Here is a 72,089-nt window from a genome sequence, read left to right on the forward strand (position 1 = left end):
TATTATTTTTAATAATTTTGGATGTATTTTGCAAATTGATTTAAAGGGAAATTGAAAATATGAACTATAAATAATATTAAACACTCAATTATGTGTTTTTTAAACTGATTAATGGATATAATTTGAATTTATTATTTTTATCAACTTGTCCCTTAAAATCTTACCATTTTTTAGCCCATTCGTCACGTTCCAGGCCTGAAGATCTCTGATATTTATTACATTTCTATAAATATATATACTTGCTGAATAATATATGATAAACGGGTTTATAAATGAAATTGGGGCTATATTATGTATCATATAATATAATATCAGATATTTCTAGAAAAAATAGTAAAATAAAATATATTATTACTGGCCACCGATTGAGTATATGACAACATTTCTAAAGTTTCTAACATTTATTATATTATAAAAAAATATTTTGCAACAATTTCGCCGCATTATTGATAATTATTTAAGCATTCTTTGTGAATCATTTTCATTGTCTCGACGGATCTCTTGACACGATTGCCACTTTTATCGGCCCATTGAGACTTCGATTCAAACCGAACAATGCCCTTCTCTAACTCTAATTTGTGTTTGCAGTCATATCTTCTTGAAATAATGTATAATTTTTTAGGATCGACGCATAAGTGAGACTTGATCGTACTAAGTATTTGACACCATTTTAACTTAGGTATATCTTTATTTCTCCTAATAAAGTTTTTATGTTAATATAATATTTTTTTAATATATAAGAAAAACTTATTTTTAATTTTTTAAAAACTTTTTAGTATTAAAATAATTTTTATATACGCATTTATAGATACGAATGTATATTCCGGCAAGCATATTTGACCTGAAGAATCGAATTTATGACAGGTGTATAATATTGAAGTGCTATAATCTGTGTATACTACTTTGAAAGAAACGTTAAAATATATCTCCCCTTTGTCATTCATGAAATGACTATGGATGTATCCGGTATGATTTGGATCTTCCCAACTTTCAAGTATAGAAGGACCTACACAATCTTCTTTTCTGATCATATTTTAAATATGGTAAAAATTATATATTTTTTTAAATAAAAAACAATTTAATAAAGTAATATTTTATAAGTTTTAAGACTTTGGAAGTTATAAAAATTATAAAAAATATTAATTTTACTTTATTTTCTTGTGCAAATTACTATAATATCTCATTTTACAAAGTTTAGTGAAGGAAAAAAGATTGTTCTTTCAAAAAATTAATAACTGTATCTCATATTATGGTTAGAAGTATAATTTTATATATATACTTATATTTATACAATATATATTATATATATTTATTGGTTAGTTTACTTATTACTTTAAATGCCTAAGGGTTAGATTTTTTCATTAAACAATAAAATATTATTTGAGATTTTATTTCTATTTACATTACCGTTCTAAACCTGAAGCATTTCATTTCAAATCTGTAAAGTGTCATCAGAGCTGTTAAAGGATAGAGATCAAAAGATCTACGATCCTGGATTCGATCCTAAATTTGTCAATTTCCCCGGTATGATCCTGTCTAATTGAGGATCGTGATCGAGATCATTTTGTTTAATATTCGATCTCGATCCTTTTAAAAATTTATTTTTTATTTAAAAAGCAAAAAATTTCAAATTAAATTAAATTATTATTTTTTTAAAGAATATCTATTTACATCATATTTTATCATCCTCCATCATATTTTACATTTTATAAATTTTATCGAGACAAGCCTTCAAGTTTCATATTTAATTATATATATTATAAATTAATTCTAGATTTTAATAATTTCCATTATAGATTTAGAAGATAATACACCTACTATTGATGTGATAGATATAAATGAGAATCCTTTGTCTTTTCATAAGCTACGTAAGTATCTTGCTTTATATGAAAGGGATGGAAGTAACTATGCCATGATAACCGCAATATGCCCTTTATTTAAGAAGAACATATCGTCTTCAAATGTTAGTAGTTCAAACCTCAAAAGGCATTTAGAAGTACTTCTTTTATTATTTATATTTGTTAATATTAATGTCAACACATTTATTAATAATACTATATTTTTCTTTTATAAAGAGAAAACATAGTGAATTCAAAAATGACATTGCCAAACACATAAATGAATTCTCTGCAAAAAACAATTAAATCTCTGAAAAACCAAAGTGGTTTCAAATCCAAATAAACAAAATTAAATTTTTATAATCTAAACATGCCAGCAATAGCACAAAAAACAGCTGCCGAAGTTTTAATGGAATTTATTAGTGACACCTTCCAACGAAAGGCACTGGTTGATGATCCTTCATTTGAGAAAATGATTAAAACATTTTCTCCAATTATAAAAATTATGTGTCATCAAATTCTGGGCAACAAAATATCTATTACCTTTACAGATATGACTTTAAGAGATTTGTCTGAAGTCTCATATGTAAGCAGTACTGGTGATTGCTGGAGTGGCCATCAAAGGTATATTATATTATATTAATTTTATAATGTTTTATTTTAAAACTTTTATCGGAGTTACTACCCTTGGCTGGACCCATTAAACCAAGAGAAGATCAGTATTTTTGGCACTGAGAGGCATATTTGGAAAGCAAACGTATGATGTTTTAACTAAGGGAATTATGGATATTCATAAGACTTATAAAATTATTAATAAGGTGGTGAAGATGATGACCAAAAATGGCACCAACTTTCTCAAGGCCTTTAAATAATATTTATATTTAACAAAAAAATTATTTAAAATAAATTTTATTTTTTTTCTAGAGTTTTTGGAGAAAATGCAGAAGATAGTCATCCAACTATCCGCCTACCAATTAATCAATGTTGTTGTTGTCATAATCTGAACCTTATTGCAATCACATACGGAGAAGGAGGAAAATGATATCAATTTTAAGCGAATATCAAAATCAACATTTTCTAAATGTTTTGCTTTAATTAGCAAGCAAAATATGTCCCCAAACATGGCTGATATTCTATTTGAGAAATTGGGAAGATGCCTTATAGATCCCAACAAGACCCGAAGGAACTCCTACTTCCAGCCAATGAAATTAATGGACAAGATTGAAAAATTTTCAGTAGTAGGGAAGTGTGATCAAATTGGGTTCACAATTTAGGAATGTTTCTTTATCAAAAAATATGCATTAGTAATATATTGATATTTTTATTTAAATAACTAAAATTTAAATAATAAGGTTATGGAACATTATCATTAAATATCTTACAACGGGTGGATAATATGGACCAGGGATATCTAACCACGGTTCTATGAGATCTGCAAAATTTATTAAAAAATTGCAATGATCTTGACAAATTTAGTAAAATACTTTTAACAGGCCAAGCCTACTAAGCCATTGATATCTGGTAAAATTTTAATGGGCCAGCACAGTAATTATCTGATATATATGAATGAACATTTATTTAATAATAAATTAGTTATCATTTCTTAATATAGATTTCCTTCACTGTATGATGAAAATAACATATTATATTAGCAACAATAATTCACTCAAAAATTAAGCTAAATTGACCACATATTAATCTGCCACAAAATCTGTTGATAAAAGAAATGTTAATTACCCATTTGGAAAATCTATAGGATCCTCCATATTGAACACCTTTATATATCAGCAAAAAAACGTGTTATATGAAGTTATTTTATTTTTTTTATTTCAACAAGCATGTTTTTTTTTAATTTTTAACAAATAAATATTTTAAAAAAGTTGTTTATTTTTTTAATAAATTTTTTTAAGCATATTTTTTAGTGCTGTGAAGTAACGTCAAAAACGTTACTTTACTCGTTACTTTATATTTTTTCTTAAAAAATCATTAAAAAGAAAAACATATTTTATTGTATTATAAAATTACTTTTATTTATTTTTTATTTTTTAATTCTTAATAATTTAAGCCGAGTTTTAATTCATATCAACCACTTTCAACATTTTTTTTTAAATTCTCGTTGTTAAATTATCAGTCGAAATTAATATTCAATCAAAATTCAAAGTAAATATAATGATATTATTAATTAATTTATTTTAAAAGAATATTATGTCCATAGAACTTACTTCTTCAGATGAAGAAGATTTAACCCTTCCCTGGCCCCAATTTGAATTATATTTTAAACCAATTAAGAAAGTCTACACTTTGTAAATGTAAATTACGTCCCAACGCAAATATTTCAACGTCAATGTCAAGTAGCCCAGACTTAAAGAATGAATTAATATATAATTATTTTAAACATATAAAAACTTAATCATGAAATGATTTAAAAAAAAATTATTAAAATTTCATTATAAATTATTATTAAAATACTATTATATAGCATCTTATTATTTAACCATGTATTCGATAGCTACGGCTCTTTCAATTTTAGAGAGCGAAGAAAATATGCATTTGGGATATCTCACTCCCACTATAATCATTATAATATCAAAACTTAAAAAATTGGCTTTAAATAATTTTAAGTTTTGTAAGCCGCTTATTAATTCAATCCTGGAAGCCATAGATAAGGTATACAGTTCAAATATTGCTGATAATTTATATTTTGACTATCATATTCTCAATAGATTCAAAGATATCTATGATGATGAATATATACTATCGGCAATAATTCACCCACTATTTAAATTGGATTTGCCTTGGATAAAATTAGAGGTTAATAAAGGAAGAATGCTGGAACTAATTTCCAGTTTGAGAAAATATATTGATAAAGAAAGAACAAGCTTGATTCCTTTATCCAACACACACACTAGAATATTTTCAGATAAAGATAAATTTTTTTTGATGAGGAAATGAATGAAGATCTCTGTGAAGATGATCTTTCAAGCTTTTTTCAAAATAAAGATATTTCCTTAATTCCCCGATTGAAATTTTTGTTTATTAAATATAACACCACTCTCCCATCCTCTGCGCCAATTGAACGTGTGTTTAGCACGGCGAAAGCTGTGTTGAGTACTAAGCGCTCATGTTTATCTGATCAAAATTTTGAAAATCAATTGTTAAAAATAAATAAAAATTTGTTACATATAGATGTTATCTTATGATATATTATTTTTGTATAATTTTATTCATATTATTTTATGAAAATTTTATATAAAAAGATCTTATCTTATATGTTCTTTTTGTATAGTTTTATTTTATTATATATTGTCGGAAAAAAATAAATATTTTTTTGCATTATATATAACATTTAATTTTTTTAAGTAACGAGTAGCCCGTTACTTTTTTGAAAAGGCGGTAACGCTTCCTTTTGTAAAATGGTAACGAGTAACGGTAACACGTTCCATTTTTTCAGATGTAACGAGTAACGGTAACGCGTTTCTTTTTTGTAGTAACGTTTACAGCACTAATATTTTTTTATTTAATGGAAAATAAAATTGTAATTTTAAAATTATTTCATATGATGCTTTTATTATTTAATAGGAATTATATGATTTAGAATAGAACTAAAAGATTTTTCTAGTCTAAAACAATTCATGAGCAATAACGAGAAGAATACCTTATCCTTAAACCTAATGAAAATGGATGTAACCCACAATCATGTATTATTTTTTTTTATAATTTTATCTAAATATTTATTAATGGTTTTAAAACTTTTAAAATAATAAAAGCATTATATAAAATAATTTTAAAATCACCATTTCATTTTCCATTAAATAAAAAAAAATGCGTTAAAAAAATTAAAATAAACAACTTTTTAAAAATATTTATTTGTTTAATTAAAAAAACTAGCGTGTTGAATAAATTAAATATCTTTATATAGCTCGATTTTTTTGCTGATATATAAAGGTGTTCAACCACATTTAGATACTTCAAACGAATGTATGGTAAATAGATACCTTTCGGAGGAAAATTTTTTCACAAAATGCGCTTTCCATTAATATTTTTTTTATTCAAATCATGGTTCAATTAATATCTTTAAATACTTAGATAAATTTTGAAAAAATATTTTTTGAATATAACATATCTTTTCCATAAAGTGCTCCTGTAAAGTGCTTGATTAGTAAAGCCAGGGGCCCCTACAACGGGGGGGGGGGGTCCGAAGTAACTGCTTCAGTAAATTTGAGTGGGGGTACTTCTTTTTTTTTACATCCATCATGATCATGTGATTTCTGGTTTATAAATGTAATAATAAGACCCCCCCCCACCACTTAATATTTAATTTAAAATATTGACGGAAATTTTGGTCGATGTTTAGTAAATTTTATTTAATATCTCGTAACCAAGCCTTCTGGGGGAACAGGCAACAAGAAGGCAATATGATGGCCCTTATTAAGCATTATTGCAGATTCTGAACCTATACTAAAAATGTATATACAGCAAAATGAAGAAAGAAATAAGGATAAAAAAAATAAGGGATTAAAAACGAAATTATATTCAAACCTATTATCATATAATAAAATAACATAAACATTCTCATTGAAACCATGAAAAATATGGTTATAAAAAAAATTCAAAATGAGATTACATTTAACAGGTGCTTTTCAATCATAGTTGATGGCACATACGATGTTTCGAAATCAGAAGCAATAGCTTTGATAGTAAGATATGTTGAAAATAGTGAGACGCCGAAGCCTGTTGAAAGACTGATTGACATATATTGTACGGGAAATACCACAGGTCTCGATATAAAGCATAATATAATATCCAAACTTGGCTCGAAGTTATGATGGCGCCTCAAACATGAGTGGAAGAATCAATGGTGTGCAAGCCTTGATTAGAACAGAGGCGCCAAAGGCAGCTTTTATTTGGTGTTATTGTCATCGATTAAATTTAATCGTTGTTCAATTATGCCAATCAATTAAAAAACTTCGAAATGTTCTAGGAATACTAGATGAGATTTATGTCTATTTTAATGGTGTAAAAAGATATGAGGTACTCAAAAAATTTCAGTGTAATGATCTGAAAAAATCGCAACGATTTCTACGCGTCAAGAATACCACTCGGTAATAGTTCCTTATTTATTTAAATGTTAAATATTTTTTTTATTTAGAAGCTGGCTATCGTCATATAAAGCATTGTAAATTTTTTTCAACTTTATGATGCCTTGAGGGCAGCTTTAACAAATTTAAAGGATTCTGAAGATCCTGCCACTTCCACTATGGCTAGTGCTATAGTCTTTAGAATAGAAAAATTTGATTTTATCTTATCACTTTGTATTTTGGATAAAATATTGTTGATAACAAGTTTGGCTTGTACAAAATTGCAAACCATTTCGTAAGATATAGGGTATGCAATAAATCAAATTCAATTGGCAAAAGATTGCTTAATTAATTTGAGAAGTATAATATAAATTAATGTCTTAATTATTTTTTGAATTTTTGGATGTTTTTTCAAAGGCGCAAGATTTTATGAAGGAGAGAAATCTACCTTTTGATTTTGAAAGTTCTAGACTTCAAACCTTACAATCCAAAAAGGAGAGGTATTATATACTTTCATCATTAAATATAGAAATTTTTTAGCTTTAAAATAGGTGTGTTTTATGCTGTACTCGATTTAATTATTATGCAGTTTAACGAAAGATTTAATGATGATTCAATGAAATTTTTACATCAAACATCATTTTTTACGCCAAAGGGAATGGCAGAAAAATCAATTATTAAAGAAGATATCGAGGATATCTGTGAATTTTACAATTTAAATTCAAGTCAAATTTCGAAGAAATGTTGAAGTAAGATGGCCAAAATGGGGAATGTAATTATTACTCATGACCTAGAGGTTCAAGAATCTAAAGATTTGTCAGATTCTGAGAATTGTAAATTTATTTAATTAAAATATTTTTACCAATACATTATTTAGCTTCTTCTGATGATGATGATAATTCAGGGACTTACGATTCAGATTGGAAAAACTATTCATTTATTTTACCTTATCGTTTACTTTTAAATTTTTCTGCTTTCCCTAATTCAAGAATTTTATATAAATATTTATTAACCATTCCCACAACCTCATGTACTGCCGAAAGAGTCATGAGTAATTAATTAAAACAAGACTGCGCAGTACCATGAAAGATTCTTTTCTCAATAATTTAACCATATTATCAATGGAAAATTTTTTATTTAAACAATTAAATACTGATGGAATTATAAATTCTTTCGCTTTCTCTTCCTCTAATTTATCTAAATTATTAATTTAAAAATAATATTTATAAAGTTATATTTTTTGCATTTTACTTATATTATATATTAAAAGTTGATGCAATAAAAATTATTTTTGAAATTTATGGGTATCATAATTATCATTTTTTCGAAGGGGGGGATACTTTTCAAGGGGGTACTTTTTATGGGGGTATTCTGCTTCATTCTCTCAAAAAGTGTAGGGGCCACTGAGTAAAGCTAAACATGTAATAATGAGAGAGGTGGATGTTTAAATGATAATAATTTAGTAAAAATTTTATTATTAAAGACTATTTTTAATTTTAAATTAATATATTAAAATTACAAATTTAAGCCATATTTAATTTATTTTTATATTAGTTAATTTTGAAAAAATTTCTTTCAGAAATTTAAACAAGAAAAGGATCGTGATAGAGATCCTTTTTTAAAAAAAGAGTCGACCCTGGATTTCGATTTTCCTTTTTTGAAAACATCGGGATTCGATCTTTTTAAAAGGAGCGATTAACAAGCCTGAGTATCATGTATAAACTTTACGTATATCATATAATATGCAAAATGCTTTACTAAAATTATGAATGATATTTTGTAAATTTTAAATGATACACTTCTTAGAATCAATTTACAAAGTTAAATCTAAATATGTATTTAGTGTTGTCGGGACCTCATTTTAGAGGATTTTATGAAAACGGATGAACAATATTACATGATCCTTGAAATTTCGCATATAGATCCGAAAAGATTTTCTCTCTTTTGCCCTAATATAAAGGCTTATAAAATCAGTCAAATTATGATTCCACCCACTTAAAAAGCACCTGAATCGAGATTTTTGTTAATAACTATATGCAATATCGTTTTGACTTTTGAGAATTTATTTTTTCAAAATCATTCACATCAAATTCATCGATCATATAAAATATAATATATGTTTACATGACAATTTATATCATCAAGGTAGATCAATATGTCCTTTCTTTTCTAATGATTTGTTTATTTTTAAAAAAGTGTTCGCAAAATAGTTGTTAATCCTTTTTTAGGCCATGTCCAAAACTTGGAAAAATAAATTTAGAAAACTTTAAGAAAATAAATAAATAAGCATTTTAATCAAAAAATAAAAACATCAAAACATTTTAGGAAAATATAGTAGTTTTGATAATCTAATCAAGAAAAAAAACCGTGATTTTTAACCCGGCCCCTTCAGTTTTTTCTAAATAAAATTTTATAATTAATTTTATGTCATTTAAATTTCTTTATAAAGCCTAATGGTAGGCCGTTAAAGTTATATAATGTTAAAGATTGTTTAAATTTGAAAAAAACCGGAAATGATCATAAAATTTAATCGGCCTTTTTTCTCTCAATTTTTTTATGTATAGATATAGAATTAATTAATAAATGTGTAAATTTTCAAAGTTCAGAGGATGTGGTATTTTAATCTTTAAATTAATCAATAATCGTAATATAAGGCAAAAGCAATCAAATATATGTTTAATGTTTAATATTTAATATTTAAAAGAATAGTTATTTAAGATATGGGGAAGAAATTTTTTTTTGGGAAGAGGGGAAGGGGAGGCTTTGTTGATTTATTGATTTATTTGGTGAATTAAATTTTTCTCATCATAATAATTAATTTATGATTATAATTTTAATGGACAAAATTTAATTTTATGAAAATTTTTAATATTATATTGTAAATTGAATAATTTTCACAATATGAATATTATATAACCATGATTTAATTTTTCCTAGGCTAGGCACAAAATTTTTGTATTCCAGGAATGGGTTTGGCCTAAATAATAATTTTTTCATATCTGTCATTAGTATGCGAATTACTTCCTGTGATATTTACTTAACAAAAATTAAATAAATCTAAGGTGTTTAATATTTGATTCTCATATGTATGCTAAAGATTAGCTCTTGCCGCTAACCTTTTTGTAATGCATGGGCGAAGAAATGCCATTCCGCTTCCAAAATCAAGTTCATGTTGCTTAAATTATGAATTTTAAAAAAAAATTTATATTAAGTTACACCATCAAAAAAAACATTTTCGATAAATTTTTAGTTTTAAAACATTTTAGTTTAAAGTAAATTAAAAAAATTTGGTCTTAAATCTGCAAATTTATTAAAGTTTTATATCAATATAAGTTTCTCAAAAATATGAATAAGATTGCATAAAATGAGTCATTTCTTCAATTGACATTCTTTCCTTTAAACTTTATTAAATAAAATGATTTTTATCAGGCATTATACGACTGATTTAATCGGAAATATAAAATTATCCAATAATATATAATATAATTTCATAAAACAATCATCGGCTTAATATTATTTGGTTGGATAAAACACCCTATTCCTTTACCAATTTTTTTGCTATCTTTGCCACGATTCAGTCGTATAAATTTATTCTTGTTTTTAGGGTCCAAGAATTTGGTTAACCCGTAAATATCTTTTTTTTTTCATTTCGAAAATGCGTTGTTTCAAATTTATTTTTCTTGCTTAATAATTTCACATTCATCGTTAATATTAAGATTATCTTCTTGAAGAAGTTTTCAAAACAGCTTTCTTAATTTTTTTCCTGGATTTTCAGTTTTTTTTAAAAAAGAATTGGCCTCATTAGATGATGAAGATGTTATTGTTGTAATTAAGTTGTTTTTTTTTTAGTAGAAAGACATATTTATGTTTTTAAGTTTTTTAAAATATGTTTAACTTGATAAAATATATATGTTGAACCTGTCGTTGGCCCATGTATTTTATTTACTTGTTGAAAAAGAAATAAATATAGGAGCAATAAAAGAGATTCATTATTTTATTGTTTCAAATCTGATGATCTATCACTTTTGATTTTAATTTTATAATTGAAGAATATCGCCATTATTTAATATTGGAAGAATATTATCATTATTTATATTGGAAGAATATTGTCATTATTTATATTGGAAGAATATTGTCATTATTTTATATTGGAAAAATAAACGACCAATTAATTTATTCAAAGGATATCTCAAAAATATAGTGAAAATATAATAGGAAGGAATTTTTATGAAATAATACTTATATATATATAATGACTTTTTTAGTTATACTTGAAGCATGTAATTTTTTGCAACAGATTGCAAATTTTATCGGTAGTTGTTAATGATTTATTCTGGTTAATCATCCAAGGAAGTATACACATTTCTTAGACCTTCACAGTAGAGATCTGCAAAAGTAGGCTAGCCCGAAAGGGCTTCGGGCCGGTCGGGTGGGGTCGGGCCTTAGAATTTTTTTTAAAATATATAGAAATTTATCAATTTTATGTTGAATTTTTTATGTAATATAAAAATATTTGATTTTATTTATAATTTTTAAAAAAATATTTCGGGTTCGGGCCAGGCCGGTAAAACTTTTTTAAAATAATTTCGGTCCGGGATTGAAAAATTAGGCCCGATACAGATCACTATTTCACAGCGTATATGTTTATCCAAATTGAATAAATTGTGAAAAGTAAAAAATTGCCAAATTAACAATAGCGCCCCCTTCACTTTTCCCAATCTTTTGTTTAAATACATATAATAATAAAACATTTAAAAGTTTTAGGCTTAAATATATTGTAATTAATGATTAAATATTTATTAAGAATTTTACAATTGACTAATGATTAAAATGTCATATCTCCTAAACCTGTGTTCGCCCAACTGAGATTTTGCTTGTTTATTAATGCAATTTTAATTGTATAAACCTAGACACTATAAAGTTAGTTTTCATGATTGTACAATTTTGTTTTTGTTTATTATATTCAAAAAAATCTACTTATGTTACGTGAGCAAATAATGTGAGATTATTTGGTAGGTTAAAGCAAATGAGTTAGAAAATAAAATATATGAACTGGGTTAAATGTGCTTATATTTTATTAATATATTAGAAAAATATACTTTTTTAAAAGCGTGCAATTATTGATCGTGCATATTTATTAAAACATAGTGCGAGAAAGAAATGAATTACTGAGCATCGTACATATATCCCGCATGTTTGACTTGGAAAAATTTTCCGCCTTTGTGTAAGTGAGCCGTTATGCCTGATTCTAGAATATATTCATTTATTGGAATAGTCTGTGCGATTGCTATCCATACACCCATAAACTATATGGTATAAAGATATTTATGAATGTTATCTAAATTAGAGAAAATAAATATCTTATGTAATCTGTGAATTCTTATATTAAAATATATATTTATATCTCAAACATCGTTAAGTAATAAATAATTAATAAAAGTATATTTATGTTATATATTATGACTAAAACAGTTCATTATCATAATTTAATATATAAAATCATTAAAATATATATTTTTTTTGTGTCAATAAAAGCTCACTAGTTTTTTAAGTTACTTGAATTTAAATGTAAAATGAAATTATTCAGATATAACTATCTATATCATAATATGACGACAAAAATCTCGCATGTTCATGATTACAGTTGATGGGATTAATACCAATTTATTCTTGGTTTACAATACCAAAATAAACTAATATATAATTAAATATTGATATTGGTTTTTGTTAATGTGCTCGATATTTTGTTTATCATATATCCTAAAGACATTAACGTGAATTTTAATTGTCGATTGATTTTTTATTATTTTTTTTTATTAACATTCAATTAATACAATATAGTCTATTAACTTAAATTTAACTTTTAGATATTTTTAAATTTATTTTGATTGAATGCATCAAGTTAAATTTTTTAGTATTTAGAGAAAAAATAATTCAATATCATGAATGATCTTTAAAAAAATATAACGCATAAATTTAAAATATAATTTTTATTACTTTTTGTTTATATTATTAGTTTATTTAATTGCATATAATCCCAAATTCCAGTATAATCTTCTTTTCTTCATGGTGGTCAAGTTAACAATCATGTATTCACACATTCTCGGAATTCTCATTTCAAATTTAAAACAAATTTATTAGTGTAGCAAATTAAAACGTATCAATAAACGTGCACGTTACCATCAACGACAGCAAGAGATGCTGCTACCACAACGACAACCAGGGATGTGCTACTACAACGACAGCCATCTGCTGCTACTACAACGATAGTCATATATGCTGTTAAAACACGCTGAGAGTCAAGACTCAATTCTACAAAGATCATACGCATTTATTCCCCACGTTACAATACGCAACGTCAAGACGCAAGCCAAAACTATAAACATCATTAACCAATGACTGTCATACAGTTGGATCATTATAAGTCTGTACGGGTGTATGCAAATTTTTTTTAGATACAATGATTCAAGAAACTAGAAGAAAGGAGAGAAAAGTGACACCGGCACGCAATAACTTAATGGCATACTCATTGGTAGTAATGGAAACAACATCAAACAATTCATAGCGGATTCTAATGCCCAAAGTACAGTAAGTGACCATTGTGACGTAAACAGCCGTAACGTTATCAAACCATAACTATTATAGTCTATTAGATAAGGTTATTGAAGCTCAAACCATAATGGCAGCCAGAGCTAGGCAATGTAAACGATTCAACAACGACTTGGGATTTAAAATTCATTAGCATATTGTAACCCTTCACTAATAATAATTTCTAGAAAAACACTAAAAATAGTAGTGCTGTAAAGTAACGTCGTCACTAACTTCGTTACCTTTTTTGAAGAAAAGGAACGTCATTCGTTACCTTTCTCTAGAGGTAACGGTAACGCGTTTCTTTTATTGAGTAACGGTAACGCAAAACGTTACTCGTTAATTTAAATTTTTTCTTAAAAAATATTTAAAAAAAAACATTTTATTATACTATAAAATTACTTTTATTTATTTTTTAATATAAATAATTTAAGCCGAGTTTTTAATTCATATCAAACCACCATTCCTTCATTTTTTATTTAAATTCTCGTTAAATTTTCATTCGAATGTTAATCTAATTAATATATAATCAAAATTCAAAGTAAATGTAGCAATAATATTATTATTCTATTTTATAATTTTTTAAGGATATTATGTCTATAGTATACTTACTTCTTCAGATGAAGATGATTTAACCCTTCTCTGGCCCCAATTTGAAACATATTTTACACCAGTAAAGAAAATTAGATACAAAGTCTACACTTTGTAAATGTAAATTATGCCTCAACGCAAATATTTCAACCACAATGTCCAGCAGTTCAAACTTTAAAAAAGCATATGAAAGTAAAAAGATGAATTAATACATTATTTTTTAAAACATTACTTTAATAATAGAATATTAAATCATGGCTATTATAAAATAACCAATAAAAGAAGTATTCTTTCATAATATTTTGAAAAGTTTAATCATGAAATTAAAATATAAGCAATTAAATTATACTATAGTATAGGGCTGCGAACCAACATTAAAAACCTAGATTAACAAAATATTGGTATTGTTTTAAACAATATTTTCTATTTCTTTTTTTTAGTATGCTATTGGTTTAATTTCAAATTGTTTATAAATTTATAGAATAAAATAGTTATTTTAAAAATTTTTGTTTAATATATATATATATATATGGAATAAAACTATGAAACAATATTGTTTTAGAGTACTGAACTAGATATTTTTCTTGATCTTTTTTAAAGGATAATTCTGAAAAAGATAAGAAATTGAAAAATGATCTTTGGAAATCATAATTTTAATTTTTAATGTTTTCCTTGACAATAAGATTAGTGAGGGATTAATAGCAATTAAAATTTTTTAAAAGATATATCTTCAATTATTAAGAGGCTAAGTTATTTTTAATAAAAAATTTAGGTAATAATATTTTAATTAAAAAATTATAGACTGTACATTCCTCAAAAATGACAGAGATTAATGAACATTTGAATAGTAATAAAAAGAAATTGAAGCCAATCAACTCACACTCATTTAGATGCAGAATCCATCTACAACAATTATAAAAATAGCACAATTCGCTGTTGATGATTTAATTTTGTAATTGAAGAATTACAACCATTTACAATTGTAGAAAGCAGCATTCATTAATGTCATCAAAAAATTGCAGCCAACTAAAATATATGATGTCTAGGCCTACCCCCGTATTAAAAATTAACGAAGCGTATGACACCATGGCAAAGAAATTAGTAGATTTGTTGTGTATCCCAAAAATTGTCTGTACAACTGTAAATTCTTGGTCAGCTTATCATCGGTATATAAAATATATATTTTATTTGATAATATTGTATTTTAAAAAAGTTCTTATTTAGGGATGTGACGGTACACTTGCTACAACCAGACACTCTTGAGAGTATTTCAACCCCAAATACACACATTTGATCTAGCAAAAATAATCTTTGAAGTTTTTAGAACATATAAGATACAAAATAAAGTTGTCAAATGCATACCGAGCTAGAAATTGTATAAAAGCTTTCAAGTAAAAAAATTGTAATATATTTATTAGAGTATATGAACAAGGAGAGGAATCGGATGATTAAATAGTTCCTCTGTCATTATTTGATCTACTGAAAATCAAAATACTAATGATAATATTGTATATTTATCTAAGCATCATTCCTGTTCAGCACTTACTCTAAATCTCATTGCAAGTGTTGACATTGAAAAGGCAAAAATTACATTTTCTAATATAAGCTATTGTGGAATAAACATAGGGAATCTTCAAACAGTGCAGCCATTTTTAAGGAAAACATGGGAATATATCTGATTAAACAGTTTATAATAAGATGGAACTCTTTTAAAACTATGTGAAATTAATAAATAGTCTTATTAAGGAGAATTGCTAAAAATTTGATCTAGTGATAAAACTGAATCACAGATTTTCAGATAAGGACAAAGTCGTTCATGGTTGAATATTGTATGGTTAGTATTAATTAATAAATATGATATATATATATATATATATATGATTTTATAGGTTATGAAACCGATTGCTACGGCTCTTTCAATTTTAGAGAGAGAACAAAAAATGCATTTTGGATATCTCACTCCCACGATAACTATTATTATAATATTAAAACTTTAAAAAATGGCTTTAAATAATTTCAAGTTTTGTAAGTCGCTTATTAATTCAATCCTGGAAGGCATAAATAAAAGGTATAAAGTTCAAATATTGCTTACAATTTATATTTTGATTATCTTTTATTTTCAATAAATTCAAACACATCTATAAAAATGAATATATACTATCCGTAATTATTCACCCGCTATTTTAATTGGATTGGCCCTGGATAAAATTAGAGGTCAACAAAGGAAGAATGCTAGAACTTTGAAAAAAGATCTTGATAAAGAATGAGCAGACTTAATTCTTTTATCAACACACATACCAGAATATTTTCTGATAAAGATAAAAAAAAAATTTGATAAGGAAATGAATGAAGATCCTTGTGAAAATGATCTATTAAGCTTTCAAAATAAAGTTAATTATTTTAATATTTTTAATAAATTCCCTAATTAAAATTTTTATTTATTAAATATAATACAACTCTCCCATCTTTTGCGAATTGAACGTGTGTTTAGCACGGTGAAAGCTGTGTTAAGCACCAAGCGCTCTTGTTTGTCTGATCAAAATTTTGAAAATCAATTGTTGCTAAAATAAATAAAAAATTGTTACAAAAAGATGTTATCTTATATATAATATATTATTTTTGTATAATTTTATTTATAGTATAATTAAATATATGAAAATTGTTTTTATTAAAAGATCTTATCTTATACATTCATTTTGTATAGTTTTATAAAAAAAATATTTTTTTTTGTATAAATGTTTTAAGTAACGAGCAATGATAACGCGTTTCTTTTTTGTAGTAACGTTTACGGCACTAAAAAATAGTGATTATGAAACAATATGCTCATTTAATAATCTAAAATCTTTACTTTAAAACATTACGTCTAAATTTTCCTTAACAGAGGACATATGGTCCTCCGCAAATAAAATACCCTTTATGGGCATAATAATTTATTATATTGATAATGACTTTAAATTAAATAATCATTTATTAGATTTTATTCCTTTTAAATCAGCACATAATTCTATTAATATTTTTATTTATGTATTAAAAGTAAAATTTGAAAATGATTATGTATTACATTAGACACAAGTAATAATTTAGCATTTCTAAAAATTTTAATCAAAAGGATAATTTTAATTTAAATCTTGTTTAAACTAATACAAATATATACCAATATACGCTAATACCAATAAAAGAAATAGAAAATATTAATTAAACCAATACCAATTTTAGACCCAATACAAATACAATATTTCGTTAATCTAGTGTTTTTAATATTGGTTCCCAGCCCTAATCACAATGCCTGCACATACCAAGTGCCTTATAATTTCTTAACTATTTATTCATTAGGATCGCTATGATCAGCCTTTCTTACAGAAACTTTTTCGAGGATCGACAAAATGCTTGGTGAGATCCTAATCTTTGAAGAAGGAGGCAAGTTTACCGAAAGAAATTAAGGTAGTGAAAATTAATGGAATAAAAGACATGATCTTTTGAAATTTCGAAATATTTGTAACCTTTGAGCCGTTTGCTTTTGCTCATATGAGTTGGGTGTTTAATTTGGGGGTCAATGGATCTATATAGGAATCTCAAACAAGAAATTGGCTCTTTTTCGGTTGAACCATTTCCGTCAGGCCGCTTCTTACTATAGGATTTAAAGAGTGTCTGGATAGTTTAACTGCAGATATTTGGGCATTTTAATGCTTGTTGGACCAGGAAATTGCGTTGGTGATGCTGAGAATTCGACCTTTACATGATCAGTAGCTTAAACTGTGCCTTTCTTTGCTGTCTATGGGGGTTCTGCAGCCAGGAAAGATGTGAGGAAAGGTTATCATACTATTAAGGCGAATTCCTATAGCCCGTGTAAGCTAATTATTGTGAGTTAGGGCTGAAGCTTTTTAGAAAAGTTAAATCAAAAATTCGTATCGGGATTCATTAATTAAAGAAGTGAAGAAGGAATTGATTGATAGCTCCTATATAATAGAGATTTAACGCACCGAGCTACAGCTGGCTTATGCCAATCCTTCTATCTGTTAAATTCAGGTGATGAGACATTAACGAAACGCGTCTTCCATAACACAATAGCGTAATATAAGTTATTTTTTGAGTTATGAGAGTTGATAATAGGCTAGAAAGTAGACTGTTCGAAATAAAGGCAACGAGAACAAGATCATGGGAAGATATAATCCTAAAACCACTTTTTGGCGGATTATAAAGCCTAAGCCCATGTAGATTCATTAAATTTTAGGTTCAACATATTATCGATTAGATATTTCATTCCCTTTCATAAATGTTAAGAGGGATGAGAAATTTAAAAATAGGAGTTAAGTGCAAAGCATAAAAGATATGTGGAATGCTAAAGAAGTTTTTCAGGGTATAGTAACAAGTCAAGAAGGTCAAACTTATGGAGAATATCAAGAGAGGAATAAAGGAAGGCATTGTTTGCAGTAAATTCGCCTACTGGGAAGCCTAAATGTGTTAGTTCCTCCTTGGTGGTTATTTTGAAATTGTGTAATAGGAAAATTTTACTTGAGCAAATTCGGAATGTCTGGGGTTGAGAATGAGATCAACAGTGCATACCATTTCCTTTATAATGCTTACAGCCTAATTGATTTCCAATTGAAATCCACTAATGATTCTGTCGTCTATATACCAGACATGGAGTGAAAGGGAGCATTCTGAATTAACGTTAGGATTATCTTATTTTTCCAAGGCAAAATAAAAAAAATCCTAGGGGATAATTTTGTTGGATGCCTCAGTTGAGAATACTTTCTGATAGTTGAATTGCAAAATTGAAGGAAATGCAACACGAATATAGGAATTTGGCATAATAAGGGATTAATTGTAAGAATGAGCAAGGAAGAGGATGTAGTGCATTAGCAAAATCAATTTGGATAAGTGCCTTTCCTACTTCATCTGAAGTGAAATCGGAAGCACAATGAAAATGGTTGTTGACTGATAGATTCTAAAGTACAGGAGTTTTATGTAGGTCTCATAAGAGTTGTCAGCTAGTGAATCAGTGGCGTAGCCAGGATTTATCATGGGGGGAAGGAGGGGGTTAAAACTTTTTTGGGGGCTTCGCCCCCCAAACCTCCCATTTTTTTGAACATTTAATTGCTTATATTTTTGGATTTGTTAAAATTGTTTTATATTTTCATATAACAAAATTTTAAGGTATTTTATTATATATTTTACATTCCTTTATTTAATCATGTATATATTTTTATCAATTAAAATATTTTCAAAATGTTGATATTTTATATAATACAGATTTTAATATTAGAAATTATAATGTATAAAGACTCTATTTTTTAAAAAAGTATTTTTTTACAATTATATAAAATATGTGTAATTCTTATGCAAATAATGGTATTTAAAAAAATATGATGATATTATCTTATAAATAATACTTTTTTTACAAAAAAAAATTGATTATATATTAAAACTAATAAAATTTTATTGCTATTTTTTGATTTGAATTTAAAAAGAGAGGTCTACTTTTCTCTGAGATTTTGCTAATTTCATCTAGAATCAAATTTTTATCTAAAATAATCTCCTTATAAATATTCAATAGGGCTAATCCATTTAAACGTTTTTCACCGGTTGTGTTTCTTAAATAGGTTTTTAACCTTTTTAAAGTTGAAAAAGACCTTTCATTAGTGCAGTTGCTAATTGGCAAGGTAGCTAAAATAATTTAAAATGTTTTGATATTAGGCAGGGAATCTAAAATGCAATTACACACGGAAAGGGCCTGCAGAGCCTTTTTTGGTCTCAAAGAACACCCTATTCTGTCAAGATTTTTATGCCAAAATTCGACATCACAAAGTAACTTATCATATGAACCTACTAAATCATCAGCATAAACTGAGATTTTTTTAATATTCTCTCGTGTTTCAAGTGTAATCTATAGTTTAGACTCAACCGGCAAAAGAAAATAAAAGCTTTTTAAAATATAATTATGACTAATAAATCTTTCTTTTAATTGAAATAAAAATGTATCATTAAGGGGAATAAAAATGTTTATTTTATAAAAATCCTCAATCGTAGATGCATCAATATTTGATCGATTGGATTATCTAGAGTCTACTCTAAGTTTAAAAATTTCAATTCCAAACTATTAGCAATCTCCTTTACTTTTTCATATATTTTATGAAATTTTTCATCCACATTCTCTGTGATATTTGTTAATATTTCAACAATATCCTTTGCTCTATTCATAATCTCCCTTAAATTTAAATCAATTTTTTGTAGCATTTTGCTAAAATCATATGTATAATTAAATAAAAAATAAACACATTGAATTGAAATTAAAAACTGTGGCTTAATAATAGCCTGCAAAAGATTTTCGGCATCTGCTGAATCTTTTTCCTTGCTTGATATATAAAATTCTAGTGTTGCAAAGACAACATCATATGGTTCAATAAAGAGTTTCACTGACTCTTGTCTTTCGATATATCTGGTCGGACAAAATATCTTTAGTTTTTTTTTTTTGATTTTTTGAGTCAATATCATGATGTTTGAATAAATAACTCCCTTTTTTTGGGTGGTGTGAAATTCATATTGAAAATGAGAAATATATATTTTAATAAAATAGAATATGAAATGCAAAATAATATAAAATTTATTTAATAAATTTAAAAAAAATCAAATGTGTTTATCTATTATTATTTAAAATAAATTTAAAACATAAAAATCAAGCGTTTCGTTTATTAAGAATTTATTAAATTAAAATTAAAAAATAAAAATATCCCCCATACCTACGCCACTTTAGTGAATCATAAATAGCAATTTGAGAGCATCTTTAATGTTTAGACAGTCGATTTTCTTTAAAATAAGTTTGGCTTTAAGCTCAAGAGGTGTCTTTTTATTATAAAAAAATCGTGGGTCCTTTAAACTCTTGGAGATGGGGAGAAATGTTGTGGCGCATCTTCAATTTGTTACGTTAAAGAATTCTTGTAGGTTGTTAGATAGCCTGAAGGTGCTATATCCAAAGTATGGGAATTTAAGCCATAACATATCTTGTTTAGCAATTCTTGATATGATGCTTGGTTTTGTTGTTGAACATTATGTTCGAGAAAGAGTTATTAGAAGCAAGGGAGTTCTGTGAATGGACTAGGAAACAGGCAACCGTTCTGGAAGAGAGGTAATTTACGTTATTTTATTTATAAAGTGGCGTTGAAGGTCTTGTATGAGGGCACCTGTTAATAATATATTCATAATCGCGAAACTGTCATTAACAGGTCCATAATCAGAAATTTCCCTCTGGGGGAGGGCAACTGTTTATTTAGAAAGGCCAATATTTTTTGAAATAAAACAAATAGTTAGGCGCTCAGAAATATTTTGCTATTTTAATTGAAAATTTGTAAGTATAAATATATAAAATATAACTGACTTTGTTAAATTTTAACATAAGTGAATAAAAAATAAATTTTAGGTTATTATTTTTTCATTTGCCATTAAGACTAAGTTTAGTTTTCTTTTATTTTTCATTGACTCTCTAACTTGGAAGTAGATAAATATGAAAATATTGAATAACTTACGTTATATTCAAATATGTTAGGTAGAAATAAGTAATATGTAAGGTCTGCCTGAGTGCCTTTCGGCGCCTGGGATCGGTTCAGTTACACTCCATTAAACAAATTAGTATCTTAAAAGAATATTTGTCCTCTGAAATGTAGAATATTAGTTCCCTTTTTAAAAATCTTAGTCCTCTTAAAATATTTTATATAATATTATTATATTTAATATGTATTGGTCTATAATACGTTTAAGTGTAATCTCATGATAAGCAGGAAGTAGTTTTCCATTTTAAATATCACTAAGAAAAGAGTTATTTGGAAAAAGTATTCGACCCCTTATAAATATTTGCCCTCTTTCTATTTTTTTTAAAAAATATAATATTAATAGTTGACATGTATTGGCCCAATTAACGTTTAAGTATCATCGAATGATATGCAGGAAGTACAGTGGCTTTGCCAAGATATTTCAGTGGGGGGGGGGGTCTTTAAATTTTTTTGGGGGGCTTCAACTCCAAATTCCGTATAGCCAGGCATTCCATCAGGTCTTTCCTATAAAAATTATATATTATTGATTTATTTGTGGTTATCTTTATATCATCTCCGATAAAGTTGGCTGAACAATTCTCTAATTCCAAAATATGGCAATTTCTTGCGATTAATCTAAAAGGATAAGTCAAATGTATTCCAAAAGTAAGTGAATGAATAAAGTTGAGAAACATAGGCGCAAACAATATATTTATCAAATATGACTCGGATTAACCGAAAGAACTACCATTAAGTTATAGGTCGGCGAATATAATGGCGTAAACTGGGGTAACTATCACCAAAAATGGACTCAAGTCTGCAGAATATGGCTCATAGCGTGAATGAATAAAAAAAATGACCCAATAATGGTTAAAGCTGAAAAATATATCCATGATGCTAATAAATTGATAAGAAAAAAACACGTGAATAATAAATAAAAATCTGAAAGAGAGGTCAGCAAAGCCCGGCTTAGGCCTGTTAAGAATTTTTGCACGAGTTATCCAGCCCGGCCCCTAAAAATTTTACTAAGGCCCGGCTCGGCAAAGTTTTGCGAAAAGTCGGCACCGGCCCATTAAATTTTTTTGTACGAATTTTCCGGCATGCGCATTTTTAATATCTATATATTTCCCAATGTCCGTTAAGGTATATAGCTCTTCTCTATGGCTGTATATTTTTACAACAACCGTTTTATAAATCAATTTTATTTATATCTGTATTATGCATTTTTAATAATTGTATCATATCATAGATAAATTGTTTAATTTTTTGTGAATTTATATTTACTATATTATTTATTTTTAGTTAGAAATACAAAAAAAAATCATATTACAGTTTATTTTCAAATAGGATTAATAAAAATAAAATACTATCTTGAAATTCAAAAAAATCTATCAAAATTTTAATGCCAGAGCTGGCCTATTATAATTTTGCGAAAAATTATATATTTACTAGACTATACCTGATATTTTATGTATAAATTGTCGAGCCGGGTCATAAAATTTTTTATGCACGAATTTCCTAACCCGTTATATTTTTAAAAAAAATTTCCAGGGCTTGCGAGATGTCGGGCCGGCCAGGCATTGCAGATCTCTAAATAAAATATCATAAAGCGCTAATGAATAACGTAAAATTTAAGCAAATAGCGTCAAATATTAAGTTTTTTATATTTTAATAACTTTGAACTTTGTACTTTATTTTTGAATCTAATTTATATATTTTCTACACTAATTTTAAAAAGCTTATATATTTTTATATTTAAAAAAATTCCAGGGGAGAGGATAGACCAATTTAAGAAATGGATGCTTATGTTTTTTAAATTGCTTGTACTAGACTATATTAATATTGTAAATAGGAAATTTTAATAAAAATATCTGTTTGAAATTATATATTTTTTAGATAAACAACCCAACCTTGTACCGGAATAAAATTAATTATGTAAAATATGATGACGTTTTTGGTAAAAAAAAAATTTTTTTTTAACACAGTATAAATTATGTGATGATATGATTTCTCTTCATTTATAAAAAAAAAGATCAATCTAAAAATTTAACTTTTCTACCTAAATGTAAGTTATGCATAAAATAGACATTTTATAATCTCTAAACAAAGTAGGAAAAAAAATTTACCTGATTTTTATTTATGTAAATTCATGGTTATTACTATAACAAAATATAATAATATTTAATTGAAATTAGGACTTTTCATTAGACCTATTTTTCTAATCTTGTCAGGCCTTTGAGAAAATGTTGCTATCTAACCCTGCAATCAGAGTTAGAGCGAATTCGCGGCGAAGTATATATAGCTGCGAATTCGCGTTATCTACTCCCTGAGATCGGCACATGATGATTCTAAAACCCGTCCATGATTATTAATTAATTTGAAATTTAGAAATGTTGAAAATTATTTAATTTCGTCGCGAATTATGCCGGGTAACCAATCTGGTCCTGCTTTTTCCTAAGGTCTGAGCCCCTTAGTCTCATAGATCCAATTTTTCAAAGAAGTTACGAAATACCATTCATTTGCTTTTAAAGAAAGCGCGAAAATTATAAGCAACTGAAGAAATAATATGATATAATTTTATAGATAAGAAAATTTTGAAAAATAATTGATTAAAATTTTTGCAGAAGTTCGAGTCCTTTCCCAAATAAAGTTTCCAACCCAATCCGCCCGACTGAGTCTTAAGAGAGTTATTTCCGGAGGTTCAGGATGGGATTGAATTTGAAATCAATTTATGTATTGTTTTTATTTCGAACATTTTATTTGTTAAAATTATTTTTAGGCATTCAGTACTATCGTGGGATCTATATGAACTTATAAATTGTTAATTTATTAGGATCTTAAATCTTATTTACTTTAAATATTAACTTTATAAAATGCCTGAGTAAAAATAAAATTTCCCTTTTAGAAAAGTTTGACATAAGTTATAACTATTCTCATCTTTTTTATTTATCATAATAAATTAAAATAAATAATTTTATAAAGTTTAAGGTTGGAGTTAATTATTAATAAAAAAATTTACCAGATACGTACAACTAATATTTATATCGGTTACGGCTATTAGCCATAGTCTTCTTTATGGTCAAAGTTATTTAATTCAATCTTAGCCATTTTTCTTGACTTCTATTAGGTTAAACTAAGCCGTTTCCCCATTTATATATAATACGCTTAACACTAATAATCACCTTTTAAATTCTTATTTTAATATAAGTTGAGACGACAGATGTAATCAATTGTTGGGTTTTTAAAATAAAATTTCAAATACATTCGAAACATTTAATTCTTCCGTTCCAAATCTGTAGAAAAATAATTTTCTCTCCCACTTAAGAATATTAAAAAGGATATATTAGGTTAAAAATAAATTTTATATGTTTTACCAATCACTAATTTGTATTGAGGCTTTATTATAATTTCAGTAGCACTCTACTACATAAATAGGGCATTGGCTTTTTTAGAATTTACAGTAAAAATAATTTTTGGGTAAGGAATGTAAGTGCAATTCATTTTTCTTTCAGTACAGTTTTTATTTAAATTTTAAATATATAAAAAAAATATTGATTGATGAATGAGATTTACTGTTGCATCTTTCATGTGAAATAGTCTGATTATAATATCAGTGATAATATTTAAAAAGGGTTGTTTTTTATACATAGTATAGCTTCCGTTTATTTATTTGTATTATCATTTTATTATTTCCAGGATTAATTTTTCTTTTTTAAAATTTAGGCGCGGATATTTATAATATAACATAATAAATAATAAATTAGATTCTTTAATAAAAGATAATTAATAATTATTAATTTACAACTACATTGCCTAAAAATCGGTGTTATCATTAATATTGCGTATGAAGATAAAAAAAAAGAGGGTATGTTATTTGAATTATAATTAATAATGATATTAATTAAAATGTGATTATTAATTACCTCAGTGATATTAAAATCATCTTGTGTTTTTATATTGCGTTCAAAGCATTCATCATTTTTATGCTTAAGAGCTTCGGGGAGTTTTGGAAGACTCATGTTCTTCATTGACATAACAAATGATACCGCTATAATTAATTATCATTTTAATTATAAATTTTGTGTAATCAAATAATATGTAAAATTTATTGAAATATGTAGAACTTAGATCACACTCATTATCCTTGGATACAAATATTGTATAATTAATTCTCCTTTTTTGAAACTTTTTCTAAAATATTCATTAAAATAAATTTGATCAAACAAAATTTTTAATAAAATGTTAGAACTTAGAAATGAATATTAAAAAAAATATAAGTTTTGAACACTTTTTTCTTCTTATAAATCTTGCAAATTTGGAGTTTTCAAATTTTAAAGAAAACCTAATAAATATTTATCATAAACATTTTAGTCCAAGTTCTATTAATTATTTTTTTAATTCCTTAATCATATTGATAAAGTCCACTATCTCGACTCATTTGCAGATTTAAAAATTTATATTTTATTGACCTATTAAATTACGAACAAAGTTTAAAAGATAAAAAAAAAGTAAGTTATAAAATAGATATAAATTTTTAAAATTTGCATAACTTTTGAGACTAATGAGTAATAATATAATAGAATATTAATTAATTAGACATGATGCTTATTTTATAAAATAATATCTAAAAAATGATATATAATAAAATTTTGCAAAATGCTATGCTGGAGAACTAACATAAATTTAGCCTTACCTAGGCCAAAGAAACCTTTGTTTTGGTTAATTTGAGCGATTAGGTAAAAAGAAAAATTAACACATTTATATTAAATAAATTGATTATTTGACGGATTTAAATGGTGTTGAACACTCAAAACTACAACGGGGCCATAAAGTTAGAGCCAATATAAAGAAGTATAAATTAGATTAAAGAGATAGCATGAATAACATAAAGTGGAGAGAGATATTGAATGAGCTTACCACCAGAAAAGGTGAAAGCTAAAATGGGGAAAAAAAAACTCACTTCAATTTTAAACAACATGCCCCAACCCATCAATTTTTCTAAAATAGATATTCCAACTTATTAAAACTATATATAATATTTGCTTTTAAATGTTATTGAGGAAATTTAAAATTTCAAAGTTACTTATAGGATATCATGTTTTGCCTTTAGAAAAATTCGAATTTAAAAATTAATATTTTGTGAATCACGAGGTAAAAAATTAACCACCAGTAGTTAAGTATTTTTGGTAAAATAATATGGCACCATTCAAACCCAGTTTTATACCATATCAGCAGTCTCTTCTATTTATGTTAAGGTGGCGTCCCTTAACTCATCATTTAGGAGCTTTAAAAAACCAAAAAAAATTGACTCAGGTGTGTTTAAATTTAAATGCGGGCGTGCTAAACAGCACGCTTTTGACATTCCCTACCACGAGGCCACTGGTATTAAAAAATTATACAATATATTAATAATATATATTTCATAAGCATTAATAATTTGAAAAAAAAAAAGTAAAAATCATTTAGGTCAATTTATAAAAAAATTTATTTTAACAATTTTTTTCTGTCTCAAAAACGGACATAAATATTTTTAAAATTATATGTGACTTGAATATTTAATTGTTAATATTTAAGAAAAAAATTGTACATAGTCATTGAAAGTAAACTAAACCCTACATTCAAGTTTCTCATTTTTTTAAAAAATTTTTTGTCAAGATCTTTATTAAAGCTTATTGTGAATGTTATAGCTTGAAAATAAAAACTTCTTTTTCAATATCATTATTATTTTGAATTTGAATAATCTTTGAATTTAATTATATAGAATCTAGTAGAAATCACTCTACCTTATTTTTGATTCAAAGAGAACATTTATTTACGATGACTAATTAGTTTAATTAATTCTTAAGCATCCATCAATGACATATATAATACCCAGACTGACGATTCATTCATTAAAAGTGTACATCAATGCATATCAGCTGGAGACGCCTTTTTGGTTACACTAATCATTATTAAAATTTTAAACGAGAGCCTAATTTATTCCTATATCTGATGCAAACTTTATTAAAGAATTACTGGATCATCGAAATAATAAGGAAGCAAGTTATCAATTTAATAGTAATTTTTAACATGAGAATAATTACTATATGTGTTACCAAAATGGCGGGTCCAACTGATTTGCTTTTAACGACCCTTAAAAATGCATTTTAATGAATGAATCGTCAGTCTAGGTATTATATATGTCATTGGCGTCCATATAAAAATTATCATATAAAATATTATATATACTTCTAATTAGAAGCGTAAAAATTTTTTTTAGCCCATTGTTTGTAAAGAAATCTATATAAGAAAAATTTTCAACACACCAATAGCTATTATTTAGACATGTTAAAAAGTTTTATTTAGGTTGCGTCCATGTTAATTTCCAAATCGCTTGTATATGTTAGTGTTAATGGGTTATTTTTTCAACTTTAAAATTTTGAAAATCTGATTTTACCGGAAATGTCAGCGGTCATGTTTGAAATACCTACCCTATAAATTTCAGACAATTTTTTCATGAACTTTTAAACTTAATATAATTTATATTAAATTTTCCATATATTTTTTATATAAATTAAAAATGATTCAAAGGTTAACAGCAAAATTGTCTACAATTCATAAGATAGGTATTCGAAACATGTCAGAAGTATTTACGGTAAAATCCGATTTTTAAATAAAAAATGATTAAAGTTGTAAAAATAACAAATTGCCGGAAAAAACAAATTGACGCTAACATATATATGTATATACAACATTGAAATTTATTCACCGAATAGTTGAAACGCTCCAATCAGGACGCAACCTCAAAAGAGCTAGAAAAAACGTTTGAGTATCTTAGACATGTTGAGCGTACTTTTGTCTCTATCTCGCCACGTCACAGATGACATAATATAAATGCGATTCAAGCTCATTTTTCTATTCAGAAAAATTATTATAAAATATTAAAGTAAAATCCCATTTATATAACGTTCCTATTTTGGGTTCTGCTTTCGGGCCCCAGAAATCTTATAATCTACAGTCTACATGTTTCTAGTTTATAACTTCCCACTTTTTAATTAAATTTCTGGTGCCATAAGGAACGTTTATAAGAGGGATATGCTGTATTTATTATATATTTTTCAAATTTACTTTTATCTATTGAAATGATGAACGTTATATGGATCATTACTTTTATTAGAGGTTGGAATAAAGACATTTTTTTTCAAATAAAAGTAAAAAAAAGGTTTAAAATATTAGCCAAAATATAAATCTAAATTTTTTTAAAAAAATTTGTAAAAAAAAATATTTGTGTAGTGAATTTTTATTCTTAAAAATATTATTTATGTTTTTTTTTCTTAAAATTGTTAGAATCATAAACAAAAATTTAAAAACATGATTTTCATGTCATTAATGCATTTGGTACAATACATTATAAAATATATAGCTATTTTATTTTATGTTATATGAAGAGAAGTGAACAAAATATTTACACGAATAGTAAATTTGTTTTAAATTTTTTTTTGAAATCTAAAAAGGTAGTTTTATCACGTTCAATCACGTTTATAACATTTTCCAGTCCTCTTTTCCCTTGAATCCCATATTTTAAATAGGGGCCTGCAATTGGGGAGTGTTTTATCCCTTTCGTCCATATATTAAAAGTTTAGATATTGGACGGGTGGGTTAAAAAATATTTTTAAAACAATGGGCAGGCAGATGAATTGAAAATATTTTTCGAGCTAAATGAACAAAACAGGCTTATAATTTATTTAAAAATAGCTATCAAAATGTTTTATTTTATATATAATATTTTATACAGCTTATAAATTTATCACAAATGACCATTAAAACAAACAATGTTATTAAAATCATATTTACATAAGAAATCTGCAATGGCAAATTTTTTGAAAAAAATTATAACGGGCTAGGCAACTAGAAAATTTTTTTAACGAGACGAGTCGAACCAGACAATTCATACATAAAAAATCAGCACAGGCCTCGTAAATATCTGATTTTGAATTTTATTAATATTCTTTGAAATAACAATTAATAACAACAATGAGCTTATATCCTTTCATTTTATTAAATCTGCTTAACTTAACTAAATCTATGTATAGAATTTAAAAAAATATTTCCCATTTTATAGAAAATTATTGGCCTCGGATATTTTGTATTTTAATTAATATGCTATTAGTACTATGAAAATTAATCACAATATGCTTATTTCTTTGTCTTTTAAAAGCGATCTAACTAGAATACTAAATCTATAAATAATAGTTACAAATACACAATAACGATATCAAAACATAATTGATTTATGAAACATTGTTATTAAAAAATTAGATAGCCATAGAATTAAGATACAAGAGCCTTAATTGACATTGAAGGAAAATTAGATATAGATAATTTAAAATATGATGGCCTGAAATTCGTTCCAGGAAATATAACGGGGCGAGTAAAACTTTTCATAATTTTACGGGTAGGGTTTTTTTTCGTAAAATTTTAAAAGGCAAAGCCGGGAAATTAGTAAAAAAAAAGTTATCGAGTTCTGACCAGCCGTATAAATATTTAAATAACGGCTTCATTTAAGAACATCAAAATTTTACATACATCGTAATTTATAATCCGGACATAAATGTCCTAGTCAAAAATACCTTAGGATAAAAAGACACCAGACAAATATAACCATCTAATAAAAAGATTTAAATGCTTTAATGGGGGAATATTTTTTTTTAAATTAATTTATTTTAGACTTAGGTCTCAAGGGTAAAATAAATCAAATATTTGATAAATTTATGATAGTCTGGTACAATCTTTGTTTTTTATATGTTCATATTATAATTTTATAATTTACCCTAACAATGATTAAATTTATTTTTAAATATATATTAATCTTAACCCTGTAACTGTGCTAAATTTACTAAATAATTGCTAAATTATATTAAGCCCAACCACAGTATCCTCGCGTGCATACACAAGGGATATCTCCGATGTATTCACCTTGCACCTAACAACATATACCACCAGGATGCTTTTAAACATAAAATATTAAGTATTTATTTTAAAAATTTAACGATTAAATTTAATTAAATCTTTCTTTTAATATATTAACCCTACCCCTGAGCTTGCTGCAATTTCTCTTACCTTCAGCTAACTGCTGCTGATAACTTGATTCAGAAAAAAAGATTCCTGAAAAATATATTGGCCCATATAACTCATGAACAAGAGATAGTGGAGATGCCTTAACTTAGCTTATCGCCCATTATACCACTAGGTTGCTTTAAAATATTCATAAAAAATTTTATTTTAAAATACGATTAAATTTTATTAAACTCCTTTTCAATTATGGATTAATCCTACCGCCTTATTCGTGCTGGCCAGCTACCATCTCTCTAAACATGCGCTACTTCACGTGCGATTAGGTTCATAAAAGGGGGTCACATAAAATAAATCTTGCCGGAAAGAATTCATAAATATAGGATTGTTCAGCTACACCACTTGGATGCTTTAAAATATTAATTATTATTTGAGTATTTACTTTAAAAATGTAATGACCAATTTTAAACAAACCTTTTTTAAAATATATATTAACCCTACCCGTATATGTGCTTAATAGCTACTATATTTTGAATTCTTAGCTACCTGCTCATGTGGCTAAATTCAAAAAAGGGGTCCCAAAATATAATTCCCAACAAGAATTTAACAGGAGACCTTTCACTTAAATTTATATCCCTCAACCCAATAGTTTTTTTTGTCATTTACATTCATGAAGAAAAAAATTTTTTTTAAGCAGTAAAAGGATTATTGGATAATAATTTTCGTTTATTTAACTCTTTTCACTTATGGAATAATAAAAATTAGTACCATTTGCTTCAAACTACTCCAAGAGGTTTTTAAAAACTCATCTACTACCCAAAACTTTGTATTCAGTCCGAAAACATATTAAAAAATTTAGTTTACACATACTATCGATCTTAAACTAATTCCAAAGGTTTGGAATACGATTCCTATTGCCTTAAACGTTTATCAGGACAAAAACCGATTTTTCAAAAATGGTTTACAATTTAAAAGCTCATTTGCGCCAACTTACTTTAAAATTATATTAAAATAAAATAATAATTCAAATTTACAAATAATTTTTTGGTTATAAACTAAATTAAGAACTATTCTTCTAATAAAGTATTTTCTCAATAAAGCTTCGACAATTTTCAACGTTAAATTGGTAGACATTTTTATCAAAAAAATGATAATTCTTGATCATTCAAAGGTGGATGGATCTATTATCCTCATCATTTTCAGAAAATCAATAATGAATGAGCAGTCTATGTTTATTAATCTTATGAGCGTAAGTAGCTCGATTAAAAGTATGTAAAATTTTTGGTTCACTGAAAAGAATGTCCGAGACAATAAGAAAAGGACAATAATGGCTCAATTATAACGAAATATCTGAAATTTTTAAAAGGGGAATTTTAAAATGTATAGTAGTTTTAATTTACTTTTGATGTATAAATAAATTGGGATATTTTAACAGATATTTTTACATGGTGTCTTTTAACCCAAAAGTTTATATCCGTGAATAAACCTTTTTTATAGTATAAGTTCGAAATAATTGAGCATTTATTAAGGTTAATAAAATATTAGATAATGAATTAAAAATAGAAACCTATTATTTTTACAAAAATATTAATTTATATTTATAACATGAATAATGAATGATATTTATAAATTATTTTATATTTTAAACTCTACTAAAAAAATTATCCTTTATATTTAGTGGAGATCAACAATCAATGCCAAACCTTGGTCCAGGCCGTTCTTTGCCATCGGCCTTTTAACCATGGTGGTTTATTGCATTCTCTTTTTATTTGGTGCTCGCTACGATCTGTTGACAAACAATATTGAATTATTTCGATTCAAATAAAACTGGTTATATCACCCATTTTTTAAAATATAAACTCAGCCTTAATCCATGTTAAATTAAGTCTTTTCATAAGGAAACAAAGTGTTTAATATTAAATAAGCTTCCAAAAATAATTGACCTAAGAAAACGATCCTTATAACTGTTATATATATCGTTTTTTATGTAAAGTGTAGTCATTTTTATGATAAATTGCAAAGTCATTTTTTGTTTGTGAAAAATTTTTTTTTTGAATTTATTTGCGCAGTCATTCTTTTAATATATTATTAAAAAGGATTTATATATAAATTGCTATTTTTAGATTAATTATATTATTAATCAATTTATATTTATTTTGCAATAGATATGTATATATAGATAAAAAAATAAAATAAAAGGGAGTTGTCATTTTTTTTCAGATTTTTTTTATTTTTTTTGATTTCTCTTCTTGGAAAAATGTTTTGGAGAAAAATAAGGAATTGAAAGAAAAGTAAAAAGAATTTATTTTCTGTAAATCCTTCATTAAGGTAAAAACAATATTTGATTAAAAATTAACAATTAAATATATATAATTAATAATTTTTGGAAATACAATTTAAAAATAAAAATAAAGATCCTTGGTGTAAACATTACATTGGTGGCCAAAAAAACTCGCGACCTTCTGTGTGAACAAGCGATTAAGAGTGTATTTACCTATTTGTTGGGCGGTTATAGTCAGCAAGAGTTAGTTAAGAGTGTATTTATTCATTTGTTGGGCGGTTATAGTCAGCAAGAGTTCAATTAGGAGTGTATTTCCCATTTGTTGGGCTGTTATAGTCAGCAAGAGTCAATTAAGAGTGTATTTGCCCATTTGCTGGGCGTAGTCAGCAAGAGTTCAATTAAGAGTGTATTTACCCATTTGTTGGGCGGTTATAGTCAGCAAGAGTCAATTAAGAGTGTATTTGCCTATTTGCTGGGCGTATCAGCAAGAGTTCAATTAGGAGTGTATTTCCCATTTGTTGGGCAGTTATAGTCAGCAAGAGTCAATTAAGAGTGTATTTGCCCATTTGCTGGGCGTAGTCAGCAAGAGTTCAATTAAGAGTGTATTTACCCATTTGTTGGGCGGTTATAGTCAGCAAGAGTTAGTTAAGAGTTTAGTACCCATTTGTTGAGCAGGTTTCATTGAGAAAGCGATATTTAAGATTTTGTTTGCCCATTTGTTGGGTTTTAAGTAAAAGGACTAATTATACGGAAGTGCTGCCCAAATTTTTGCGAAAATAAACCTATTAGAAATTTGCGCAAATTTTTACTAAATAAGCCTAGTACACGGAAGTGCTGCCAAATTTTTGCAAATATAAATCTATTAGACAAATTTACTCAAAATTATAGTGATTAAGCCAGCTACACGGAAGTGCTGCCCAAATTTTAGCAAATATAAAATTGTTAGACGAAATTTGCCAAAAATTGTAGTGAATAAAACAGTTACACGGAAGTGATGCCCAAATATTTTTAAACAGATATTTACAAGAATTTTGTCATCCATTGACCTATTAAGTGTGCATGTATATGTGCATCATTGGCTTATTTACGCTACTTATCATATCTTACTTGTTGACGTTACAAATAACCAAGATTTTTATTTTGAAATTAATCACAAATTTTTTATAACGCCGTGATGAAAAGTTTAAAATTTGTTAAATACTGGGAGGTGCAGTATAATATTTTTGGAGCGCTGGTTATATTATTAATATGGATATGTAGTTTAGTTTGGGGCAGGAGATTGAGAAGGAGTCGCAGCGTAAGGATTAATGGACAAACTTTGACCATTGATGGACATAATGGAGAGGAGGATATGATGGGTAAAGTTACTTGGTTACCAGTTCAAGAGTTAATTAAAGGGTGGACAAATAGCGATGTAAACAGTAATATATATGGTTCTGATAAACAAAGTTTCGGAAATAATCAAGTGTTGAGACCGTATAGAGAGCCGAGAGAAAATTCTCGGGGAAGGAGAGTAGAAATAAGACAAAATTTGGAATCTCGGGGAAGAGGGGTAATGAGTTGTTATAATTGTGGTAAACTCGGTTATATGCTCAGAGATTGCCGTGAGGGGAAATGTTTCGGTTGTAGAAAATTAGGACATATAGCCCCTTATTGTCCGTTTGGGTAAACAAGAGAGATTAAAATGTGCGGGTTGTGGTAGGTTTGGGCATAACAAGGAGGAATGTAATGCGAACAATTACAATAACAAAAGTGGTTTCCCACAGTCCGAATGCTTTAAATGTGACGACTATTGAGCGGGAGAGAATGGAAGAGGGGTGGGCAGTTAATGTTAAAGAGTTGGAGGAGAAAAATATAGAGTGTTTTCGATGCCGAAAGGGTGGGCATGTGGCGAGGGATTGTGAGAATTTGTGACTATATGATAGTGAAAAAATGGCAGTAGAGGTCGGGGCGAGACGGTTAAGAGGGGCAGAGGAGGGATTTAATCAGCGAAAAACAAATAAGAAGGAATGCGTAAATATGTTAAAGAAGGGATAGTAAATATGCTACAAGAGGGGATAGTACATGATCCTTGTCCTAGAGTAATGATAAATTTGGGGGGAAGAATGGTTTCCATGTTATTTGATACATGACCTGCCATTTCGGTAATTGGATATAGTGGATATCAAAGTATTTGGCTTTGGGAAAGGATGGAGAATGAGGGTTTGGGAATAAGGCAGTTTAATGGAACCTTGTTGGCAGCCATGGGTAGGGTAGAGATAGGGGCGACATCGGAGGAAAGGGTAAAAATATTAGATTTATGGATTATTATTCGGACTATAGAAGCGGTGATGGGGTTGGGATTGGATCACTAGAATTGGTCCATGGTATAGTTTTTGGGGAGTATTTTCATGGTGGGGAATATTTATACCAATAACGAGTGAGGAAGACATTGAGAGAGAATGTGTTGCCTGGAATTGAGACCATGTTGAATGAGGGAACCATCGGAAATCTTCCTAGGAGCGAAACTAGGAGCGATAATTTAAGGAGCGAAACAAGGAGAAATAACTCTAGGAGCGAAACCAGGAGCGATAATTTAAGAAACGAAACAAGGAAGAAATTCCAAGAGCGAAAGAAGGAGCGTTAATTCAAGGAGCGATAATTCAAGGAGCGAAACAAGTCAAAATAAGTCAAGGAGCGATAATTTAAGGAGTGAACTAAGGAAAAATAATTCCAGTGGGGTAACAAAGAGCGATAATTCAAGGAGTGGAATAAGTGAAAATAATTCGAGATGCAAAATAAAGGGAGGTAATGATAGAACGGAAATAAAAGAGAATAACTCTAAGGGCGAAATAGGGAAGAAGAATCCTAAAGGTAAAATAGGGGAAAGAAATTCCGCGGGAGAAGCAGGAAATAATGATTCAAGAGAAGAAGTAGGTAAAAATTACCCGGGGCATGTTGAAACCGCTAAGAGGGGTCGTGATATTATAAGGAGGGAGGAGGAAGGAAAGGTGAAGGAAAGGAAGGAGGAATCACAGCAAGAAAATTGAGAAGTGATGAATACCATCACGCAAGAAAATCGAGAATTGATGTATACAAAGACGAAAGAAAATCGGGAGGTAATGAAGGAAGGAACAATGCCCAGGGAAGAAGAGTTGATAACTAAAGAAGACGAGGGAAGAAAATTGGCTATGACCCGAGTGCAAGAAGGAGTACGGAGATTAGTACTTATCGAGAAATTTTCAACGAAGACTTGGGATGGCTCAGAGATTATGAAGTAGACATTAAATTAAAGGATGGTTGCGTTTCGAAGTTTTGTGCGTTACGGAGGATACCGTTTGAATGGAGAAAGGAAGTGGAATTGGAGTTGGATCAATGGGTACGGAAAGTTATCTATGTTCGGTGGAATACAGTGAATTGGCTACTCCGTTAGTGCCTGTGAAGAAAGCCAATGGGAAACTTCTTTTATGCGCAGATTTTCGAGTTACAGTAAATCCGTGGGTAGTGGAGGTTAAATATCCCTTGTCGAGAATTGAAGAAATACTGGCTAGTAAAAGGAAGTGTTTATTTTTCAAAAGTGGATTTCTCTAATGCATATCTGCAACTACGGGTAAGGCCGGAGGTAAGGAAGTTATTAACGATTACTACGCCGAAACGATTGTTTGCGTTTTGTAGATTACCATTTGGACTTAGTGTTTTAGCTCCCATTTTTCAGCGTACGATGGCTGCGGTTTTCCAGGGAATGGAGGGAGTTTTCTACTATATGGATGATGTCTTGGTGACGGGGAGAAATCCCGAAAAACATGAACAGAGATTGGAGTAAGTATTTAGAAGAATCAACGAAAAAGGTTTGAGAGCCAGCGGAGAGAAAAGTGTGTTGGGGGTTACCAAAGTGACTTATCTGGGGCATAAGATCACAGGGAAGGAGGTGCGGCCTGTGGACAGAAATATGACCGGAATTAATAGTATGATAAGACCCAGTAATAAAGCAGAGATACGGGCATTTTTGGGGATGGTAAATTATTATCATCGGTTCGTGGAAGGATTTGCTCAAATAGCAGCGCACTTATATCAATTATTAATGAAAGGAAGAAAATTTGATTGGACAAATGAATAAGGAGTCCTTCAAAGAATTAAAAGGTCGAATAGGAAAGGAACCCGTTTTAGTGTGTTTTAACAATGAATTGGAGGTGATATTGGCGGTGGTTGTGTCTAATAAAGGTGTAGGAGGAGCGCTGTTGCATTCTATTGATGGGGTAGAGAGGCCGGTGTTATTTTTTTCAAGAATTTTTAGAGCGGCAGAGACCAGGTGTTCAGTGATTGAGCAAGAAGCATTGGCCGTTATTTTCGGGTTAACGAAGTGCCGTGAATATCTGATTGGGCGCAGATTTATTATTTACACAGATCATAAGCTGTTGGTGCATCTATTTAGGAAGGACAACAAAGAACTAATGCTGTCGCCTAGGCTGCAGAGATGGCTATTGCTCGTGGGCAGTTTTGATATCCAAGTGAAATATCGACGAGGGAGGGAAAATTATTTACCGGACATTTTATCCAGATGCGGGGCTGGGGAAGATTTAGGGGAGAAAGAACAAGAGGAACGGGAGGAAGAAAATGAACAAGGACTGATTCGGACTATGGCGGGAGTATCTAGAGGCGGGCCAGTAACTTGGGAAGAGATTAAGGGTGACTTTGAAAGATAAGGAATTGAGACGGATCAAAGCGTGCCTTAAGGGACAGAAAACGTGGCGGGATAGAGACAAGACCTGTAAATATGTACAGAAGGAATTAGCGATAATAGATGAATGTTTGGTGCGAGGAAATAGGAGTGTTATACCGTCCAAGCTAAGAGAAGCGGTAATGGCGATGATTCATGCTGGACATCAAGGAGTGGAAAGAATGAAACAGTGGGGACGGGAATATGTTTGGTGGCCAGGAATGAACAAGGACATTGAAAATATCAGTCGAGCTTGTGTTAGATGTAATTCCTGGGCTCCGATGCCTCGAAAAGATAAGGAAAGTGTGTGGCCAAAGGCAACGCAGCCTTGGGAGCGCATCCACTTGGATTTCTTTGACTTTGAGAATAAAATATATATATTGGTGGTAGATGCTTTTTCAAAATGGGTAGAGTATGAGGAAATGAAAGGATTAACTAATCAAGTTGTGATTAAAGTATTAAAAAATCTATGGGCCAAATTCGGGGTAGCTAGGACTATAGTATCAGATGGAGGTCCTGCCTTCATTAGTAGACAATTCAAAATCCTTTGTGCAGAAACTGGAGCGAAATACATTTTAGCGCCGTCTTATCATCCGAGTTCGAATGGACAAGCAGAGAAGATGGTAGCTGTGGTCAAGAATTGGTTGAGAAAGTCAAAGATGGAGGCGGAGGCGGAGAGATGTGAGTGGCCGTGGCGTATTATAACAACAGTAGAAAAGGAGAGGAGTCATCACCGGCGGAGAAGTTTTAGGACGGAGAACTAGAATTTGGTTGGATTCGTTGAAACCGACAAGACAAGGAAAGAAGCTGTCTGAGGCCGGGAATGAAGCAGAATTTAAGGTAGGGCAGGCAGTATGGACTAGGATATTTGAGGAATCCGGGGTGATCGTGGAAAACATGGAACAAAAATTAAATCGAGTGAAATTCACCCACGGAAGAGAGGGAGTACGGCATCGAGATCAATTGAAGAGGGGCGTGGAATCTGGGAGGTTACCATCGGGAGTATGAATTGGAGGATATACTTGATCAAAAATTCATAGTGGAAAAATATTCATTTCAGTATGGTGCTCAATATATCTGGTAAAAATTGAAGGGGGTAGTTAAACCATAGGTATGCTAACTCATTACCGGGGTGATTGATAATAATAATAAAAAGGGAGTTAGACATATAGTGGTTAAGGGGACAAAATGGTTAATGGAAGGTGCAAATGATTAAGACGTGATTTCTACAAGGAATCGTCAATAGCGGCACACTAAGGGAGGAGACTCGATGAGCTAACCACCCTTTAAATTTGTCAAAATACCATAAAGAGACGATAATTATGCCGGGCGCGAGGTGAAGTGTGAAGTTTGGTTTTCAATTAGTGGGGGCGTGTTATATATATATCGTTTTTTATGTAAAGTGTAGTCATTTTTATGATAAATTGCAAAGTCATTTTTTGTTTGTGAAAAATTTTTTTTTTGAATTTATTTGCGCAGTCATTCTTTTAATATATTATTAAAAAGGATTTATATAAAAATTGCTATTTTTAGATTAATTATATTATTAATCAATTTATATTTATTTTGCAGTAGATATGTATAAATAGATAAAAAAAACTAAATAAAGGGGAGTTGTCATTTTTTTTCAGATTTTTTTTATTTTTTTTGATTTCTTATCTTGGAAAATTTCGATACATCATATGTGCCATCAACTATAATTGAATAGCACCTGTTGAATTCAATCTCCTTTTGAATTTTTTTTATAACCATATTTTTCATGGTTTCAATAAGAATATTTATGTTATTATATGATAACAGATTTGAATATAATTTAGATTTTAATCCCTTAATTTTTTTCTCAATTCTTATTTAATAAAAAAAATTATTTTGCTATTTGTCCAATTTTGAGAAATATTCTTAAAAGCCACTATTTCAAAGCTTTTCTTTATATCGTGAAAATTAAGCCCACCATGTCTTTTTCTAATATGATCTGTCCATTTATCATCTCTTATATTATGATATGTACAATTTTTAATCAAGCATTTATATTTTTTTTGGTTAATATTTTTGGGCATATTTTGACAATGATCTAAAAATTATAAATGATTATATATAAGATTTAATATTTAAATTTTTACTATTCCCTTTGATAAAATTTTAATTTTGCGCCAAATCTTGAAAGTGGAAAAATAATTTTATGATAAGAAATATCGGATAACAAACTAATTTGCTAAACATCGACCATAAAAATTTTTAAAATAAAAAATTAAAAAATTTTTTTTAAAATTTTAAAATAAAAAATAAAAAATTTTAAAAAAAAAAGTACCCCCATAGAAATTTATAGAAGCAGTTGCTTCGGACCCCCCCCCCCCGTTGTAGGGGTCACTGCCTATTATGACTACCTTATCTATTGTGACTACCTAATCTACTGAGATGACTATCTAACCTATGGAGACTGCGTAACCTATGGAGATGACTAAGAAGAAAAGTTATTAAAAATTAAAATTTTATGCCAGGATAAAGGCATGTTATAAATTTTTAAAATCACTAAAATGTAAAATCATAATGGATATATTTGAACACACAAAAAGCCTTTAAAAAATTATTTACTTAAATTCTTAGTGAAATATTATTTTTTGATTTCTTGAATGATGACCAATTGTTGTAAATTAACAACTAATCCTAAAAATGAATTCTTAGATATAATTAAATATAAACCATTATAAATCCTAAACAAGAAGATAAAACTTTAATTTTAAATATATTAAAGTGTAATTAAAACATATGAATTAAAAGGGATTGATTTAAATAACCCTTATAAGTAAAAATGTTTTTGAAATAAAGCTTTTGAAGACAATGTAAAAATTAAACATCATTATTTTAAAAAAATTTTTTGTGAAATTTAAATTTTTTTTTACTAAATCTTAATCTGCAGTTTTTAAATTCTACCCAAATCGGGCTTTTAGCAACACAACTCTTCACCTTTGACTTCCCTTCCACCCTTTTCCTACACCCCATCCTCCACTCTATCTCATCAAATTTTAGTGACAATCTTGCGTCATACCCCCTCCCCACCTTTTGTGGTAGAAGTGTCTGAAACTATACCTGATGTCAATTATTACCATATGTTATTCAATTATTATTTGAATTGTCTAAATCGAACCTCTGTATAATGTTAATGCCCCTTGATACTTTTACTTCAAAATTCTTCTTTCTTTTTTCAATTCTCAATTTATTTATTTTTATATGCAACTTTTTCAATTATATTTTATTTTAATTTCTGATTTTTTTTACCGTTCATGGGTTACCTTATTTGAATATTTACTGATTGTATCAATTTTGATGAATTCTAATTTCTTTATATTATATAACTTATCAGAATAGATTTTGATTTAATGCTATTATGATAAACCCAAAATAAATTTTTAAAATGTTATCTGACTAAAATTCTTTAAAGATGGTACCTATTATCCTGTAAATTTTATTTTATGATAAAAAGAACCACCCGAAGCCCCTTAAAATTCCTGATAAAAGCCAGCATTCACTTTAACTATGGTTTTCTAACTTTGTTAATTTATTAAATTTCATTTTCAAAAACTTATTTTTATTTTAACTTAATTTGATCAATTTTAATATCCCATTCTGATCGCCAATAATGAATCTGATATTCTTAAATAATCATTTTATATAAATCTAATATATATAATCTCCATAATCAAAACATGATCGTTTTCGTATCTTCCTAATGTATTTAAAATTTAAGGAGACTATATAGTGTAATGTTTTATTTGCTCTCTACGAGAGTCGAACCACAAACGTCCCGTTTCAAAGCATATGTTTTAAGCATGCACCAACTTGAATATAATTAAATTTAAAATATTAATTATATATATATTAATTAATAGCTGATATTTTTAAAATTTTGTCGTTTATTACCATAATAGCTGACGGGGTTGGGGTAATTATTTAGTTTGTGTGTATGTTGCTAAATATACTTTATTAATAAATTTTATATAAATATTAAAATTTAGGAGAAAAAGAATGAAAATTGTTGCAATGTATACCATGTTAGAAATATCAAAATTTAAATTTGTGATGGAAATCATATTGGATAAAATTTAAAATAGAGATGCTCTAAGATTTTTGAATTTTAAATATGGGTTATACATTGGCCTGAAAAATTTTTTTTTGCAGACATAGCAAGGCCTGATCAAAAAACCAAGTCCCATGCAACTTTCATAAAATTTTGCCATTTATTTTTATTTTAATTTAATAAAAATGTCTTAAATTTAATTTTATATTTAGAATAAAATTTAGATTTGTAATAGAAATAATATTGGATAAAATATATAATAGAAATGCTTGAAAAATTTTTAATTTTAAATATGGGCTAGACAGGCCTGAAAATTTTTTTTGCAGAAATCGCCACGCCTGATTAAAAAACTAAACCCATGCAACTTTCATATTCTGATTTTATTTTTAAATGAATTATGACTTATATATATTATTTCAGTTCTCAACTAACAAAGTTATTATGGTCTTTGGCGGGCTTGAGAAAATTTTTCCAACAATATAGTATTCAGAGATTTACCTATCTCCAGGCTTGGGAAAAAAATTACAAAATTATCATGGGTTGGCCAGGTTTGAGAAAATAAATTTTAAGCCAATGTCTGGTCCATATTTAAAATTAAAAAATTTTCAAGCATATCTATTTTAAATTCTACCCAATATGATTTTTATTACAAATTTAAATTTTATTATAAATATAAAATTAAATTTAAGATATTGTTATTAAATTACAATAGAAATAAATGTAATATAAAATTAAATTTAAGACATTGTTATTAAATTACAATAGAAATAAATGGCAAAATTTTATGAAAGTTGCATGGGACATGGTTTTTTGATCAGGCCTGGCTATGTCTGCAAAAAAAAATTTCAGGCCAATGTCTACCCCATATTTAAATTTAAAAAATTTCCAAGCATTTCTATTTTAAATTTTATTCAATATGATTTCTATCACAAATTTAAATTTTATTCTAAATATAAAATTAAATTAAAGACATTATTATTAAATTACAATAGAAATAAATGGCAAAATTTTTGAAAAGTTGCATGGGACGTGGTTTTTTGATCAGGCCTAGCTGCATAGGCGTAGCCAGGATTTTGGCGGGCCTTTGGCCGGGTTACCTTAGTTTATATATAGTCATAAAATATTTTTATAAGATAGGAGATTAATTTAATAAAAAAAATAAATAAGCCTGGAACAAAAAATATGAATTATATTTTTATTAGTTTATATAAAATATAATAAATAACTTGTATTTTATTCCAAACAAGTATAAAAAATTTATTTATAAAAAGTAAGTAGACATATAGTTGATATTTCTCTATTATATAAAATTAGTTACCAAATATTAGGTAAAATTCCACTTTAACAGACATATTTGACAGTTAGGGGTAATATTACAGCTAATATTTTAACAAATTTTACTTATCAATGCTCTTGATAATAAATATAGCAACAATTTGCATTCAATTATTTAACGCCATCTATTTATTTTAAATAAAAAGAGATATTAAAATTAATCTTCATATTATTCATCCCACAATGTTTTTAAAAGATATTTTCTGATGTCCTTATCAATATTTTATAGTTTTCTGTAAAATATCTAATTTGCTATATTGGTAAAATTACATGATTGTCATATGATAATTGATAAAATTAGATATACTGTAAATCAACCACATTCAATATTCCACTATTTGTATTGTGCTTTAATTTTTTTATTTAATTTATGATTTAATTTTATCAATAGTTAAGATAAATAAATTAAAAATACTCACTTTATAAAAAATTATATTTGATATAATATATTATTTAGTAATTTTATGGATCTATTATTAATAATTATAATATATTTCACTTTTGTCTTAAGACTCATATTTGGCTATAATCTATTTCTTAAAAAACATTTTTGGTTCACTTTTTTTATATATAAATGCTTTTTCCAAAAATGTATAAATTATGATGAATAGTTTTATAAAAAAATATCAACTTACAATCTTTCTTTCAAATTATTGTTTAAGATATATACATACATTTTTGGGAATCAGGAAGTGGGAATAGGACTAAGGGGGATATTTTTTATTAGCTTAAAATGATATTCAAAAAAAGTGATAAATTTCTAAAGGGGGGGGGGAATTTCCCTTTGCCCTCTCCCCCTGGCTACTCCTATGCCTAGCTGTGTCTGCAAAACAAAATTTTGAGACTAATGTCTAGCCCATATTTAAAATTCAATAATTTTGAAGCATCTCTATTTTTCATTCTACCCAATATGATTCCTATCACAAATTTAAATTTTGATATTTTTAATACCCTTAATGCTCACGGGTTACATTGCAACAATTTTATCTCTTTATATCCTAAATTTTAATATAAGCATATTTAGTACCATATACACAAACTAACTAATTACCCCTCAACCCCGTCATTCTTGACGGGCTATTAGCTAGTATTCATATATAAATCAATATTCTAAAATACAAAATTTTACTATTCAAAATCCAAATTTTATAATTATAATAGCGTTTTATAAAAATTATATAAGGGTTCTACTCAGCGGCGTTAACTTCTTCATAAGGCTCACTTTTTGAAAATTTCAAAGATGAGGGAGAATAAAATAGGCAGTTTTATCATAATGAGCAAAAATAAGGTAATATTTTTATAAAATTAAGAAAAAAAGGTGATTCTAAATAAAAATTGCAAAAATATTTCAAGGGGCTCTCCAAAGTTTTTAAGGGGCTCCCTGTGCGCTGCAACCCCCTTAACAACGTTATGGGTTCTACTAATAATAAACACACGTATAACTAAATAATATAGCCTTAATTTTCAATGACATATTGTTATTGTAATGTTTATACCAAGGATCTTTATTTTTATTTTTAAATTGTATTTCCAAAAATTATTTATTATATATATTTAATTGTTAATTTTTAATCAAATATTGTTTTTATCTTAATGAAGGATTTACAGAAAATAAATTCTTTTTACTTTTCTTTTAACTCCTTATTTTTCTCCAATAGCTTTGATAGTGAGATATGTTGAAAATAGCGAGACACCTAAGCCCGTTGAAAGGCTGATAGACATTTATTGTACGGGAAATACAACGGGCCTCGATATTAAAGAGAATATAATATCCAAGCCTGGCTCCATGAATCTACCCCTCGAATTCCTAGTGGGGCAAAGCTATGATGGCGCCTCAAACATGAGTGGAAGAATTAATGGAGTGCAGGCTTTGATTAGAGCGGAGGCGCCAAAGGCAGCTTTTATTTGGTGCTATTGTCATCGATTAAATTTAATAGTTGTTCAATTATGCCAATCAGTAAAAGAGCTGCCAAATGTCTTGGGAATATTAGACGAAATTTACGTATATTTTAATGGTGTTAAAAGATATGAAGTGCTCAAAACATGTCAGAGTGATTTACTGACAAAATCACATAGATTTTTACGCATCAAGAATACCACTCGGTAATATTATCTTAATTGTTTCGATATATAATGTTTATTTTATATTTATAGAAGCTGGCTAACATCATATAAGGCGATTGTAAATTTTTTCCTACTTTATGATGCTTTGAGGGCAGCTTTGGCAAATTTAAAGGATTCTGAAGATCCTGCCACTTCCACTATGGCTAGTGCTATAGTCTATAGAATAGAAAAATTTGATTTTATTTTATCACTATGTGTTTTGGATAAAATATTGTTGATAACTAGCTTGGCTTGTACAAAATTGCAAACCATTTCGAAGGATATAGGGTTTGCAATAAATTAAATTCAATTGGCAAAAGATTGCCTGATTAATATGAGAAGTATAATTTAAATTATTATCTTTTATTATTTTATAATCCTAAAATAGATAATAACACTGAATTTTTGGATGTCTTTTTAAAGGCCCAAGATTTTATGAAGAAGAGAAATTTACCTTTTGATTTTGAAAGTTCAAGACTTCAAACATTACAATCCAAAAATGAGAGGTATATATATACTTTCATCATTAAATATAATATTTTATTTTAGCTTTAAAATCAGTGTGTTTTATGCTGCACTTGATTTAATTATTATGCAGTTTAGTGAAAGATTTAACGATGAATCGATAAAATTTTTGAGTCAAACATCATTTTTTACCCCAAAGGGAATGGCGGAAAAGGCAATTGTTAAAGATGATATCAAGGATATCTGTGAATTTTATCAATTAAATACAAGTCAAGTTTTTGAGGAAATGTTGATGTTTAGAAATATTTATAAAATGGCTAAAACGGGGGACGTAATTATTACTCGTGACCTAGAGGTTAAAGAAGATTTGTCAGATTCTGAGAATTGTAAATTTATTTTATTAAAATATTTTTACTAATACATTATTTAGCTTCTTCTGATGATGATAATAATTTTGATATGAATGATTAAGAGTAAGACTGGAGAAACTATTCATTTATTTTACCTTATCGTCTGCTTATAAATTTTTCTGCTTTCCCAAATTTAACAATTTTATATAAATATTTATTAACTATTCTTACTACATCATGTAATGCCGAAAGGGTCATGAGTAAAATTAAACTAATTAAAACAAGACTTCGTAGTGTCATGAAAGATCCATTTCTTAATAATTTAACCATTTTATCAATGGAAAATAATTTATTTAAACAATTAAATATTGATGAAATTATAAATTCTTTTGCTTTCTCTTCCCCTAATTTATCTAAATTATTAATTTAAAAATAATATTTTTAAAGCATATATTTTTTACATTATATTTATATTATAATAAATATTGATGCAATAAAAATTATTTTTGAAATTTATTGGTGTCAAAAAATAATTTACAATGGGGGGGGGGGGGGGTACTTTAGGGGGGTATTCTGCTTCTATCCCTCAAAAAGTGTAGGGGTCACTGATAATAGGTAGTCATCTCCATAGGTTAAGCAGTCTCCATAGGTTAGATAGTCATCACCAGTGGCGTAGCTACGGGGGCGGGGGTTTCGGGTTTGGACCCCCCCCCCAGAGCAATTAATTTTTTTTTTTTAGAATATTCGTTTAAAAGACTCAAAAGTGACTTTATATCAAATAAATACCATGAATATTTATATTTTTCTGGTTTTGATGTTTGTGGAAGGATATTATTACTTTTAATTTTAAATATATATATATAAATTATTCTGTATATTATTTAAAGTCATTGATAATAATCTATTAATTTTAATAATATATTATTGATGCATTTTTAAAAAAATATTTATTATAAATTATCCAAGATATGGTTCGAAAATAATAATATGAAATAAAAAAGTGCATAATCTACCCCCCCCCCTCCCTCAGAGAAATTTTTTTTAGATTATTCGTTCAAAAGATTCAAAAGTGACTTTATATCAAATAAATACCATAAATATTTATATTTTTCTGGTTTTGATGTTTGTGGAAGGATATTATTACTTTTATATATATATAAATTATTCTGTATATTATTAAGTCATTGATAATAATCTAATAAATTATAATAATATGTTATTTATGCATATTTAAAAAAATATTTATTATAAATTATCCAAGATATGGTTCGAAAATAATAATATGAAATAAAAAAGTGCATAATCTACCCCCCCCCCCCCCCTTAGAGCAATTTTTTAGATTATTCGTTCAAAAGACTCAAAAGTGACTTTATATCAAATAAATACCATGAATATTTATATTTTTCTGGTTTTGATGTTTGTGGAAGGATATTATTACTTTTATATATATATAAATTATTCTGTATATTATTTTAAAGTCATTGATAATAATCTAATAAATTATAATAATAGATTATTTATGCATATTTAAAAAAATATTTATTATAATTTATCGAAGATATGGTTCGAAAATAATAATATGAAATAAAATAGTGCATAATCTACTTTCTCATGCTTTTGAGGTTAAAAAATATTTAATCCAGTGTACTAATTAATATCTTATGCATTATAGGCTCTATTGAAAATAATAAGGATGATGTAAATACACCAGGTCAAAATAACATTTAATATAAAAAATATTTAAAATTAATAGCTAACTATTTTTATTTTAGAATTTAAAATTAAACACCTAGTCATAGTTTTAACTAAATTAAAATTGCCAGTACAAACCACTTTGGGTAATTTATTATTTTAAATAATTTTGGCTAACCAAAATATTTTGACATTTATAAGATATACCCAAACGTAGGAGGGAAGAAAATGATCTTGATACACTCTTTTATATGCCCAAAGACCATATAAAATCACTACCTAGTACAAGTAATATAATCTATTAAGATTTAAATATTTTTTATTATAGATTTAGATATATCAAGTATTACATTTAATAAAAATGATGATAGTCAACAAAATGAACACACCAAATCATTAATTAATATAGAAAATCAAAATTTTAATGTGAACTTGATACCATAAGCAACAATTTACCACCCACATCAGGTATTTTATAATGACCTTATTTAAATGAATCACTAATTAATATAGAAAATCAAAATTTTAATGATGAACTTGATACCATAAGCAACAATTTACCACCCACATCAGGTATTTTATAATGACCTTATTTAAATGAATCACCAATTAATATAGAAAATCAGAATTTTAATGATGAACTTGATACCATAAGCAACAATTTACCACTCACCTCAGGTATTTTATGAACTTATATGACCTTATTTAAATGTATTCATTTAAATTTTAGAAATACCTAGATACTCTATAAAAAATTATGATAAAAATAAGCTAAATACACTTGATCACTTCAAATCTCTACCTAGTAAAAGTAATGTTAACTATTACCTTTAAATATTTATATCATAATTTTAGGTATATCAAGTATCATATTGAAGAAGAATGATAGTAGTCAACAAAATATTATAGGCTGTATCAATTTAGAATTTAAAGGTTATCTAATATGTTGTTTTATTTTATTTATTTTATAGGAATATCTCAATTAATATTCACACCAAGGGGTAAAAAAAATAGTGATAACAAACAAAAAAATACACTAAGTCACAACAAATCACTATCTAATAAATGTAATGTAATCAATTACTTATTAATATTTACATTAAAATTTTAGATATATCTAAAAAATCTAGGGAGAATTTAAATGGAAATGAAGTTCCACTCATGTCAGGTATTAGTCTTATTTAAATTATATTTATTTAAAATCTTAGCAATTCCCACATACTCCAGAAACCTAAGGGTTAATAGAAAACCAATTATACTAGATCATTTAGAACCATCACCTACTACAAGTGATATAGTCTATTACTTTATACTTATAATAATCAAAAGTTGGTTCCAAAGCTAACATGTCATCTATGATTATTAGCCTAGGTTTCTCAATATTAATTTTAAACATCTATCATATATTGGTAAAAAAATATTGCCAACACAATTTTGATTTTTTCACTTTGAAGAATATCGACTTAAATTTACAGTTTAAAAAAAACATTTATTTTTTAATCTATATTTTTAATGTGTTTACTAATTATAAAATATATTTATAATTAAGGCAATATAATATTTATAATTAAAGCAATTTATATGTGTAATACTAATATTTATAATTAAGGCAATATAATATTTATAATTAAAGCAATATAATATTTATAATTAAAGCAATATAATATTTATAATTATAGCAATATAATATTTATAATTAAATCAATATAATATTTATATTTTAAATAATCGCTTTTTATTTGTAAATAACTTCTAAAAGTATAATAAAATGAAACGTATATCAATAAAATTGTGTCAATGTGTTATTTTAATTAAAATTATGTCAATGTGTTATTTTAATTAAAATTAGTGGTTAATGGCTCAATTTTAGCCGATATGGCTAACTCAATATATTAGCCAGAAAATTTTGCTCATGGAGATACAAGTTTTATATTATTCGAGAAATCTCTAGGCTTGAACAATATTTTTTGGCAAAAATATTGAGTTAGCTGTTTATAAAAATCAGCTCAAGTCGAGCCGTTTAACAACACTAATTAAAATAATTAATAATTCTAGGACTTTTATATTATAAGAAAAACCAATATAATTTTTAAGATAAACCCGGCCGAAGGCCGGGCAAAGGGCCGAAGGCCCGTAAAAGGGGGTCTGGGGGGCGAAGCCCCCCAGGCTTTTATATGTGGACCCCCTCTAAGGTAAATTCCTAGCTACGCCACTGGTCATCACAATAGACTAGGTAGTCACAATAGATTAGGTAGTCACAATAGATTAGGTAGTCATCTCCATAGGTTAAGCAGTCTCCATAGGTTAAATAGTCATCACAATAGATTAGGTAGTCACAATAGATAAGGTAGTCATAATAGGTAGTCATCTCCATAGGTTAAGCAGTCTCCATAGGTTAGATAGTCATCACAATAGGTAGTAAATTGGTAGTCATATAAATAGAGTCATCTCAATGGATTAAACAATCGTCACAATAGGAAGTCACCACAAAGGTAGTCATATAAATAGAGTCATCTCAATGGATTAAGCAATCGTCACAATAGGTAGTCATATAAATCGAGTCATCTCAATGGATTAAACAATCGTCACAATAGGTAGTCAAATCAATAAATAAGGTAGTCATCAATTTCAAATTTAATTTAATTTATACTTTTTTATTTTAATTTTAGGCAAATTTTCTATATTTTATTCTTTTTTTTTTTACAAAAACGTAACAGGGCGCCATAAAAGAAACAAGAAGTTAACAAGTTATATTTATTCTAAAAAAAATTTTTTTTTTACCTTTTATAATTTTGTAAATTTGGATAAAATTTTGACTATCGAAAAGAAAAGTCAAAAAAAATTTTATTTTGTCCTTTTATCATCTCCAATATCGAACGACGAATTTGATAAGTAATTCGTTTACTTTTTATTTTTACAAAAGAAATCATGGTAAGGATATTTTTTTTAATTTTTTTTTTTAAACTTTTATCATTTAACTTTAATTTAAAACGAAAAACGTACCACCGTAACCGGGGCACCATAAAAGAAATAAATATAAAACTAAAATAAACTATTTAAATTAATTCTCTTTAAATCAAATTTATTATATATTTTTTATAAAAAAGTTAATTTGAACATATTAAACAATCAACGTTAATATATTTTAAAAATAAACAATATTCAAATAAAACTAAAATTTATAATATAAGATTAACTATTCAAATTTAAGATTAATTCTTTAAATTTATTTAAATATATGATCAATCAACACATTATTAATGGGAAAATATGCGGTAGTTTTATCATGGCCTTTATAACAATACTTACGACCGTTTTATGGTTGAGTTGACAATGTCGTTCATGATTCTATTTTAGAGGGGGATTCCAAAACTGACACTTTGGCAGAAATATCATTTTGCGTTCTTCTTTTACCAGTAGCCCAAGGCCTCAGTTTTATCAGGACGCAATGGGTGTTGTACACTGCTTTGGTAATCCGTCATTATTCACTACTTTCACCTACAACCCTAAATGGGATGATATTATACATTAATTATTTCCTATGCAGACGACTGCCCAGATTTATTTTGTCGCTTTTTCCATCAAACAAAAATTAAAATTTCATAAAGGATTTGCTCTTAATTTTATCAGACACACAAAATAATAGTTAATCCTCATCATTTTTTTAAAAAAATTACCTAAATTTATATGGCAATAAAAACGAATTTCTTAAAAAATATATAAATAAATTGCATATAAGTTTCATTAGTATTGAATGGTATTTTTGTAATTTAAATAAATAGCATTTTTTTGTACTTAAAATAAAGATATAGATAGCCCTTATCAAATTTTTGATAAAAGGAGTTAACCCACTAATTGGTAAATCCGAGATTTCCCCTTCATGCGATGATAAATTATTTAGAAATTTAACTATCTCCGGGTTTGGGAAAAAGTTTTGAAAATTAATATGGGTTAGACTGGGATTGGAAAATATTCCTCAAGATTAATATTTGCTTGCACCTGACTTGGGAATATCTTTTACAAACTATTATTTGCTGGGCTAGGAAAAATTTTCAAAATACCTGGCTTTAAATTTTTTAATGTTAAATGTTAGTCTTATGTAATCAGTAATATATTTACAAATAGTTTTGATATTAAGCTCATTTAAATATATTTAGACTCAAAAAATAGTTTCCACTCTTAGTCTTAATGGGCTGGACTCAATGACATTGGTTGGGCTTGACCTAAATGGGGAGGGAAGGGGGGTTTAAAAAAAATATAAATTGTATATGATTTTTAAATAAAAGGTAACATCTTTCTTAAAAAAACGAATAAAATTCTCATTCTCCGTCATTTTTGACGGGCTCTCTACTAGTATATATATAACGAAACTCCAACGGGGTGTTTCTTCACTTAATAGTTGCTAATTAATAAAATTGGTTAAAGCTCGATTACTTCCTAACAAATTATAGTGCACGTAGTTATCACTTATTCGTAGGCGCGTACTCTCAGATAGTCTCAATTTTTTTAATAATATTCCTTAGAAGAAATGATATAGATTATTTGATTCTTGAATTTAAAAATTAATACCAATAGCAACTTTACAAAATTTGATAAAGAAATAAAAACAATTTATTTTAATGTTGATTCCAACCTAGGGTTGAGCTATGATGTTCATCTAAAACCCTATTATAGGAACAGAATGAATTAAAATAGATACTCCAATCTATTATTAATTAGATCGGAAATAAATCTGGTAAATATTTTAGAAACAAAGGCAAATTCCGCTAATTTATAAATCTTATTCAAAAAAAATCAATTGCATTCCTTGAATTTCTTTATGTATGCATTTTTATTATATATTTTCCAGATCGATCGACTTCGGTAACGTAAAGCATTTACCTGATAAACATGAATTATAGTCACTTTTCATCTCATTTAAACATGTGAAAATGATCTTACCTCATTATAAACTTAGGCATCTTATAAGGTGTCATTCCTATCAAAATGATCCTGAAGATGATTATTCTCAGATATGGGATATTAAATTTGAGCCAGATATTGAAGATATAGGTACTAGAATTTATGGAAAGCGTTTAATACATAAAATTTTAGATAAAACAACATCTAAATGCGCAATTGTTGGTCAAGATTATTTAAATATTGTTGACTGTGAAAATGGTAATATTGATATGAAATTTAAATGTCCGAAGAGAAACGATAAAGATGAAGTTTTTTTTAAAACTCTTAACATGAATATTTAAGTTAAATTTAAAATTAAAACTATTTATAAAATAACATATATAAAAACTATTAAGATAATACTATAAAGACTAAATTTAAAAGAATTTATAATTAGTTATAGATTTAATAATTGAATTCCAAAAAAGAAACCATAATTATATCTAAAAATTTTAATTTTTTATAAATAAAAATTCCTTGACCTTGTTTCAGTGTCTAATTTTGCCACCTATATTTTATAAAAGCTTGAATTTTATTGGTAAAAAGAGCCATTGATGTATGTGAATATAGGAATAAAAAGGACATTGTTATGATCTTTACTAGCTGATAGCCAGTCAAGAATGATGAGGAATCCGAATTTTCTCCTTTATTTAATGATGGATAAATAATAAATTTTACCTTTATTTGATGTATGAATCAGAAATTTTCCAATCTTATGAGGTGTGATTCAGAAATTTATATTTATTTAAATAAGGGGTTATCTAAAATTTCCCATTATTTTTGATAAAATATGCATATGATGTATATATTTAGTTTATGTGCACAATAAAAAATCTTTTAAAATAAGTTTCTATTCATTTTTATTTGTACCAGAAGAGTTTTGTTTCTTTTAACAATTTTTTTACATCCAGATGTGATGGTTTTCATCCTTCTCAAATTTCGTATAAAATCTTAAATTTCAAGCAAATTTTAAAAAAACATATTCTTAACAAAGCCATTATCTGCTTCCATGATAACAATTACATTGATTTATTGAGTTGGAAAATTACAGACCTATGATATTTCATAAAAGTGATAATACATAAAACATGGCTCAAAATTATAAATAGTTGTCTATTTTCTAATTTATCCATCAATAAGAGGAGAATTTTTGTTTCATCCATCATCAAATTAAGGAGAAAATTGTAATTCTTTGTCAATCTTGATGATCTATTAGCTAGTAATCATAAATGCAAATGTTTACTTATGCGTAAAAATTACCTTATTAAAAGATATAATTGTATAAAATTTAAATATTTATTAAATTGGGGGATTGGATCCTTCCTTAAGAGTTTTATTAATAGAAGGCACAAAGCACTCCTTGGTCAATTGTTCTCCAGAGTTTTGAGTAAGTTTGCATAAATTTTAATTTTTTGTCAATCTTGATGATCTAGCTGCTGCTAGTAATCAAATAAATGTAAATGTTTACTTATGCATAAAAATTACCTTATTAAAAGATATATAATTGTATAAAATTCAAATATTTATTAGATTGTGGGATTGGATCCTTCTTTAAGGGTTTTCAATAATAGAAAGCACGAAGCACTCCGTAAATTTTTCTCTAGAGTTTGAGTAAGTTTGTATCTTCTTATGACATGGATCCATTCTTCAATAAGATCTTTATTGTAAGAAAATATATTTGATAATTTAAACATTGATACTGTGAAATCTAAATTCTAACCCTCTGATGAATTGGCTAGGCTATATTTCTTAATTTGATAAATTTCCATTTATTGATAATTTATCTAAATGTGAGGCACCTTGAGTATACAATGTAAATATTTATTAAAATAAAATCATCTGTAACATAATTACCAATATCTTTAACATCTTCTGGTGAGGTATCTTGGGTATTATATAAAATCATCTCCATTAAAAATAAAATATAAAATCTAGCATCACATGATAGAAATTAAATTATTATTGCTTAACATTTGCATGATGATTTTTTATTGGGCGAATAATTTTTAAAAGATTACTGTTGGCTAAATTTGATTTATGTTGTGACATGGCCTATATATATTATAGATATTTTTTAATTTTTTGGGTTAGTGGATTGATGTTGATGCTTGGCATGCAGACACACAAGTATATTCTCATATTAATGATTTGCTAAGGGATAGTTGTCATATATCAGGCCTTAATTCATCTAAGTTTTTATGTTATTTTATAAATAGTTTTAATAAATAGTAAAAAAAAATTAACATATTTGGTTTTATTATTAAATATGAATAAATATATAATGTTCATTTATTGGAATTCATATGATAAAATTTTATGCAGGATTTAATTTTTTAAAAAATATTTGCCTGTAATTTTATTAGGAATTATATACTCTCTGCTGGTCAACTGTTCAATATAAGGAAAATATGACACAATATACTAATATACTGGCAATGGCAGGTGCACTAAACCATTTAATTTATTATCATTATAAAATAGGTAAACTTAGAAGTATTTATTTAATCCAGCCATCTCAATTATCATGGTATGAAAACCTAAGAGGGCATAAGGGTCCAATAAAGGCTCTCACTTTTCATCCTATCAAACATAATTGGCTTTTCAGTACTACTTAAATTTTTGAAATTTATTATAAACAATATCTTTAATTTGATTATTATAATTAAATAACAATCATTATATATTATATTTGGTTAAGTAATCACCAATTTTTTTTTAACTAAGGCTAAACCATAGCTTTTTTGGCAAAGACTAATCCCAAGCCCAGTGCTGTGCCAAAATATTGGCCCTTGGGAAAGAATGGAGATTTGTTGGAAAACATGATAAGGGATGTGCCTTTAGACTTAGGGTATGTTTCATGCCATGTCATTCAGTCTCCATTTCATATACTGGTTTTAAATTATAATTATAGGTTTACTACCCCTCCACTTTTTATACCACCCTTAGACAAGGCCTAACTAAGCCTGGTGGATTGCCAATCCAATTCTTTTGACTAAGACTAAGCCGACATCCACATTTGAGTGCAAATGCAAAACTGGCTAAGTAAAATCTCGCTGATTATTTGCTAGCAAAATGGCAATCATATTTGAACACAAAATTTTTATTTTTTTATGAGATATATTTAGTATATTAAAAATCAATGTATAAACAAAAAAATGAAGGAGAATTTTATGTTCTTTATCCATGGATATTAATGAAATTTTATAATGTCTAAACAATATTATGCTGGAATAATTATCTATTAACAATATGTTAATTCAATTATTTAATTAAATAATATATGTAAATTTATCATAAATAATTATTTTAAATGTATATATTTCTTTAAATATATCTATTTTATTAATTCAATTATAAATTTGAAACTCTATGATATTAATACTAGTGGTCTGCATCGGGCCTAATTTTTCAAGCCCGGCCTGGCCCGAAATTCTTTTAAAAAAATTTTGCCGGCCTGCTCAGTCCGAATTTATTTAAATATAATTAATTTTTATAATTACTCAAAGTAAACGATATATGTTATATGGGGTCTACTTTCTATAAATAAAACCACATATTTTTATTTTACATAAAAAATTCAACATAAAATTGATAAATTTAGATGTATTTTAAAAAATTTCTAAGGCCCGACCCAACTCTGCCCAAATTTTCTTAAAAAATATTAGGCCCGGCCTGGGCCTACTTTTGCACTAATTAATACACTTAAAAATGAAAATACAAATTCTTAATTTTGTTAAAAAAGGAACCATAATTATATCTAAAGATTTCTATTTGAATTTTTTGACGAATATATAAAAATTCCTTTGCTTTGTTTGTAAAATGATGAATTTTGCTCTCAGGAAAGAACAAAAGAAATAAAGTTTCAAAAACTTATAGGTTAAGAGCTAAGAATGGCCGTTTTTGTTGAATAAAAAGGAATGAGATTTTTGTATTTATTGATCTTATTTGTTTTGCTTGGGTTAGTGGATTAATGTTTGAGAGAAATGATTTGCCGAGGGTCCAACTTATAGTTGTCATTAGTCATCTACATCGAGTCTAATTTTTCAAGCCTGTTATAGCCCGGCCCGATCCTGAAGAAATTTTTTTATTTGTCCCGAAAAGCCCGACCAGAAAATAAATTATTTGTCCGCCCGGCCCTTCCCGAATTTATTTAAATATAGAAAAATTTCGTTTTTTTATTATTGTATAAAAAATATACTATAAATAAAAAAATATTACCCCCTTGTTTCTTGCAAGAATTTTAAAATATGTATTTATTTGACAAAATGTAATGATATCATATTTAAAAATTAAGCCCAGCCCGACCAGAATTTTTTAAAAAATATTAGGCCCGAACCGAAATAATTTTTTTAAATAGACCAAGCCCGGCATGAAATTCTTTCGGGCCGGGTACGGGGGCCGTGATTTGCAGATCTCTAGTTGTCATACCACCAGGTCTTAAGATATCTACGTAAGATAAATTTATGAACTCAGGATGATTCGGAATCTGGGCAGCTGTTAAATCTCGATTTATTGCATGATTTGTTGCTGTGTGGTATTGGTGTCGCTTTTAACTGTATATAAATTGAGGGCGGGAACTGGTGATTTGCATTTGATACAGGCATGCGGCTATACGATGTCACAACCTAGACGTAAACCAATGGAAATTCTGACAGTTTGGTCTCCATTAGCTAGTAAAAGCAAGTCTGAAAACTTCATAATATTTTTATAATTTTTCACAACATTGAGTACATTTTATGCCGTTTACCGGCACATCAAAACTTATTTTCAAGCGTAAATGTCTATACATACCAAAATTTGCATATTTTCCGTTCATCGTCCTTTTTCAAAAACAACAAATTCTAGCCAAAATTCAGGACAAATTCAAAATATTTTTGGAAAACATTTTAATCATTAAATACCCACTTAATTGGTCACTCGCTCAGTTATCTTCTAAATTGGGTTGTCGACTATTTTGCTATCAATCTATTATCTTTAGCTTCATTTTTATGATCCAGATTAACAAACAACTCAATGATCTCAGGCTTTATATGACCCTCCGATCGTTTATTAGTTGGAGCTACTAGCGTTGCTAGGGGGCACGGGGGCTCAGCCCCTTATGTGCATCTTCACTCCCCTTAAACATCAACATCAATCCACTAATCCAAGCAGAAACAAAAAAGATCAATAACATCCCTTTTATTCCAATAGTTACTTTTACAAACGACCATCCTGTAAGTTTTTAAAAATTTTAATATAATTTTATTTGTAATATCTATTAATTAGACCAATAATTTGATTTGTTTTATAACATTTCCATATTATGTAAAAACATTTTTATATATGGTTATTTTACTTTCCGTAATTATTGTAAAATCATTTTGATATAATTTTAAAAAATTATATTATTAATAATAAAAGTTTTAAAAAGTTAAAAATGTGAAAGTTTTAAAGTTTTCGAATATAGTCTTATGTTTTGGACGCAAGTTGAAGTAGGAGAATGAGAATTAAAGTATTATGCTAAGTGGTAAAAATATGATATTTGGATAATTTTCACCATTTTTCCTCGTTCGATGAATTGGAGCATTATCCATTATTAGCAATGAAAAATTATATATAATTTATCGAGGTATATTTTGAATTTTATGGCAATGAAAGCCTCATCTATAATTATGAATTTTTTCAATCCACTTATTCCTTTTGTGCATAGGACTTGTATATTTTTCCTTTGGAAGGGAGTGACTTAACAGATGGTCTATATTCCAAGGGTGCCCACTTATAGTGCGAAATAATGTCGATATTAAAACCTGCCACTTTCAGGAAGAATACATTTTCTAAAGAAATATTTTTTCTCTTGTCACAATATTCCTTTCGAATTTGAATTACATCTAGAGCGCTTCTTCTATCGGGTTCTTTCCCAATCCTTTTCCTACTCTAACTTATTAATTCAATACATTTTGATATGGCCGACTCGCTCATTCTTAGATATGGCGGTTATGTTCTAATTTTTGGTGATGTAGCCGTTATTACCAACAATACAGTTATCGAATAATTAGATAAAGGGCCATCGTAATATTTGGAGAAAGCTTCCCGCTCAAAACGATAAACTAAATATTTAAATCATGGATAATTGTCTTTGTATTGGGCTGCATCAAATGGTTTGCTCCATATTTTAGCCAATTTAATTTTTGCTTCCCAATTACCATTTTTTCCACAAACGAATAATAAAATAAAAATTTAGTTGCTTTTGAATAAATGGTTTTCACATCGATTTATAATGTTAGACATCAATTGGTATCTATTTATTTAACCCCTCGAGAGAATATGATGTTTCATTAGGTGTATCTTAAATTATGTATATAGTTAGTAAATAATCATATATTATATTAACAAACCTGAAAATGGAGATAGTTTCAAAATACTAGCCATAGAATTTGACATATAAAAAAAATAAATAAAGATTTTTAATTGGAGAAAAAAATTATTAGAAAATTTAATTTAAATTGCAAAAAAATTACCGGAAGTTTTTATCTCAACATTTTTTTAATAGTTTTTTAAAATAGAATATCTTTCTCAATAGGATTTTATAATAATTACGGAAAGTAAAAGGGTCAGTTTATCTTTTCAAGCTGGAAACTTTCCCTGAATTTTACGATAACCCTTTATCAAATTATATAATAAAACAACGAAGTCGGAAGAAAATAGATAACACAGAACTTCAATTGAATATAATTGAATTGTTTATTAATAATAACGGCTATACCATCAAAAATATAAACACTTACGGCCACATCTGAGAATAAGCGAGTGGGCCATATCAATACATCAATGAAACCCGATATAAGAAATGTTCTAGATGTAATTCAAATTCGAGGAGAATATTGTGACAAAATGAAAAATATTTCTTTTGAAAATATATTCTTCCTGGACGAGACAGGGTTTTATACCCACATTATTTTCACTATGGATAAGCATCTTTGGTAAAAAGGTCATCAGTTAAATTACCCCCTACCAAGGGGACAAATATATCAGTAATATGCAAAAAACTAATAAAAAGACTGAAAAAATTGCAATATAGATGGGGCTTCCACGGCCATAAAATTCAAAACCTACCTCGGTTAATTATCAAATTTTTACCATCAAATTAATTATTAATAATGGATGATGCTCCTATTCATCAAGCAAGTATAATAAATGAAAATTATTCAAATATCATTCTTTTACCATCTTACCACAATTGAATCCGATCGAAAAAATTTTCGGAGTTCTTAAAAATTAATACCGATCCTCTTAAACCAATTAACAGAATAGAAGTTATGCTACTACCACGCATATTTTGAATTTCAAATTTTTATTCTCACACCACATTGAAGATAAAATTCGATGCATTCCTTTAAATGATTGAATTTATAATTGATTTATATTGTATAATATTTTATATACTTTGAATAAATAATAAATTATTTTGGCATCTCGAATTGATCATAAAAAAATCTAAACAAATAAGAATAAACTGAAAACTCATTCGAATTTTCCTTCATGTTTTTTAAGAAGTTATTTTAATCATATCCTGATTTCCAGTCTAAAAGTAAAATTATAATACTACCAGGGCTGTGCCGATATTAAATATCGGATCAGATCGGCACCGATATCTCGAGTTTTCCAAAAATGTCGGATCGGGCCGATACCTGCAAAAACCCGATCCGATCTTTTTACTTTTCTTTTTTTGTTATTTTATGTACATTTATTTTACATTAATAATATTTTCTAAATAATTTTTTTTAAACAATGCAAATGCACAACACCTCTTAAATTTTATTTATTTTTTAAAATAGATTTATAGTATTTTTAAAGTTTTTTTATAAAAATAGAAAGGAACACCCAATTATTTATTTTAAATCTTTTTAAATAATGCCAATTTTATTATTTATACTTTAAATAAAAGAATTTTTTAAAATATGTTATCTGAATTATGGAAATATTTTACAAAAGACAAAGATAATTTTGCAAAATGCATTATCTGCGGAATTCTAATTTCACGGGGAGGAATAATGAAAACTTCATTTAATACTACCAATATCCGGTGTTTTAAATTATTTTAGAAATCAAAAAATTAAATTAATTGCTTAATTTGTTTTTTTGCATAAAAAATATTGATTTCTTTTCGAAGTGGGGTGGTGAAAAATCAATATAAATATCGGATTGGTTTAAACCAATATCGGAGTATTTTTATAGAATTTTTTTTAAAATTCTCATTCCCCCTACTTGAGTCCAAAACATAAAAAAACTATATTCGAAAACTTTAAAACTTTTTACATTTTGAAAAATCTTCATAGCTTTAAAGCTGTTAGTTTTATTAGAGTTTTAAAGCTTTTATTATCAATATTATTTTTTTAAATTATATCAAAATGTTTTTTACAATAACTACGGAAAATAAATTAACCATATAAAGAATGTTATTCCACAATATGGATATGTATTACAATAAAACCATATTATTACTGTTATATATAAAAAATATTTTTTAAAAATTACCTTGATATTTTTCCATTTTCCTCAGATGATTTGATGAGTTCTTGATGTACCAAGTGCAATAGGTTACAAATGCAATACAAGTAGAGAAATCGGAGAAAGACTAAGGAATAAGATTACACTAAATTATATTTAGTTTAATTTTTTCTATTTCTAGTGTTGTTAAAGGCTTGATTTTTAAAAACGGTTATCCCAATATTTTAACAAAAAATACGTAAGCCTCGAGATTTCGTTGATAGATGTCCAAACTTTTCTGCTATCTATGAACAAAATCTCCAGGCTTGCATAATATTTTTAGGATAAAATATTGAGTTGTTTTTAAAAATTTACCTATTTCTTCCATAAAAAAGTTTTAAAAATGACAAATTCTCGCTCATCTGAATTACATTGGCAATCATCGAATATATGATGCTAAAGCATATTTAAAAATTAATTATATTATCTATTTTAATTTCTAAAAGTAAAAAAAATATTGTAAAATTACGATGATATTGTCATATTTCTAAGCTAAAAGAAAGGGAAATCTCGGTGAAGCCAAAAAAAATTAATTAAGCCTGAACTTAACCTAGAAAATCTGCGATAGACCTAACCAAATAATTCCTCCTAGCCATAAATCAAAAAAAATCGACTCATGATTAGTCTTACTCTTAGCCAAATTAAATCAAGCTTGGTCTTAGTTGCCTAAAAATCGCCAATCTTATTACCCAGCTATAATACACATACATATTTCAAAAATGTTTAATTTAATAAAATATTACATTTATCATTTTTTTTAAAAAAAGGTGGTGACATGTTGGGTCAGATCATAGTGTGGGATATTGCCATCCCAACTATACTTAAACCTCGTTTAAAAAGTAGGAAAATAGGCGAATTCAAAACTCCAGTTGGGGACATATTACAAATGTGTGTATCTTCCAGTACCGATACTCTTGTCGTAGCCACACAAAAAGGATTATATTTTTGGAGCGACCTGTCTGATGATAGAAAAATTTTAACTTCTAATCTCACGTTTATACTTTCGAATAATTGTTTTTAGCTCCCCCTACCCCTCCCTTTTGAGTAAAAAAAATATATAAAGATTATTTTTATGATTATCAAAAGTTTTCGGGTTTTTTAAATATATTTTATTTATTTTTATAGCTAACAATTCCGATTTCAAATATTCCCGGGCCGGGTTTAGGGCCAGGCCTGCAGGTCTCTGATTTTAATTATCCGAGTTAAAAATTTATTGATAAACTATATTAAATAGCTAAACAATATCTTATCGATTTAGGTCACAAAAAATATTTTTAAAAATTACCCTGTCCAGAAATGGTAATCCTTTTAAAAATTTTGATTTATATATTTAAAACAAAATTGATTTATTTAATATCTAGGCGCTTAAATATAAATAATTTTTAAAGAATAATGATTTTCTTTTCGAAATTTAATCTATTCCTTTTTTTCGGGTAATCTTGGCTCTCCTGGTTATTACCTATGCCTTTAAATACTTTATCAGACATCAAAGTTTTTTTTAAAATATCCTATCCTTAAAAAAATAATATAGTCAAGCTAATTTCAAATCGATAATAAATTGTTATTAACAGAGAGGGGGGGGGATGCAATATATTTTGCATTATCATAGTTTATTTTGCTAAATTTAAAAAGAATGTTTAATGATATATATATAGACCCACCCGTATTATTCTTCCCTTTTCGCTCGACCCTATGTCCGATGATGTATTAGAGATCGTGGACGGATTATGCTTGGTTTCGAAAGAACTTATAGGTTTCAAATTATTTACGACTAATTATGAGTTATAGAATCTTGTTAAATATACTGATAGAAAAAAGAAGAAATTGGACGTTCTTTGTTGCTTTAAGAAGATGGCCACTGCAAAAATTTGTTATTTTAATATTTGTAACTTAACAAAAAAGAAAATATAAATGATTTTTCTGCTAAAAATGTTCTTACTAGATTGAAATTTGATCTAAAATTTACTAGATATTTTTTTATTTGCTAAAATATTTAGGAAAGTTAATTGAGAAAAATATTTTATATTGTTGATTTACAGAAAGGATAGGGGCTAGAACATCAATAGTAGTGGAACGTGACATTGATGAATGGTATATGAAAGAATTTAAGAATCAATTTTTTTATACCAAAAATTAATTCATGTTAATTTTCAACAAAAATAATATTCAAGTGATAAATGAAAATTAATGCGAATTAATTAATTTATTAAAACTTAATATTAGAATGATAAATATAAATTAATACGAATTAATTTAGTTAATAAAACTACTATTCAAAAAACGCATATTAAAAAAGAATAATAAAATAAGCGGAATTAATAATATAACACTTAATCGGTTGTAATATCGCTTTCTTCGATTTTATTCCTTGAAACTTCCACCTAGAGAAAATAAATCGCTGTTTGTCAAAAGACCGCTACCCTAGGCACAGTGCGATAAATTTGATTGCCAAGGTCCTAAAATAGGATAATATACCAAACTCTTTTCTACTTGTTGGTCTAATATCGGTGTCAAAAGGCCGTGGATTAATGCTTATCCCATATGTGATCCTGAACTTTACATGAATATACATAATCGCCAGATCGAATTTCCGTTAAAACTGCCTTTAATTGGACAAAAACCTTAAACGAAACAAATATTCCTTCTTAATAACGTAATTTTTGTCCGTTGCTAAACCCTTTCCTTTTTAAAAAAATTACTGGAAAAATTATTCGCGATCTATGCTGACCCAAAGAAATATTTTCACTTGAGAAAAGGCATAGAGAAATAAATATGTAAATCGAATCTATTTTATAACGACGGTTCTTTTAGATTAATATGGTGCATTATTTTTTTTAGTATGTATTTCTTATTTTTAAATAGTACATGTAATTTTATTATTTATATTGAATTATTAAAAAGAAATTGCATAAATAACCAAAAAAACAAATATATATTTTAAGATTAATAAATTAATATAAAACTTTCCATTTTTGAAGATTCTTTATTTTGAGGAATAATCCAAACTCAAACCCAGCTATGGATGTTACTAGCTCCTATAATTTAAGCATGCTAAAGAGTATTTTATTTAGGCGTGCAGAGCACTCATTTGCTCCTCACTACTATATCATTGCATATAATTATAAATAAATATTTAATCAGTAAGCATTTATTATATATTTCATTTTTTTCAAAAGCTTCCAGAAGTTCTACAGATAGAAATATATATATTTGGAATTTACATTCACTGGGAAACGGGAAATCGCACTTGGATCATTTTGCGGAAGATAAAGTAAAGCCAGCCATTGTAGCGATCATCGAAGGACCGAACACTAAAGAATATTTTATGAAAATGTCATCTTCCTACAATTCTAGTAATGTTATTTAGTGTTAAATATTCGTTTTTTTTGTAATTGGGGGTTAGGTTGGAAGAAAATAAACTCTCTTTAAACATGATTTGTTCATAAAGTTCAAAATATCAAAGCTATGATATACAAAGTTTTATTATAGAATATGAACGCGCGACATATCATTATAAAAATTACATTTTTAATCCAAAGTTGAAACGACTTCTTGAATATAAAATTTGTTCCATATAAATATATAAATTTATATCTATTGACGTGTTGGTTAAATAGATAAATAAAATTTTAAGTAAAATAAAATGTATTACCTTAGGCATATAAAATTTGGAACGAAAGTTGCGTTATAAAAAAAAATAACTAAAAAAATAGAAATCAAAGTTATAAAAAATTGAAACTATTTAAATTAAATAATTAAGTTACAAAAATAAAAACAAAAATCCATATTATCAACATTCTCATTTTTAAAAATTCTAAATAATTTAATTTGCTTAAAATAAATAGTATTTTTTTAATAATTAGTGCAATGAGAATGACGTAATATAAAATTTTAATTTGATTTATTTCATAATTATAAATGTAATATTTAATGCCATTCATAAATATTCATTTTTTCTCATTAATTCCAGTTTGCCTCACATAACAATATAACAACTCATTAAATATTATTATCTAATTTAAATTTAATATTATAAAGAATTTTTTTGAAAAAATCAAACTTTAATTTTTAATGTTATAATAATATTATATAAAATAAAAGGCTTTAAACTTTAATGAATTTTTTTTTAGCAAGTTAGTGTTGAGAAGTGTTTTTTTTGACACTCACAATTATATAATACTACCGGGCAAGTATAAATGATAATTTATTGGAGAATCCCTTAATTTATAGTTAATTAAGAGTAATGACAAAAGAAAATAGAAATAAAATTAGATACAATTTTTAAGGAACGCATTGGAACATAATTTGTTGTCTAGAATATAAAATAATATATGAATGAATAACCTATAAATGTGTAAATAAATTAAACCATACTATTTTATTGAAAAAAAAATTATGCTAATAAATTTAAATAAATATCTTTAATTTTAGGATTCGAATTATCGAATCTTCAGAAATTCTAGAAATATATAATTATTTTGCAAGTCATTCAAAAATGTCTTCAAATTTCAATAATATATATACCGTTTTGATTAATAATTATAATATTTTTAGTGGTACCTAACGAATTACCTATTTACCTTATAACTGGAGATGATTTAGGCAATATATGGATTTATGATGTGACAAAAGTAGTACGCGAATATACGACATCACTCAAAAATGGGCCTAATCTTTTTTCTACGCCCATTAATACAATAGTTGTTTCGGAAGTAATTACAATTTGTTTATCAATATTTTAGTACCTTGATATATTATGTTTCAGACATTAAAATGGAATATGGATTTAGAAGTAAACTGCTTAAATAAAGGTAAACTCGATAATCACAAAATTTTGCCTAACTGGAAAAATTTATCAAAAGTAATATTTTATTTGATGTATCATATAATAAAATTTAATCATTTAGATTGTTAATTGTGTTAGTTCTTCTTCAGATTTGAAATATATAACTGGAGGGATGAATAATAATATTCTTACAATATGGCAAAATGACGACTGATATATATTATTTTTATTTATCTCTAATATTTTATAGTATATATAATTGTGTAAATAAAATTGTAAATATTTATATGATAATGTAATTAATGAATCCATCTAATTCATATTTTGGTATAAAATGGTTTAAATTATAAACTGCAGAATCGAAATTCTTGGTACAATTTCACCCGTGGATCAGCTAAAAAATTTAGACCTGATATTTTAAAAATAAGCATAAATATGAAAGAAATATCAAAGTCAGAATATTTAGTTTATTCTCTATTTTTAACTTTATGCAACAAGTTTAAATATTCAGCTATGACTTTGTTAATTTGAGAATTTTTATCTAATTTATTCTATATATTTACACCCTGACCTATTTTTTTAAAAAAAAATTATTTTCTCAATCAGGCAAAGAAATAAGAATAGGAAATCAGTATAATAACATTTTTCAGGCCAGGGTGGTCTATATTTTATTGATGTTACTTTTGTCCCGCAGACCTAGCTAGCTGCAGAATTTATTTATATTTAATATAATTTAAGTTGTAAAAGGATTATTATATAATAATATATATTTATTAGTGTCCTTGAATAGCCAAACCCACTAAATGGTTTATTTTACAAGTTCTAGCTAAAGGGAGGGGAATTATTAGAGGCTATGGTTCCCATAATTTCTATTGTTAGACGGTCAACTTACTTCAGGCCTGAAATATTTTCTTTTTCCAAATATATTTAAGGTTATTACGACCGAACCCGAATTTTTTAACTTTATATGATTGATTTCTAGAAAACAAGAGTAGAAAATATAAGGTTGCGCAAACTTTATTTATTTGCTTTTAATATATTAAGTTATAACTGTCCTAACTTGATTACTGCATTTTTCAAAAACCAGTAAAACTTTTAGATATAATAATTTTTTAACTCTTATTTTTACAAAAACTTACATATCTCATTCTATTAGATTGATAGCTTCTGTAATTTACTAGTAATTTGTATTCATGTCGATTGGAGTGAACTCGAACTTGTGATTTTCTTGATCAAACTAGACCCAACAGTAATTTTTTGACCACGCTTCCGCCAAAAGTATAGGCGATTATTTCGCCGCCAAAAATTTTGTATGGCCTCATGATATAGAGTTTTGATTATTACAGAAAATTTATTTAACATTAACAATATAAAGATATTTTTGTATTAAAAATGCGATATTGTTTTATAATTGAATATCAACCGAGATAGGTTAAATTGTTATTAAAATAAATGTTATTACATAAAAATTTATAAACAGGATTTATATATTTGAAATGATGATTATATTTTATTTCGTTTTAAAAATAAAATAAAGAAAAACCCATATTTCAAATTACTAAAATATTTTTAATATTATATTATAATTATAAAAATATATTATATTTATCTTGACATAATAAAGAATAAAGTTTATATATATTGGAGCAGGCTTGTAAACGGTAACATTTAATGTGAGGGGGGGGGGGGGATGGGGTGTATATTTTGAAATAGATCAAATAGTCAAACATCTCGTAAATTTTTTATTGAAAAATTATAAATGCAAATTTTTATATTTTAACAATATATTAAAAAAAAATATGGGTTTTTTTTCCTAAACCAATAGAACTAAATAAAAATTTATTTTTCATCAATTATCTGATGCTCAATAAACCCTCTTAATACAGAATGAAGATGTTGATTTAGATCTGCATTGGGCGGGGTTTCGGCCCACTCGCTTATCTAAGTGGGCTGGCAAATAAATTTTTAAGAACGGGCGGGCGGGTTAAAAAAATTTAAAATCATTTAAGTAAATAATAAAAAATTGTTCCTATGAACTTTTTTGGATATTAAAAATTAAAATGTCCTTTTTTGGTATCATAAAAACTTTTAATAAATAAACTTTTTTGTATATTTAAAACTATATTGGTGGAAACGACAAGAAAGAGATTGCCAAAGTTATGAAGATTAACAAGAAAAATATTGGCAATTCCTGCAACTAGTGCTTCTTCTGAACGAGAATTTAGCATTGCTGGAAGGTTTTTAGAACAAAGAAGAACGTGTTTGAATCCAGAAAATGTCGATTCATTATTAATTACATATAATATCAATTTTATATTTATATTATTTTCGTAAATATTTTATTTGATGAAATAAATTATCCATAATTTAAATTGAATATTTTTTTATGCTTAATATAGTAACCAAAAAACTTTTTGTAGAGATGTAAGGTAATTTTTTTTTCTTAGATGCTTAAAAAATTGAAAGAATGGCCATTAAATTTTATAATAGCGGGCTTGGGTTAAAAATTTTTTATAAATAATGGGTGGGCGGGTAAATAATTTTAGATTAATGGACGGGCAGGAGGGTATATTTTTTCGGACGGGTTAATTTTTTATAAAACATTGGGTGGGCGGGCTTATGGTCCAAAACCCGCCCAATGCAGACCTCTAATGTTGATATCTCAATGATTAGTAGCTGCTGCATTTATATAATTATTTAAATTCAATATAATAATTCTTTTTATACATAATTTTAAATGCCGCTAATAATCTCTTAACGATTCTCATTTCATGCTTCAATATTAAGGTTTAAAAACAGAGGTGTCACTATCCTTTACAATATCAGGGGGAAGCTCCAACTAAAAAAATTTTATGGGGGGGGGGGGTAACCTAACACCTCCTAATTTGCGGACCTTCGACCCGCTTTTGCCCGACCTTCGGCCGAGTTTTATATTAATATATTATATTTTTTTAAAATTTGCTAACTGTGAACATTCATTTATTCATCACCCACCAGGAGTTGTAGCGTGCACCATGTATATTCACTAATATATAGATCCTATACATGATGTATACCCGTTTTATTATAGTGGACGGTGCCACTATGTAGTCAGCTAGCATAGTGAAGAAGAGAGAAATAAAAAATCCTATGTCAGGTAAATATATCCTTGGAAGATAACACTATGTCTATAGAGCGTGTCCTGTTCCAGAGGCATCTAAGTTTTCTATAATTGTAAAATTAGTCCATGAAACCCATTATCCTAAGAATCCTATTATCCTTTGTTTGTTTTTTCCTGTTTCCATATTTCCTATTTGTTTTGTTTATTTTTTCCTTCATTACTCTATGTCATTAATTGGAGTCAATATCTTGTGTCCCCATAAATCCTTGTCTGTACTAAACAAGCGATGCTCGGGATCCTCATTATATTTATAACATTATCATTATTTTTATAGTGAACGCGAATCATTATTATTATTCGATCTTCCATGATTATCATTGTCGTTCGTCCAGTAGAAGAAGAATAAAGAAAAAGAAAAGATTTATCAAAAAGGAAAAATAGAAAAGAGAAAAAAATACCATCAATCTCTTCATACTTCATTCTATCCATAGTTTCTAAGATAACCTGTGCCGAAAGCATAAATTGTCATTCAACTCCGGGAGAAATGGATAAAGGAAAATCAGGTGCGAGAGTAGTCTCATTCCTCCTAACGATTCCTGCTCTAGTTCAGCCCATGTCTAGGCATGTATTGTAGTTCCTTTAGATGTTTTTTGTTTTTACTGAGTGCCAAAAATCTGTAAACGAAAGATTGATCAAGTCCATATCCTTAAGACATTTTGCAAGGCAATAATATTTGGGAGCGCTCTGAACTGTGAATAATTATTCTGAATTTCATATTTTGTCATTTATTATATTATGCATACATAAACTAGCATATAAATAATTAAAACAATACAAGACATCTCTAAAAATAATCTTTTTTAATACAAAATCTATTTATTACAGTATAAAATATTTTCGATTGCTGATATAAAAAAATTTTGCGTCTAAAGAATTACAAGTGATAAAAAGGTTAATTAATTCATACATATGGCTCAATTAATAATGGTTAAAACTAATATAACTCTATTACCATTTTAAACAATGTTTTATAGAATGGAGTAATAAGGAAAAATTTATAGGCCTAACCAAATCAACAATTCTTGAAGAAAATAATATAAACGGCCAATCCAAATTATTAAATTTCTAAAAGATAATTTTCCATTTTTAGTGAAATATAAACGACTACACAGTTGACCATTATTTATCTAAAATATGCAATCATATGCTCTCAGGTGCTGTAGTAATAATCTTAACTTGTATAGCCACACAAATAATAGATGCTGGTTAATTTGCAGTCATAGCCATGACACTCACGATGTTAACTAATATCAAAATTTATTATGTTTGAAAAATTGATAAAACAAAAACACCAAAAATCTTTAGAAGAAATTATGCAAATATATCGAAGCCTTAAGTTATTTACACGGCAAGGATGCCATATTAGAAATAAAACATTTTGTAACTATAAAATAAGAACCAGTGTGATATGATGAAAGCAATTAAGATTTTATATATTATTGTCGCACCATCTCTAGTTGGTATATTATATCTTAAAATAATAGTAGTTTGTAATAATATCAAAAATATACTCGTATTAAAAATTTAACTCAAAACCATTTTCCAAATAAGAAAAAATAGCTTTTCCAAAAACACGTAAAAAAAGAGAAGAAAAGATATTTTATTTATTACATCTATTGTGGGATGAATAATAAGATGTTTTATTTCTAATAATATTTTTAAATAAATAGATAATAGATGGCGTTAAAGAATTGATTACAAATTATTACTTATATTTATTATAAAAAGCATTTATTAGTAAAATTTATTAAAATATTAACTGTAATATATTATGTAACTGTCAAATACGTCTAAAAATGGCATTTTACCTAATATTTTATAACCAATCATATATAATAAAAGATTATAAACTATAGGTCTACTTACTTTTTATAAAGAAATCTCTTAGGCCACTTCCAGACAGAACGTTTTTTCAAAGCGGTTTTTAGGTAATGTTACTAGCAATTTTTTTATTTATTTCCGAACAAATGATAATAATTTCTGGAATTAATATTTTATATAATATAATATTTTTAATCGACTTTCAGACGCCATTTAATCATAAATCTAAAACAAACTGGTTTGATTTTTATTAATGATTAAATGACGTCTGAAATGAGGTCGTTGAAAATTTTTTTTAAAAAATATTTTATTATAAAAAATGAATTCTAGAAATTATTATCTTTTGTTTGGAAATAAATAAAAAAAATTGCTTGTAATATTACCCAAAAACCGCTTTGAAAAAAAGGTTCTATCTGGCAGTGGCCTTATGCTTATTTGGAACTTGAAAATATTTTTAGGAAGAGGCATGGTAATTAAATTTAAAAATGAATAATATAGTTGAATAGTGATTTTGAACTCAGCTAATTACAATATTAAATTTGATAATTTTCAATTAATAAATGATTATATTTATTTAATTAGGGTTTTATAATAATTTAAATAATAAAAGTCAATTAAGCTTCAACTGTTAATGCTAAATTAATATTTAGTGACTAATATTGATATTCTATTTTTAACACAGAATCTGATTGCAAGCTGAGATAGTAAAAATATAATTTATATGTATTAATCTAATCTAATAATTAAAATAGTATTCATTTAATAAAAATTTAGTGTTATTAATTTTCAAATAATAAAATTAAATCTTACGTAATAGAATTATAAAAGAAATCGATCAGGGGGGCAATCAAAAAAATTTATTTTAAAAAATTTTTTGCATAAGGGGGCCATTCACATTTTTCAAGGGACTCAAGCCCCTGCGCCCCATCCCTAGTGACGCCACCATTTAAGGATGATATTGGAGCCATTTTATCTCAAATAAGATAATTTTGGTCAAAGGGGAATGTGTATTAAAACAAGCTAAATAATAATTTGTAGTAAATCTTTCTAAAAAAAGTCAACAAAATAATCAATTATTTTATAATAATTTCCACTAAGAGAACTCTAATTAGAGTGCTTTACACAATCAAATTTAAATTTGGCATTAATATAAATAGAATATTATTCATCCACATAACACATAAAA

The 72,089-nt window shown here is 27.1% G+C and overlaps 2 protein-coding genes across 3 annotated transcripts; one reads left to right on the plus strand and one right to left on the minus strand.

The window, feature by feature from the left end:
• Positions 1-365: 365 nt before the first annotated feature.
• LOC135925031 (uncharacterized) lies at positions 366-28,869 on the minus strand. 2 transcript variants are annotated; one of them, XM_065460170.1, is made up of 5 exons: positions 28,729-28,869; positions 25,545-25,669; positions 12,098-12,222; positions 799-1,023; positions 366-696 (listed from the first exon to the last, which is right to left on the minus strand). In XM_065460170.1, the coding sequence occupies exons 1-5, from the start codon at positions 28,793-28,795 to the stop codon at positions 444-446; spliced, it is 795 nt and encodes a 264-aa protein (XP_065316242.1). In that variant the 5' UTR covers positions 28,796-28,869; the 3' UTR covers positions 366-443. The 2 variants fall into 2 exon arrangements, with proteins under 2 accessions (XP_065316242.1, XP_065316241.1); XM_065460169.1 differs by having other exon boundaries at positions 12,086-12,222.
• A 23,706-nt stretch (positions 28,870-52,575) lies between these two features.
• On the plus strand, positions 52,576-66,184 carry LOC135923473 (leucine-rich repeat and WD repeat-containing protein 1-like). The gene is made up of 10 exons (XM_065458235.1): positions 52,576-52,721; positions 52,764-52,879; positions 54,974-55,052; positions 55,092-55,214; positions 61,904-62,129; positions 62,792-62,889; positions 64,313-64,489; positions 65,691-65,848; positions 65,902-65,997; positions 66,044-66,184. The coding sequence occupies exons 1-10, from the start codon at positions 52,601-52,603 to the stop codon at positions 66,134-66,136; spliced, it is 1,287 nt and encodes a 428-aa protein (XP_065314307.1). The 5' UTR covers positions 52,576-52,600; the 3' UTR covers positions 66,137-66,184.
• Positions 66,185-72,089: the final 5,905 nt, after the last annotated feature.

Source organism: Gordionus sp. m RMFG-2023, chromosome 2, assembly GCF_954871325.1.
Source record: "Gordionus sp. m RMFG-2023 chromosome 2, tfGorSpeb1-WG-v2, whole genome shotgun sequence".
Classification (NCBI taxonomy): Eukaryota; Metazoa; Nematomorpha; class Gordioida; order Chordodea; family Parachordodidae; genus Gordionus; species Gordionus sp. m RMFG-2023.

What these genes read in the sequence shown, in the direction of transcription:
- LOC135925031 (XM_065460169.1), bottom strand. Translation starts at nt 28,795, where the DNA reads ATGTCTTTATTCCAACCTCTAATAAAAGTAATGATCCATATAACGTTC. An exon ending in CATCATTTCAATAGATAAAA is followed by an intron (nt 25,670 to 28,728) that starts GTAAATTTGAAA and finishes AATTAATTATAG; the next exon opens with CGGTATCATTTGTTATGTCA. An exon ending in ACATTCGTATCTATAAATGC is followed by an intron (nt 697 to 798) that starts GTATATAAAAAT and finishes AAACTTTATTAG; the next exon opens with GAGAAATAAAGATATACCTA.
- LOC135923473 (XM_065458235.1), top strand. Translation starts at nt 52,601, where the DNA reads ATGATCTTACCTCATTATAAACTTAGGCATCTTATAAGGTGTCATTCC. An exon ending in GTCATCTTCCTACAATTCTA is followed by an intron (nt 64,490 to 65,690) that starts GTAATGTTATTT and finishes TAATATTTTTAG; the next exon opens with TGGTACCTAACGAATTACCT. An exon ending in ACTGGAAAAATTTATCAAAA is followed by an intron (nt 65,998 to 66,043) that starts GTAATATTTTAT and finishes TTAATCATTTAG; the next exon opens with ATTGTTAATTGTGTTAGTTC.